Source organism: Mytilus californianus, unplaced genomic scaffold (assembly GCF_021869535.1).
Source record: "Mytilus californianus isolate M0D057914Y unplaced genomic scaffold, xbMytCali1.0.p SCAF_7, whole genome shotgun sequence".
NCBI lineage: Eukaryota > Metazoa > Mollusca > Bivalvia > Mytilida > Mytilidae > Mytilus > Mytilus californianus.
Genome location: NW_026262723.1, coordinates 87,768,326 through 87,829,273, shown reverse-complemented (window position 1 = coordinate 87,829,273; position 60,948 = coordinate 87,768,326). Strand labels below are relative to the sequence as shown.

General features: G+C 33.0%; 1 protein-coding gene across 3 annotated transcripts; it reads right to left on the bottom strand.

Moving 5' to 3' along the window:
* Window positions 1-15,785: 15,785 nt before the first annotated feature.
* Window positions 15,786-22,090, bottom strand: LOC127707826 (transcription factor SOX-9-like). 3 transcript variants are annotated; one of them, XR_007985033.1, is made up of 4 exons: window positions 21,614-22,090; window positions 17,439-17,773; window positions 16,103-17,000; window positions 15,786-16,068 (listed from the first exon to the last, which is right to left on the bottom strand). XR_007985033.1 is itself a non-coding variant. In XM_052212576.1 (3 exons), the coding sequence occupies exons 1-3, from the start codon at window positions 21,961-21,963 to the stop codon at window positions 16,408-16,410; spliced, it is 1,278 nt and encodes a 425-aa protein (XP_052068536.1). In that variant the 5' UTR covers window positions 21,964-22,090; the 3' UTR covers window positions 15,786-16,407. The 3 variants fall into 3 exon arrangements, 1 of the variants encoding a protein (XP_052068536.1); XR_007985034.1 differs by having other exon boundaries at window positions 15,786-16,047; XM_052212576.1 differs by having other exon boundaries at window positions 15,786-17,000.
* Window positions 22,091-60,948: the final 38,858 nt, after the last annotated feature.

Here is a 60,948-nt window from a genome sequence, read left to right as displayed (position 1 = left end):
CGAGTCACTTTTCATTATGGAAGTTGTCAAATGTGCCCTTAACTGAACTATAGCTGTATTCGTAAGCATCCGTTTGTGAAATTCCTATAGAGAGAACATGTTTTTATCGATTTATCTAAAAATTTGTGATACGTGTTTGTTATAGACTTGAACAGATGGTATTTTACTACTAGTATTCAAGATTGGAAAGTTAACGAAGGGAAATGTCAATGATGGATCATTTTGAGTAATTCTAAATAGACTTTTAGAAAAGACCTATTTATAAAACTGTAGTGATGGAAGGACAGATCAATACATTGGAGTATTTACTGTGTAATTTTATTTCTAGGCTTTTTAGATGACGTTGTGTCAATGTATCATATGAATAAATACAAACACTGGAGTGGAAAGGGTGCATGATGAGTTTCGAATGTAATACCTATTAAAATAATCGGCAATATCTATCAATAAAGCTCAACAGTACGCTGTGGATCAAATCGATTCGGCATTTTGTGTCATATTCGGTATATTTGTAATGGGAATAAAATATATTAAGAATGATAAAGACATGGTATGTTTGCACATGAAACTATTCAAGAAAGACTCAGATGTCCCTACATTTAGCAATAAACTCATCAAAGAGACTAGTCTTATACATGTTTACGCCAGACGCGCGTTTTGTCCACAAAAGAGTCGTCAGTGGCGCTCGAAAAGTTAAAAGGCCAAATAACGCACGAAGTTGGAAGAGCATTGAGGATAAAAAATTCCGAACGTTTTTGCCAAATACAGCTAAAATAATCCTCAGTATTTCGAACAAGTCAAAGTTAGTTAATAAATATGACCAGATCAATGATAATTCATGACAACACTGAAGTGCTTACTGCTGGGTTGCTGATAATCTCGGGGAGGAAGCCTCCACCAGCAGTGGCATCGACCAAGTAGTTTTATCTAAACTCATTAAAGAAGCCAAGTTTATAATTGTGTTGCCAGACGCGCGTTTTTTCTACAAAAGACTACAAAGATGTACAACGTAAGGCAGAATATATGTACCGATTATCAGATTGTGTGCATATTGATATTGTAAAAAAATCAGATGCGAGTCACAATATGAAGTTTTTGGTCGAGTGAGCGCAGCGAACGCGTTCAAAAAGGCTTCATATTGTGTCGAACAGCTGATATTTTACAGTATCAATATGCAAACAATCTGATAATTGATTTATCGAATTGTATTTGGGTATTTGCATGACAGAAACGAGTGTTTTTATATGCCCCGCCGTAGCGATGGGGGCATTAAGTTTTACCCTTGTCCGTCTGAACGTACGTCCCAAAATTGGTTTCCGTTCTCTAACTTGAGTTTGCCTCAACCAAATGTTATGAAACTTATACACAATGCTTATTACCACAAAACACAGATCAAGTTTGAATTTTGGTGGCGTCACTTTAACCGTTCTAGAGTTATGCCCCTTTATAAATGGAATAATTGCTAAATTTTTAGTTTCCGTTCTCTAACTTAAGTTTGCCTCAACCAAATGTTATGAAACTTATACACAATGCTTATTACCACAAAACACAGATCAAGATTGAATTTTGGTGGCGTCACTTTAACCGTTCTAGAGTTATGCCCCTTCATAAATGGAATAATTGCAAAATTTTGTATTTTCTTCTAAATATCAAGTAATTTTTAAAATTAGAGTTATCTTCCTTTGTCCATGATTATAGTTGAATCAACTACAATCAATGCTTTATACAATGCAATGTTTAATTTTGACTTCCACTAATAAAACACAGATCAAGTTGAATTTGGGTAGTGTTACTTTAACCATTATTGAGTTATGCCCTTTATAAATCGAAAGATTGCAAAATTTTTAGTTTCCATTCTGTAACTTAAGTTTGCCCCAACCAAACATTACGAAACCTATACACAATATTCATTACCACAAAACTAAGATCAAATACAAATTTTTTGTTTCCGTTTTCTTGCTTTAGTTTGCCTCAACCAAATGTTATGAAACTTATACACAATGCTTATTACTACATAATTCAGATTAAGTATGAAATTAGGTGGCGACACTTTTACCATTCTTGAGTTATGTCCCTTTATAAACATAAAAATTGCTGAATTTTTTAGTTTGTCTCAACCAAATGTTATAAAACTTATACACAACCGTTCTAGAGTTATGCATGTTTACAAATAGAAAAATTGCTGAATTTTTAGTTTCTGTTCTCTATTTAAGTTAGCCTCAACCAAATGTTATGAGACTTACACACAATGCTTATTACCACAAAACTCAGATCAAGTTCAAATTTGGGTAGCCATTTTCAACTATTTGTTATCGTTTGTTCATATGTTGTACTGTTACTCCACTGTCCTAGGTTAGGGGGATGGTTTAGCGCCCGCTGACATTTTTAACCCCGCCACATTCTGTATGTTTCATTCTAAGGCAGGAGCATTTTACTGTTCTTCAGTTATGTCCCTTTATAACTATATGATATGCAAGCGGGGGCATCATCTGTGTCCACATGTGGACACTATCCACATTTGTTTTGTTTTGTTTTACCAGCAAACCGGTAGATGGCGTGATAAGTTCGGGTTAACCTATCAACGTAGGTATATTCATTATGACGTCGGTGATATTTCCGGGTTAAAGTTATGAAGGCCAGGTCAACGTATTTGACGTTACAAAGCCGTGATATGCAATTTTATGAAGAGCTGAGTGAAACAGACAGTAGGAACACCAATCAAATGTTTTATCTTTCGCCTCTCTTTTATATTTGACAATGGATACTAAAATTTCCCGCTGATAAATTAAATAATTATTATGAAACAAAGGTTCCAAATTCTTCAGACAAAGTTGACCTTAGTTCACTTTGATTTATTCTTTTTAGTTTATATTGGTTATATAACTCCTGACTTTTCTACGTATTTCTACATTTATTGCTATCAAATGTTTTGTTGAGCGTTCCTTATGACGGTAAATCGAGAACAGCTCGTTTGACGCAAGAAATTTAATTTCATTTTCTAGCACTGGGTAGATACCACTATCGGTGGACTGTTAGTACCCGAGTGAATCAGAAGCTCAGTAATCAGTGCTTCGGTACTGACATCATTAATAACATGCTTTTTGTTTAATTCCCCGATGATAAATTTAGAATAAACTCGTCATAGATACCAGGATTAACATTTTGTACGCCAGACGCGCGTTTCGTCTACATAAGACTGATCAGTTACGCTCGAATAGAAAAAGTTAAAAAGGTCAAATAAAGTACGAAGTTGAAGAGCATTAGGAGATTATTAAAACAAACTTGAGGTTCCTACTCCCTAAGGCAAAGTTGACCTCAAATGACTTTTGGGTATTCTTTTTAGATAAATTTTAGTAATATAGCTCCTGATCATGACGTATCGACGTATTTGTACATGGTTTTCAAATGTTGAAGTTTGTTTGATCGTGCTTGATGAAGGCAACCCAAGAAAAGCATTTCGAACGTACAAAATTTTCATCTTTCATCATCTCTTAAAGTGTTACAATCCAAAGGTCTACTGAAAAAAATTTAAGAAAACAACTATAATAACTTGACAACCAGATGATGATTGCAAACTGGTCCATTAAGTATATTACAATTTTAGATTTGTTTGTGAGTACTCAAGTATCATCACCTGCTGCAGTCAACAGCATGTAAAAATCAATTGAAATCGGCACCAAACACATTATCCGAAGAAGTAGCATGACCCGAAGTGCTAACTTTCATGCAAATGCGTAAAGCAAGTTCACAATCTAAAGTTGTTAGCTACTATTATTGTATTATTATTAAATTGGTACCGTTGATAATAACTCGTCTTCAGTTTTACAAGAGAACTTAAAATGTTCACCATGGAATTATTATACTCGCATTTAATGTATTGTCCAGTTCAGGGTTTATTAGTCCCCTACTGACGAAGTCGAAGGGGACTTTAGGTTTGCACTCGGTCCGTCCGTCTGTCTGTCCATCCGTCAGTCCGGCAAATCAGTTTTCCACACTTTTTTTCTTCATGCTTGAAGATATTGATTTGGTATTTGGTGTATTGTTTTATCATGACAAGTTACAGATCAATTTCAAATTTTGTTCCGGTCTGATGATTTTGTGCAGAGTTATGGTCCTTGGACAGAAAATTCACTCAAATAATCAGTTTACCGCACTTTTTTTCGTCATGCTTGAAGATATTGATTTGATAATTGGAATATAGTTTTATCATGACAAGTTACAGATCAAGTTCGAATTTTGTTCCGGTCTGATGATTTTGTGCAGAGTTATGGTCCTTGGACTTAGAAAATTTACTTAAATAATCAGTTTTCAACACTTTTTGTCGTCATGCTTGGAGATATTGACTTGATATTTGTTATATAGTTTACACCATGGCAAGTTATAGATCAAGTTAGCATTTTGTTCCAATTCAATGAATTTTTAACCGGTAGGGGACTATGTATTGCCATACAATACTCTCAGAATGCTTGTTGTTTTTTTGTTGTGCAGCTAAACCATTGTCACAGGTTAGGGAGGTCACAAACATGTATAACCTGCCACATACCTAATAAGTCTGTCCTAATCTAGGAGCCTGTAGTGGTTATTGCTGGTAGTTGACTGTCAAAAATTTGCTTCTGCTGTAAGACTAAATTTCTGACCAAGTATATGTATTAAAGTTGTGATTTAAGCCCTGTATAACCCTAAATATCTGATGTAGTATGTCTGTTGTAGGATTGTCACATATTTAGACGTATAAAATAAAAAAAAATATATCAATGTGACTGCTCATACTTTACGACTGACAAACACAAGTTGATTTGCAAAGATTTCCATCTGCATGCCATCATACATCATGAGTTTTGTTATCATCTAAGATTTAAACCGACGAGGAAAGGAATCACTCGAATCGCGAAAGTTAAAGTCTGTATAGCCTAGTTGGCCAATTGTACTAGGGTATTGGAAACAGTGTCGTCGATATTGTCATGATGTCTCAGAAGCATGGATTCAAATACAACTGATGGAAGATAACAAATTTGTAATCGACTAAATGCAGACAATTGTAGTGTTAGCCCTGTTTAATCATATAGGTTGTCCGATTTAGAATGTTTGTCGTAGAAATGTCAAATATTTGAACTATATACCCTTTATTGAATGCAAATAACTTTATATATGTTTTAAGGTTTTTCCGCCAACAGGCGAAGGTGGCCTTCATCAGATTTGGTACAACTGTTTTTGAGATTTTGGTTGTCATTTCAATGCTCTTCAACTCTTAATTGATTTGGTTTTACAACTGTTTTGGTTCGAACGACACAGGTAAGCCTTGTTTACACGAAAAGCGCGTCGGCGAATCAAATTATAAGACTAGTAACTCAGTTAATGAGATTTAACCACCAAAGGATATTGAATGCAAGTCGTCCCCGAGTGCATCACCAGCCCACTAGTCAACACTCCTGTTCTGGCATGAAATATCATTGATGCGATCATTTTCTTAATATCTAATCTGCATATTATGTCTAAAGCATGGCCTTTTCAACTTCTTAATTGAGTTGGTTTAACAACTGATTTGATTTGAGCATCATTTATTAGTGTTATTTAGACGAATTGCGCCTCGACGTACTAAATCATAAGTCTGGTATCTTTCAGACTGTTATACCGCGTGTGAATTTGCATTGCTATACGGCGTGTCTCGGTATTTTCTACATCCAACATTCATGTATTTATTTTTGATGTTGCTGTTATGGTTTCGGTTGGATACTGTGTTATGTCTTATCGTTTGTAGTCCAAATAATTATCAAATTGCCTTTCAATACTTTTGTCATGAAAATTGTTTGGACGAGTATTGTGAAAATAATTGTATAAAGTTCGAGATTGCATGTTAGTTACGCAAGTTGTTCACTGTTTTCGATATCCTGTGGTGTCTGTCGTTGATGGAATATGTTCGTTGTTGTTCTGCGGTTTGCATGATGTGTCGACTATTATATTATTTGTTTGTGCGTTTCTCTGTGATGAATGTTCTTACGTGTATTTGTGCTGTATTTCTATCACGTAGTGTCATTTTAGCGATATTTTTTAACATTGTCATAAAGCGGGAGGTTTCGCTAGCCATTAAACCAGGTTCAACCCACCAATTTTTCTTAAAATGTCCTGTACCAAGTCAGTAATATGGTAGTTGATATCAAATAGTTCGTTTCTATGTGTGTTGGCGTTTGTTTTTGTTGCACTTCAGTGTTCCTGTTGTTCCTTTGTTTTCCTCTTATAGTTGATGTGTTTCCCTCGGTTTTAGTTTGTAACCCGGATTTGTTTTCTCTCAATCGATTTATGACTTTTGAACACCTGTATACTACTGTTGTCTTTATTATTATCAATAAAAGAACATGTTGGGTATACGCTAATGTGACAGCAACCTAATGACAAAAAGAAGAAAAAAATCATTCAGAGGGCTACATATATATAACATAAATAAAATGTATGTTTCATACATACGGTTTTCGGATTGGGTATTTCAGAGATGAAATAATTGTGATACGTCATTATATGGTAGTTTCCTGGTGTGATATGGACAACAGTTATCACTTGATCCCTTGATTTTAGACATCAAAAGCTTCAAAACATCTCATTTTTACAGTTATTTTCTATAACATGATAAATTCCAGCCGCAAGCGAAGCAACCATTTCCAAATTTCCAGATGTTATGAATATCTCTTAATATGTTGAAGAATATACGAAGTAAGCAAGCTCATTTTTTAAAACTGAAACTTCACTGATATGTTATTCTGTCTCCAAAACAATTATTGTCGAAATTAGATTAAAACTCCCACACACATACACACAAAGAAACAATGCCCAAACGACAAAAAATATTAGGCATCTGAACTTTCAGAGGAAGGAAAACATTAAAGACGAAATAACGAATGATTCAGCCGTTTTAACCTTGCAAGTTTAACTAATGAATGAATTTTATCTGCGTGAAGCACAGTTTTGGCAGGTTTTCATAATATAAACATTTTCTTGGCAAAAGGTCTGGAGATGCATCAGACCATTTTATAAAAGTTGTTGACAAAACATCCTCTATCTCAATGGGTCAATTTTTATTGATTCTTTTCGAAGATAATATATCATTGCTGTGAAGGGAATTAAATATGATAACTAGATACGTATTGTTTACTTCTGTCTGTCACATCTTTCTTTCGCATTGTTCCTTATGATAACTTCGTGACATTTGGTTTCAAGATTCTTATATAGGTATGTTTTATCTTGTGATGCAATTTATTTTAGATGTTCTGCAATCACATACCTCTTGTTTGACGAATACATGTATTTCCTTTGCGTCCATTCGGCACCTTTTTGCTTTGCGTTTAGCAATAGTAAATGATACTTTAAATATTTGGTTTCAAGTTTCATCTACAGCATCGATCCGTTTGATCATTTGTATCGCAGTATGTCGATTGACTATGATGCTCAGATTGCAATTATTCTTTCCAACAATAATTTGCAGCTTGTGGTGTTTTGGGGAAAAATCTTCATCCAAAGTATCTTTCTTTGTCATGCGTTTTCAGATCTGATGCATATCTATTAAGTTCTTTTTGAAGACATACGTATTTATCCCTTGAATGTATTTACATGGGTAGACATTTGTCGTTGCAATTGTTATTAACAACTTAAACAACTCAATGTTTAGTTGTGTAAGTAGGGTTTTGTGGACTTTTGGCTTTTGTCGTCTTGTTATTTGGCATGGCGTTGACAGTTTTCCTTTGACTTATGAGTTTTGACTGTCCTCTTAGTATCTTTTGCCTTTTTTTTAAACAATGTTGTTATTATAAACAACTTAAACCAAAAACCTTTCTGTGCCAATATTTATTTTGGTTAGCTTTAGCATGTGTAACATTAAAGAACAGTCAACCATCTACTGCCTGTTTAGCAGTGTTCTTTTCATGCAAAAATAAAATCAGAGGTGAGCAGTTGGAGGCATTAATAGATGATATATTCAAAATCTCACAGAGTCTCAATTTATTTTCACATATTTTCTAGATTTTGTGAATCGTTAAAGTTTATGCCCATACAAAAACTTCAAAAAGCTCGAGGAAGATCCAAAACAAAGCTGCGGAAAAACTAAAAGAAAAAATTCAAACTTGATCATAATAACAACTTTGACTTCCAGACGTTTGTGGTGTTTTCGGTTTATAATCTTATTGTATCATAGTGACATAAATTGTTAGGCCTATATCATTTGGTCGAATGACTCATAATTACAACTTTCTTCCAGATTCGCGTGGATCTATCTCGTGCATAACTATGGTTCTTTATCTGGGTTTGGCTTTCCTTTTGATCCTTTTTGATTAAATCATAAGCTCTTCAATGTTTGTATTGGGTTTTCGATTTTCAAATATTTTGGCCCCGAGCATCACTGAAGAGACAGAAATTGTCGAAACGCGCATATAGTGCAGTAAAATTTTCCAACCACGGTGTAAACAAAATTTTACGTTTCATTTATGCATTTCTTGCAATGATAAATAATATGAGAGAGAAATCCTACCATTCCCATTTTTACATCGGATGACCGTGAGGGCATTCCGGTGTATTGCTGTCGCCTAGATTTCCATTACGTAACTATCGTGTTGGGATTGTAACCGATCTATAAACATGAAAAATACGCGGACATTATCGAGTGCAAAATAACATTCTTTATCGCTTGTTATAAATTCATTTTTTTCAACGGATACTCCTAAAAATATTTTTTTAGAACATAAATTAATAATATGAAAATGTTTTGTCGTTAGAAATATATAGATAAGTAAAAAATCTTTAATAGCTATGCACACGTACAGAAAATGTGTGTTAACGCATGCGGAAGAAACATCTCAAGAACGTTTGCAATCTCCCATGCAGAGTTATCGGTCCTCGCTCTCTATAAAGGACCGATAACTCTGCATGGGAGATTGAAAGTTTGGCGGGAAAATATGAATGCCTACTCAAATCCAATCTATTAGAAAAATCGAATTATTACAGAAGAGTGTCCACCATGCACTTGCACTGCACTATTATTAATATAGTAGAATAGAATGATATACAAATGGATGAAAATTATATATACATATAACTGTAATATACAAATATTAATATAATATATAACAACAAACCAGAGTATACTGATTTGTATCACTTCAATATCATACTTATAACGGTGAGGTTGAATTCCCTGTCATTTATATATCATCCACGCACGAACTTGTCTAAGAAAAAAAAATTATATCTGTACATCAACCTCACTTTCAGGAATAGAGATGTGATTTGTTTTTCTGAGACAAGTGCTTGTGATCATTCGCAAGAACTTGCAGTCATCCGATGTTCAGTACTTCAGTTCTTTGATTTTAAAAATGTTATGTTTTTCGATTTTCAGATGATTGAAGGAAAGTAGTGGAAGGTATACATACAACACATACAACAAGATATAGCGTAAGCCAAACAGACATGTTTACAGATTCGTGTATGGAGATATTTTGTTTTTGATATAACTTGTTTAAAATGTCTAGAGTCAGAATTGATGCTAGAGTCGGGAAAAAGATTCCATTCCCTTATGGTCCTTGGACAAAAATATTGTTTTCTATACTCTTGTTTTGCACTATGGTATTTGAAAGCTGTTACTGTTTGAATGGCTTGTCTGTTGTTTTTTTTTTATTTTTGGTGTAAGCTGTCTGAATGCGACATGGCTACATGTTAGTCTACTGTCTTGTAGAAGATGGTAAGCCTACGATTTTTTTCTTCATATCACTGATACTTGATGTATTTTTGTATTGATCAGTTATGTAACGAGCTGCTGGTCTCTGGCGGACTCTTTCAATGGTGTATTTGTCGTGTTGTAAGTATGGGTTCTACAAAAATTAGGCATACTTAAGAGATGGTCTGACCTGATATTTGAATGCCTGTAATTTGATGGACTTGGAACTGGTGTTAAGGTTCCGCTTTAGGAAGCCTACGATGAAATTTGCCTTACTATATATATTCATGATCTGTGGTTCCTACTTTAAGTCGTAAATAATGGTAACTCCTAAACAATTTGTCCTATCAACATGTTATGAATGATCATGCAAAGTATGGTTGTATCTTATCGACTTTTTGGTCTTTGTGATAGCAATTACATTGTGCTTGTCAGGATTTAAAGTAATTTTCTAGGATGTTTCATTGATGCACATGTATATGAAGATCTTAAGAGTGTTATTTTGAGGGAAAAAAGTTAAAAAGTTGTAAACAATTTAACAAAACAGAACGGACTTTTTAAGACATGTAAACATGACGGTCGATATACTGTAAAGATGTTCATGTATATGAATCAACGAGTTGTTTATTGAAACTGTCACATGTGTATACGACACGTTGTCAACAATGCATAAAAAATTGGTAACACCATGTACTACAGAAAAAACATGTACACTGTGTATCTATAAAATTATTGATAATGAAATAGGTGTGCAAGATGATCAAATTTAATAACTGACAGAATAGCTGTAAAATAGATTGATGTTATGTAGTATACATGGGAGAAGGATCAACCTCTAAACCAAACCTTACAACCTTGACTTTTCCGTGTTACTTCCGATTTTACATGTTTTGTCTATTTTCATTGGTCTGACTTCATTTCCTTTTTGTTCACTTGCAAAAATGTGAAGGTTGAAAAAATACTAATTCTATTTATGTCATACTTGGTGGTGATTATTGTTTTAGGTAAAATATAAATATGTAAATGTACCTTTGATTATTAAACGTTATGATTACATTCATAATTGCTATGTCGAACGATAATGAAATTTGTTATGATGGATTATAAAAAATGTGCAATAAAAAAAATATAATACCAATTACGACATTTTTTGTTGAATAATTATTTTTTTGTCATATTTACTGTGTCTTTGTTCGTGCACAGATGTCATGTCGTCCAGAATGATAAAATGGTTACTAAATTGAATGCTTAGATTTTCTTTAAAATCTAATTCAATCGTAACTGTCATTTTTAGACCTTCGAAATATGATTTCTCATGGTATTTTTCAAGAAATCATTTATGAAATTGCAAATGTCTGATGGAATCTTGACGAAAAGTTCTACTGCTTTGTTGGTTTAATCACAAAATATCACTTCGTATTGATTAAAAGAGCTAATCTCTATTGAAAGACATACTCACACAGAGTTATAGTTGTATGAAAGAAGTGCCATTTTCAGAGGTTTTATTGTCGCCATCAGGAGTTTATCGAAAGGGTTCCTGTTGTGGTACCGGTTTCAACTCATTATTAGCATAAATAACGAAATAATTTGAATTGATTGACCATAAACGTTCCGGCTTCTTAAAATGGGGCTTCAATTAATCAAATTTATAGTGGCAATCGAGTTCTATCTATATATCCCTGTACTCGGATTATTTCTTGTAATTATTGAACAAGAGGTGTACCTAAGCTATATTTTTAATCGAATAGATTGTATGACTTAGACATACCAGTAGCAGCCATACAATTTGACAAACGTAAGGACGGTCTGTATTCTATTGTGAATCTTTTTCTAAAATATGATTGCTCCTGGGTATCATCAGCACTGGGGACGGAAAATATTCCTTGCATTCCAATGGGTGAAATGGCATACCTAAGAAACCATATTAGTTGGTTTATTTTGTATTTCCACCAACGTAACAACTTTTCACCAGAACTGAAAAATGTTTGATTTTAGTTTTGAACTATTTATACATATAAACATTCTGAGGAAAGTACCACCATTACTTTGAACAAATCTATTGAAACAACTTTGTCACCTGCATGGAAAATGTCTACTGCAGTAAGTTAAAAAAATCAATCGGATTTTATCATTCCGAAGAATATGACATTATTGAATTCTGATCGCACAATTTATGTGTAGTTCTTGCCTTAATAAGCATCAATTATACAAAGGAATTGTATATTTGTGTATATTGTGTATTTGTAAATAAAAAAATTATCAATTGGTACAATTTGCACCAAAGTAACAACCCTTGGTCAGTAACTCAAAGACTCTCAACTGAAATGTTTGATTAAAAGATTAAAAAAAAAATTTATAGTCATTTTAAAAGTATTCATTAGTACAACAGTAATAACTTGAGAAACAGACGTTCAAATTAATCCATTCAGTGATTCTTCCTCGATTTTTCTACGATAACCGTACGTAGCGCTTCTTTTATTGTTCTTCATTAAAGCGAAAAGTTTAGAAACGACAAATAAGTATGTTGGCTATGAATAAAACAATCATCTGAAACGTAACTTAATATATATACATGCAGGTTTTTTTCATATGCTGCTCATGATAAGGTTACTTTTTAGGTAAAATTTCTTTCTAATATAGAACTTTTGAATAAGATTTTCGAACTCGGACTTGGGCAAATTAACCAATCAAATCACTGTATTTGGTGTTTCAAGCACACATTTAGTACTCTTTGACTGGGTTAAGTTTTATGACAGAGTGCCAGATTGAGTGTTTTGTCATAGCAGGATCTGAATTTTTGCTCCAAGTTAAATTGTTTTGTTTAAGATATCACAAAGATTTGCAATCTAATTAAAATATAGAACTCTGGTTTCGTTATACTCCATATGAGTATAACGAAATCAGAGTTCTATATTTTAATTAGATTGAAAGACTTGCACGTGTGCAGTTACTGTCTGGTATAGTTGTACTAATAAGTAGTGTATTATTAAAATAGATATGTATGGGTTAACATCAATGAGTCAGAAACCAAATAACACACGATGAATAAAAATGCCTTTTTTTAAAGTAGCTAACTGAAAACCCCAAAGACAACGTCCCCCAATGTAAATATATTTGACCCAGTTTATCTTTTGTAGTCCGTGGTTGTGCAGAATGGACAAATTAAGCACCCCGTATTAGGAGAGTATCTCACGCGATTTTACTGTGATTTAGTACCTCCAGCATCATTCGTTTAAAGTTGGTTCATTAGGACCTATAGTTAATAAAGATAAAACAAAAAAAAGGACCTATAGTGAGGCTGTATTTTTCGACCCTACTAAAACTCTCCATATATTTCCTGTGGCAATTAATATTTCTTCCCTTTTTGTGTCACTTCCCTGTCCCCTTTTCCTTTCATGTTCATTTTTCATTATCAATTTGGTCGCTATAGCGGTTTGTGTTGCCCAGGCATAAAAGACAAACAATTTATTATACATACTTTATAACAATACCACAAAAACACTGACTGCACCCATTTCTGGTTAAAGGTATTATCTTTATAGCTTCGAAATAAAAATTTACTCTTTTGAAAATCATAACATAATCTAGTAATGGTGTTGTTTATTTTGCTTCAGAGTTAAATTGTGCTTGATAAACGACCAATCAACAGGAGAAACAATTCATGGTTTGGCATCGTCAATTTTTTAAAGGAAAGTAGATCTTTACGCCAGGTTTATTAGCATAAGAAAACATGTAATTAAATATTATACTAAAGAACTTGTGTAGACAACTTCAATTAAAAGTATATACTTGTACATGTAGTTGTTTAAGCCAGGTTTATTAGCAGAAATTCCCTCAAGCAAAGTTGGCCTTAGATTGATTAAGCTATTGTGTTTATGTTCCTTTTGGTGATAAGCTCCTCACGAATTTAAGTAGTCATACATCCATGTCTTTTTTTTTCTTTTTCTTTTTGTGGATTGAGCTTTCCTGATGAAGGTGAATCCAAACGTACATTTTTATTATGTGTAATTTTCATTGACAATTACATTAATAACCAGTGTCTGGTGGTGTAGACAATGTAGTTTTAACCAGATTTATCAACAGAAGAAATAATTGACTTTTATATTGATGACTTGGTGTAGACAATTTAAAGCTGGTCCAATATGCTGTTAATACATCATTTAACTATACTCAAACTAAAGCTGCGCACAGATACATGTATATATCAGTATCATACATGTTTTGCACTCACTGCGTGTCGATACCATTACTGATCCCAGAGCATATCAGTAATCAAGAAGCCAGTGTTTATGGTCTGATTTGATTAGTTAAAAATATTTAGTTTTCAACGCATAAACAATGTAATTTTCTTAAAATAAAGCTAGAACTCTCTCAAACAAACTTTTCATATATTTAGCTTTCAAAGTTTTAGTCTGAAGCGTACTGGATGAAGTGTACTCCAGAAATGGATGCCTCGCATACGGAAATCAGTATTATGGTTTTACCACTGCTGATGGACTATCAGTTCCCGAGAGTACCAACCACCCAGTTAATGTTAAATCTTAACTCCGCCCCATTCCTCAGTAACTTATTCAAATCAGAAGTCAGTTTTTCGGTACTGTCTCGATTTCTTTGATGTCTTTAGATTGAACAATTCCAGTTTATAAGTCATCTAATACCTTGGGCATCTTATATGTTCTATTTATATTTCATGGTATAATGCTATCCTGACATTTTGTATTTTTTGGCTTTTCATTTAATCTCTAGCTTACCTGGTGAAGTTATGCCAGTAACACGTGTCATGTGTAAGAAAATCAGTTTCATGTAACTTTATTTAAATGTTAAAAGTAGATCTTTAATCGTAATATATCCTCAAGGTCTTCTCTTCGTATTAAAGTAATATCAAAAAGGGAATATCAAACGTGTAAACTTTCAAGGTATACTAAAAAAGCCACCAAGGCCCATATCTAATTCTGTACAATATCTAGTAAAAACTCGCATTAATCGAGTATCACATGAACACTTTAATGATTAACTGTCATACTTGTCCATGATTCAGGTTCTCTGTAAATGAAAGTAGTGAGTTGAAACAAGTTTAAAGGCAGCAAAGCTCACACTTGCATAACAGTCAATTGCGTTTCAGGTTCAAGGAAACTTCACTTACTTGCCTCGTGTGTTATTTTATAAAATAAATGTAACGATCAGGCCGTTGGTATTCTCGTTTGAACTGTTTCACGTTTTGTTATTTCGAGTTATTTTATCGCTTACTATATGGTTATAATTACATAAACGTCATTTGGTTTCTATTGGTTAGTTGTCTCGTTGGCAGTCAAATCACATCTCCTTATTTTTCTATCAAGGTGAAATGCATTATGTTTATAAGACAGCCTTGTCGTATGTACATGGTTAACTGTAATCTATAGATTCTACTGATTACTCTGTGGTTTGGTCCTTCTGTATTTTGTTCGGAAGCAACAAAGGCATCAACAAGACATCATGTGTAATTTTTGCGAATATAGTAACATTTTCAAATGAAATAATTTCAAGATATGTTTACATAAACAATGAATTGTTTTGAATCAAGCATGTGGGGAAAATATTAATTAAGTGGGGAAAGACATATCTCTTGTAGAGCTTTCTAAGACTTTATTTGCAGAAGGAAACACATCTTGGATTCAAGCGAAATTTGATTTCTGTAATTTTTAGTAAAAGTATTTACGTCAACGAAATAGCTATCAAACCAGATAAAAGCATTCAAAGGGTATCACAATCTGACAACAGACTGTATGTACTATTTGTAAAGATTTAAAAGACAAAAAGTAAAGAGAGTCTACCAAAGATCTACCATAAACACGAAATGCCTAATACATAATGCTAGGTGAAATGCTGTTGATTATAGTAGCCATCTTCATTTATTTCCTTCTCCTTGATTTGTATACTTTACGAAGGGATATATGAATGCCCTAATTAACGTGAAGTACCAAAACAATACCAAAATATCAAATATACTGACCAAATACAAATTCATATACAGCTGAGGAGAAGGGCGAGAATAGATACCTGAAAACTACCTAGCGATGATCATTGTATAAAACAATATAATAATAATCCATTTCAAAGTTCATGTTTTTATTCTTATATAAACATATTATTTACAGACATTTACATGTATCAAAATGTAGAAAATATTTTTAAAAAATCTATAACTATCATACATTTGATCGAGATCTGGCTCAGAGCTTCATTTCACAACAAACGACATGTAATTAAAGCTTATGGTGTTTCAAATACTGATAGCGTATAAGTTAATAAAGCAAAACATGTTAAATATTCATTACTGATATTCACAAACAGCACCTTCCGTGTGGATAGACCTTTCGTGTGGATAGCACCACCTTCCGTGTGGATAGACCTTCCGTGTGGATAGACCTTCCGTGTGGATAGCACCAAAGACTTGCTTACATTTCAATGGATTTACAAATCATAAAAATTGGATGAATACAGACAATATGCCTCATAAAACCAAATAATTTTGATTATAGAAAATAAATAATGACGCCACTACTTTGTAGAAGCTACCACATTTCAAAACACAAATACTACAAAATCACTCGCGCATCTTATGCAACATAATTATTCAATCATTCCTCTTTACTGTGCAATGGATAGTTTTACAATTAAAAATAAATATTTGTAACAATGAATATCAACAAAAATGTAATTGTTTTGATTGTTTATGTATATGACCTGTTCCACTGTTGGTCGGCAGGAACGGCTACAGGAATGGCAGGATTGTACATTTGACGAGCAATGCCCAGGTACTGATATGTAGGTGAACCGGACGCTGTGGTTGGTGGATATGAATTTGGTGACGCGGATGAATAATTTGTATGTTCAACGGGATAACGTGGAGGTGGTGGCGAGACGTCATAAGTATCGAATTGTCTTGGGTTTTGTCTTTGACGGGCGGGTTCTAACTTGATTGTCGTGTTTCTGTCTTCGTCTTGGTATTTGCAATCGGTTGTGGTACTTTGGTATGATGGACTATGCATATTTTGGGAGCTATTTACTGGGGACGGATGGTTTGATAAGTCATACGGTGATGAAATATCAGTATTCGGTGCCGCCGGGTAAGATGAATGAGACAAATTTCCATTGATTCGTTGATAGTTTGTTGTAGACCATGTTGATGTGGTACATGGGACGGATGATTGACCGTACATGGAATTGTACTGAGGTGGAAAATATTGATCAAGCTCTTCTGCATCTGGGAAACTGTCAATTATTGGGACATCTCCGTTATAAGGATTGAAATCTATGGGTTGACCTAAAAGAGAGAGAAAACATCAAGATATGTTTCATGTTAGCCCATTGGAAAAACAAACTTATCATATGCATGCAAACCTTAAAAGCTTTAATTTAGAAAAAAGAATAGTTTTGCAGGTAAATCTATCTATAGATGTCCCATATTTGTGTTGTTGAGTTGCTGTCCCTGTTGACGTTTATACCACATCTCCTTTATTTTTATTTTGTGGTGCATATGAAATATTATCATTATGTATAATCCTAACAGAGAATTTGCTTGTGGAAATGAAGTTTTTTTTAAACATAAAGACTGTCTTCAGATTTAAAATAAATCTATTTTTTTCTTATTTGATTTTTCAAGTAATTTGATGATATTATAAGTTTTCCTTAATATGTGTAATTCCATTAAAATCTTACTAATAGCTCATGAAGTATTTAAGATTAACAAACGTATAATTACCTGCAACGTTTCTTGGTCTCATTCGATCTGCCATACATTTCATGAACTGATTTGGTGTGGTTGGGGGTGTAGGTGGTCCGTTAGGGTTATTAGAACAGTCGCTGGAACAATCACCGTCACTTGCACCAACTGGGGACCCTCCACTCAAACAAGTATTACTTTTAAACATGATGCCGGGTGGAATATTGTTGTTTTCTGCAGTACCACCATTAGCACTCTTCAAAGGCTTCCTTCTCCTTGGTTGATATTTGTAGTCTGGGTAATCTTTTTTGTGTTGAACTCGGAGCCTCTCGGCCTCATCGACAAATGGTCGCTTTTCTTCCTCGTTCAGCAATCTGTAATTGAAAAGTTTTTAGTTAGTAAATAATTTATTTGTACAAAAAATAAAAATTTATTAAAATTAATGGATATTCGTGTGATAGTGTTAAAACAGTTTAATTCTATATGATTACATTTGGTCGTTTTTAATGTTTACAAAGTTGGTGTTTATAAACCTATAGCAAGAAAATTTGTCTTAGAGTACAGCAAAGTTTTTGGTAAATATTAAACGCGGTGAATAAAAATGGATAAATTAATGTCCTATGTCGATACTATACATGTATTCGATATTAAACATTAATACAAGTACAAATTTAATTTTTATACTCATGAAAGTTTCCATATGTCTGTATGAATTTGTGAATTTAAAGATATTAAAATTTATTCTTGAAAGTTATTACACATTAATCATAACTGTATTCTTTAATTGAATTTTAACTTTATGATGCATATATTTCAGTAGATGGATTTAGTTATTAAGTTTGCATAAAATGTCAGTAACTGACATCAAATTATACATGCAATTTTGTGAAATATATATCTTGTCAAACATTTTGACATATGCATCGCCAATGTTGATAATTTATCTATATCATTTGTTTCAGATATCAGTTTCTTGACTTGACATTTTGATGTGATTTTTAGATTCGTCACTTTTGTTTTAATTTATAGTGTATTTAGCTTTACCAATTTAAGTTATAAGAATATGCTGATTTAAAAATTAAAGCAATTAAATATCATTAAGATATATACTTCAAACGCGTACTTATGTAGTGTCAATGTCCGGACAATCATTGCAAGGGTATTAGATGTCATAAATTCGTGTCTTTTCTCTTGAAAATTCATGCATTTAAAGGTATTTTAAAGGATAATTCACTTAAATATACAAACTGTAAAATATATACTTCGAGCTGTTAATGTGAATGGGAAAATATCTATTTTCATCGTGTTAAGAAATTAGATCTTAGACAAATGAATGCTCATATCGTGGGAAATGTCAAACATGAAATATAAAATTTTATGAACTGAGAGTGGTCGCAGGTTCCGGTCAAGAGCCTTGACCTTTATGAAAATAATAAAAATGTACAATAAAGTAAGAAAGTAATTTCCGTCTGTCAGTTGTGGTCTTATCCCACCAAAACTGTGAAAATCACGACATTGAAGTAGTATTTACACCGGAAATAGTCCATTATGACCGCATCATGATAAATATGTACTAAAATAACAATATAGACTACTTCATGGTAAGAACAACTCCCCCACAAAATGCATATACTTTGGAACTACAAATACCATCAGTATCAATAATATAAATATTGATATTGTCATTAAAAGAATATTTCAGCGTTGCTTTGGCCAACCGTCCTACACACGTATTAATTTTAGCCTCTTTCGTGGTGTTCAGTACAAAGTTTTTTTTATCAACACACACGACTAACAATAGCCACACAGTTAAATATAAAGTTTTTTTTAAAGTGTAACCAAAAGACGCCTGAACGGCCAATTTTCATGTCTGATAACAATTTCAAAGCCTTAAGTGGTGAATACCGGAGACTGATTTGGGATTTATAATTGTAAAACAAAAAGTTGCTTATAAACAGGAAAAATAATAAAACTCACAATTGATTATTATAGAAGCAGGTGTACTTTTTAAAATATTTTCTTTAACTACAATATTTGAGCAAGGCTGCGACGAAATGCTGTGACATTTTTTTCTTCGTCCGTAAAAAATAGCTACGAGCGAATCCTAAGAGCAAAAAATTAACTTTGTGTACCCTTATCTGTAATTTCGACCATTTGTTAAAAGGAGGGAGACAATATGTGTGAAAATATTATATTTTATCACACCATTAGTTGTCAAGAGTATGGATCAATCACTTGGCGATTATTGACTTGTTCCATAATAAATCATAAGATAAAAGGCAATGTAGGCTTACGGCCAAACTGTCCCGAACATGTCACGTTACTAGCCTGTCTACGGTATAAATAATAGCTGCACATCTTTATAAACATTGATAGATTAGGAAAATATGATTGACACCGTATTACAAGAAAATTTGTCCAAAACAAACTTGAAATTTTGATTTTTTGATAAGTAAACCGTTTGTCAACAAAGTTTGTTTAAACAATCGATTTCTTATCAACTTATCCAGTATCAAATAGTCGTTAATGATAAGCTAGTGTTTACTAACGGATATTCTTATTCAAATACACTAAACAAATTTGAAGCGATCGGAGCATCTCTTACTGGCTATTTGACAGAGAAAAAAAATTCGAATATTAATGCTTCATTTTAATTTACGACTTTTTGGTAAAATTTTCGTCTGTTTTATTTTTTATTCCTACAAACATTCTATGATTATTATTTCATCAAGAATATAGGCAGAATATCAGAATGAAATTATAAAAACTTTAGAAAATTTGTAACATGAAAAACGCACCATTTAAGAACATTATTCACGTGTCGTCAAATGTGGTCTGTACATGTACAAGTTGTATAAACAAGGAAATTTATAAAAATATACCATCGCCTTCTATGACGTTAATAATCTAAATCTGCAGCTTGATGGTAAACCATATTGATTGACTGGTTTTTTTGACTGTTTCCTTGTTTGAGGGATTTTGTAATTACTCTTAATTTTAGTCTGACCTTGCCAATAAATGTGACTAAAAGTACATGCAAAATGTGGTTAAAGCTTTACTAAAACTACAGGTCGCATTGGGAAGGGCATTGATCATATTTGTAACTGCCAAGACATGCACTCTCCTGTAATTTGCACAGGCCCAGGACATAAGACTTGATTTTTGAGTATTTTCAGTTTTTGATATATGGACTGAATGCTCTTTTTCTCTAATCATCAAAAAGAATTTTGTTTACTTTTATACCGTAGGCCTATCGCCCTCTAAATTAATGTGTACCGTTGTAAGTGGATTAGCTCCCATGTCTTCCTGCTCTTGTAAAACGGAAATAACTTTAGTAATGTTACAATGACTTTAAGGAGATTCTGAACACGAAATGTTGTGGTACATCTTGAAAGTATGGGAATATTTACAAAATAGTCTGCTCGAGAATTCGACATTCTATTTCCATCGACTGGTTACTCATTTTTTTTTATCCAAGAGTCAAATTTGATTTGGTTGCAACGAGTTAAAGGTAACTAAGTACACCTTTATGATATATGAACATGTTGTTGTGGTTCAAGATTTAACATTTTAATAACGAACCATTGGAGCGATGACAAATTAATTTGACCACATTAATTGTGTCGTCTGCAGAGCATCTAGCTGACATACAATTTACACACTTTCACTTTCATGCATTACGGTTCTAAGATTAATTGAAAACTGGTTTTATAAAAGATTTCTTTTTTTAAGTGTATGTGACAGAGATCACCTTGTAATTGAATGTGGCGTAAAATTTTATCTAGCCCTAAATTTGTATAATTCAAACTACGAGTTTAAGCTATTGACCAGTTCCCGTTTTGCATTTTCAGCACAGGTACAAGACTTATGTATATATACTGAATAAAGAGTATTCAGAATATATACATATATTAAAAAAAATCTCGTCTTGTACCTGTGATTTTCAGTAGGTCATTGATGTCGAACCAACGGTATTTAACCCTCAAATTTAGAAGTCAACGGAAAAACAAAGACGTTAAAATCATAAAAATGATTTGATTAATTTTCCCTCGCACGACACGTATTTCTAAAACTTTCATCAATCAAAATCAAAATTAAGAATAATCTACAACAATGTGAATAAATCTTTTAAAATACATGTATTATCAAAAATCGAATCAAATACATAATAGTGATCTAATTCTTTTCATTCTTTAAACAACATTAGTACTAACCTCCACAACTTTCCCAGAGTTTTGCTGAGTTCTGCATTGTGAAGATGTGGATACTGGTCTGCAAGCTTTCTCCGCGCAGCCTGGGCCCATACCATGAATGCATTCATAGGTCTTTTTATATGTGGTTTGCGTTTTTCACCATTTGGTCCTCGTTGTGGCATAGGAACTAAAGACCAGTCGTAACCCTTCAGCACCTGTGACACTGCATCCTGAATTTGTTTGGGAAATTTAACATCCACATCAACAACTTTAGCATCTGATGGGTCGGCACCTCGTACTGCATCTAATAATTGTTCAGTGGAAGGTTGCCCTGGGGATCTACTCTCATCCGAATCACTCATATTGCACATCAACTTTAATTTTAAGAAAACAATGTTCACAGATGTAAATGTCCAAAACTAAAATTATCGAGACACTGATGATTTTGTTTTGTCAACCGATCTTATATTGTCCCCTACTGTAAAAAGTAACACTACAGTAGTCGCTTCTGATAGGACGACATTAATGACAAGTGTAAAGAACAGTCACATAACTCCGCCCACAATGACGATAGTAATTTGATAAGCCAATCAAAGAGAGTAAAAGTACTTCACTCAGTTATTAATTATAAACAATTTTTGATGCAAAAGCAAAAATACATCATCAAGAAAAATGGTATTTTGAAAAATAATATTTTTACGAATGAGAATTTCATTTTGAATCAACAACACTGACTTTAAACAATATTTTGTTTGTGAACAAAAATAATTCCAGAAAAGTTGAATATATATAAAGTGATACCATATTGACCAAAATGATTTTATAATATTTGTCTTGGATTTCTTAAATTTTCTATAAATACTGTATGTAGATGTTACACAATTTAAATAATTGTATAAATGTTTAGTTATATTATCTTTTGTTTTTAACACAATAACTCAACTTTAAAATTACCGTCAAGTTATTTGGAAGCAAATTATCTTAAATTTACCAATTTTATTAAATGCGTCTGTTTTCATTGATATATTAAATCACTCCAACAAAAAAATCCTAATTGAAAATATTTTAACATTTACTAGTTTGTTAAATCTAAATAAATAAGTATTATTATTCAGTCTGATGCATCCACACATGCACACATTTAGCATGACAGTCTAAACGTATTTTTACGCACTGTGTTTCTACGACAAAAGGATATATCAAATACCCAGACAGCATAGTCTAACATAAGAACAAAATTTATCATTATTTTTGTTTAACGGTTACCCCGGTTTATGATGGGGTTCGTGTTGCCCAGTCTTTAGTTTTTTATGTAGTGTTTTGTGTATGAAAATAACCATTTGTAGACTGTTCTGTGTCTTTTTTTTTTTTTGCAATGATTCGTCCCTCTCTCTTCGAGTTTTGATTCTCCCTTTTGGTATACATCTCCCGCTTAATTTACGGGAAAAAACCGAAATGGTTTCATTTTCTTTCTGTTTCTACAGTACCACCCTTGATAAATAAGAAATAGACATTGTGTTAAATATTAAATAAGCATGATATGCTATAAAGAATGTATTGATAAAATAACATGCTTTATGATATAGTGAAGACGAAGTTTCGTGCGGAAACATGCCTTTTTAACCAGATCGCGTGCAATATTTATGTTGCCATTTTTAGTTATCTAATATTATATAAATATATATATAAAATGGAAAAGAAATATCAAGTAAAACATGATAATGTATTGAGTTCTCTTTTTGCCTTTGAAGATACCCTTATGATTGGCATTTGTTTGTCAACTTAATTAAAATCAATTGCTACTTAAAGGAATATAAACAAGACGATATGGAATCCAGCTACGAGAAAATAAAATCAAAAAGTTTCAAAGAATTTGAGCAGCTTTACAGACAGCATGTCGATATTTGATGTTGCGGCACCCATCAGGACCTCACACGACATGGGGTTCCTCCCAATAACTCACACCTACACATGCTACACGCTCTTCATCGACAGTGACTTTATTGTTATTAAAATCGCGTGACCTACCACAAATATATATCAATATGGTCGTTAGAAATTTACTTTAATCAATCAATTATGTTTGTTTTGACTAATTAAGAAAAATTAACAGATGCACTCTTACGGAAAGAAAAGAATAAAAACAATATCGGGTGGTATAACATACAAATAAAAATCAGTTTTCTCCTAAAAATTTGAAACTTGCAGTTTACATTGTGAACTTTATTTTTTCTGTTCTACACCGACCACATTGTATAAAAGGGGGAGGGTATTTAAATAAGTTGTTTTAAGTTGATTTGATTCTAAATTTCACGAAAATGAATTAATTCAGAAAGGAAGTTAAAAAACAATTTCCATCGAAATTTAGGGGAAAAAAACAAATTCAACATTGAGTTTCAAAAAGTATTTTTTGCTCCTGCATGTTGTTGAAAACAAATGTCCTGAGAACATCACCCAAAAAATGAAAATTATCGGTGCCTTACATGAAAAAGATGAAAATTACAAATTGCAGGGCTTTTTATATAGTTTCCAATTTTTTACATCCTCTGCTTTAAAATTTTGAGTATGAGCTGTCCTGATGAAGGCAAATTCAGAAAAAAATTTAAAATGTTATTTTCATTTTCTGATCTGGAGAAATTTTGGCTTAATTCAAATATGAGCGACTTACTTAATGGATGAACATATGTACTATAATACATGCATTCATACCACAGTTTGTTATTTTTCTATTCTAGTTGTGATCAACCATTTAAGTTTTCCTATTACTCGAAAATCTAAAATAAAAAAAAGTTCTGTAACTTTTTTTTTGTTCTAATGCGAATTATTTTACAAAAAGATCAAGATTTTTATTCATTAAATTTTAAAATTGTCTACCGTTTTGAAAATAATTTTGTTCTAGATTTATTATAACTGAAGTCGTTTGTCCTTAATTGAACTAAAATTAAATTTAATTATGATTTTGTTTGCATCTGACCATTTGAAATTCTTGGTTTTCAAGAGAAGAAAAAAAACTTAATAGTTAATAGAATTTTCGGATTGTAATCTAAGTTAAAATTTGAGTCTTAAATGGGTCCGAAACTCGTTACATTCGTCAATATTTTTGTGTGAGAGCGCTGAGCCAGATGAAAAGAAAATCATAGTTTGTTAAGTTATTTTAAGCACCGTCTTACAAATATTGATCCAGTTACAAAATCTATCTTACCAACATAAAACATTCTGAAATCCTTTTGTGAATAATGTATTTGCAATAGAAATTTATCTAGGTTTCCCAGTTTTCACATACATATTGGTACGATTAAAGGATGGAAACGGGGGTTTTCATTTTATAGTTCACAATATCAACCACATTTTAGTGAAATGTCTTAAAACACTATAAAATGTAACTTGTTTCATTGAAATATCGTAAATGATCACTGGAAAATAAGTAGTTGCCTGTTATTTCGACTAACATTTTTTTTATTGTTCCTTTGGTATCATCGTCTCCCTCTTTTTCTGTTAGATTTACACTAAATTACTCTATTAAGTTAAACAAAAGATAAGAAACTTACCTTAAAGGTATTTCATCCTTCATAATTTAAAATTTAACTTGAAGTTGCGATGTAATATTTATATTTAATAAAAAGAACAAAAGAAATTTAAATAAATATACGTATATACGTATTATATATACACATATAAGGGGAATATCAGTATTCGTCAGTGATATCCGTCAAGACCTTTTTTTTTACTATTTTTATTCAAAGTAGTTGACATTTACTATGCCGATCCTTTTTATGTTAAGTTAATTATTGTGTCATTAAAAATCACTGTGTGGCAATAATAGTTTGACGGAAGGAAATGGACTTTGTACACTTGTGCATCAGCATCTGAATTATATGTGTTTGTGTAGTATAAAAAATAGTATAATTTTATTGGATAAAACATATTTACGTCAGCTAAAACAGTGACAAATTTGTGTCACTAGGGTACGTTTTTATTGGCCATCTTGTACTGTGTAATTACTTATATCATAAATCCTGTTGATAGTATTTCTTGTTTACAAATATACAACCTTTCATATAGTTGACCTTCAAACTGCATGTATTGCAACTTTACATGTAAATTCGAATGCCTATAAAACAGTGCCTTTAAAATTTCCGATCACATTTACACAACCATGGAAGTAAAATAGAGTAGCAAACCAACATTATTTTCAGGCATTGAACAGCACCGATAACACCATCAGGCGCGGATGCAGGATTTGATCTTGGGGAGGGGAGGGCAGGGCGGCTTTCCTGACAATTAGGAGTAAGAGGACCATATTTTGACAAAAAATGGGTGTAAATTTACCTTAATATTACCTTTCATTTTTTAAGGGGGCGAAGTCGCCCGACCCCGTCTAAATCTGCGACTGACTTTAATGCCCTAAATAGAAATTCTGTCCTGCCGTATTTACTGAAGTAATCATTTATATAGCCGATACGTTTTCTGTAATTACATGTATATACCACCTAGTCTAAATGATATGCTGACAACATGCAAATTATGTAAATAAATTAAGAAAAGAATAAAAGTGGGGTTACAACTCCTTAACGCAAATTTAGCCCAGTACGATTTTGGCCCTTTCTGGTTTTAATGTAAAGTGTGTGTGAGTAGGTATTACCCTTTGAAGAAAAAATACAGTCAAAACAATAATTTTGTCGTAGTGACCTGTATTTTGATACACACGTGGCTTTTTATGTGCACACCTTAGGCACTAAAATCATCATTATTAATTCATTTTCGCTGTTTTATACACCATCACAAGTACTACGAATAAAAAGTCATGTGTGAAAGACTTGGGTAAATTTTGCCAATACCAGATATGAACATGTATAGCATCGTGGGCCCGCAAGGAAACAGATGTCATATTTCTCTAGTAAGACATTCTTTAGAAAGTAGAAATGTTTGTGCAAATGTAGATCGACTTTATATTGTTCATAAAATTTGTGTTGATTTCAATCCAAATATTAATCAGTATTTAATTTTTCTGTGATGATGTAAAAATAATCATACTTTGTTTAGGTCAACTCAGGTATATGAATATGGTCCCATGGACCTCTCCCAACCAATAGTAGAGCCCTTGCTTTAGAGGGACATATATTTGGCTGTGCAGGATGTATAAATACACAGACACGTCCGGTCGGATTTCAATGCAAAAGTTTTTCTCATATCAAACATACCTTCATTATCAAGTGATTTTGTTTTCGTTTTGAAATTAAATGAAACATCTGCCACTGGAAGTTCACTTGGCTGTCTACAATCATTCAATCATGTATTGTCAGTATAAATGATGAAAATTCAGAATTTTAACAATAGTGATGTGCTTAACGTCCAGTGGCTATTATTACAAGCATATCAGGACGAGAACAGTTAAACGTGTTATGAACATGAAATCTGCTTTATACTAGACCGATAGGCCGAGCTGGCTTTCTAACGTAATAGTTTCACAAGGAAGACATGTCACCCTACCAAGAAACACATTATCCGGACTCCGAGCCGACCATTCTTTACTTTTACGTCCGAAATGCCACACGATTGGCGGTGAAGACACAAATTCCAATTTTAAAGTCTTTGAATTGGTATACCCGATCGGGGATCAAACCCACGACCTCCCGCACTCAAGGCGAGCTGGCTACCACGAAACAACCGAGACGGTTCAGATCTTGATTAAAAAAACATCTCCAGAAACGATCAAATCCAAAAGAACCATAAAACACCGAGAAAAGCGTTTCCATATAAAAAGTATGATCTGAAATCAAATCTTCTGATTTACAATTGGTGATATAACCTTAGATTTAGTAACACTTTCTTGCAAACCTTCTCTTGACCTCGAGAATTTTATGGTTTTTCATACATAAGTTGTCAAAAACCTCTTTTTATGTTTTAAATCAATATTGACAATCAAGGTAGGGCCAATTTCCCCTGTATTTATTTCACAGTAGGATAATTTTCAATACGTCCTGTAATTTGTACTAAAATCACAGTATCACAGATACACATGTGTACCTAGAGGTTTTGGCAATATAATGTTAGATTTCAAGCTAAACGTTTGATCAAAATAAACATATTTACAGATGGCTTGAACATCAAATTTTGATAAATTTTGACAAAAAAAAAAAAAAAAAATTCGTCCAAAACAAAATGTTAATGTGTATTGAAAGTAAGGCTACAATATAGTCTTTCAGATACACATTGCTTTACTTTGGTTCTTGTTGCCTTTCAATAGAAAAAGCCGTGTTAAAATCACATTATTTCTTCTAAGCTGTCACATATTTTCCCTCTGAATGCTCATTGAAAAAGATTCAAAATCAGAAAGTACAGAAAATATACAGAACTTTAAAAATTTGTCTACTCTATAATATAGTCTATTTTATATACTTAAAAGACTTTTTCGGCATTTTTACAAAGATATATGTATATTAAATTTAAATGTTATTCTGTCCTAGCCGTTGTTGAAGACAGCTTGGAAGAACAAAACCAATACCGTATTGTTATAGGTATAAAATGCTCAGATTCAGCAATAAGGTAAACATTTCTGCATCCGGTATAGGGTTTCTGAACTCTCAGGAAAAACATAAGGTACAAAGAAATAAGCAAAAATTCACAATTTAAAGAAGGAAAGAAAAAACGATGGTAAAAAAAAAAACAAAAAAAACGAAACACACAAAAGTTGAAAGAAACAATACATAAAAAAAAAAATGAGTAACGCCAACCCTACAAATAAAGTAAGCCGTTTTTGCTCTATTTGTGATACCGTTGTGGTGTAAATAAAAAGTGAAATCCGAAAGTTTTCAGTTAAATATAACGGGTAAAACATGTTTCTCAAATTGAAATTTTGTTTTTATATAAATATGTATACAATATATATACAGAACAACAATCATCAATATAGAGAAATAAATTTCCAAATTATGGTTAAAGAGAAAAACATACATACCGGGGATAACTCGATCTACTAACGCTCCCACTCAATGCATCATAAATTGATAATTATAAGTTGATAATTTACAATGTAAAAAATAAGGAGAGGTAGTATGATTGTCAATGAGACACTGATTATCCACCAGAGACCAACGGACCACGATGTTGAGTTGACTTTTCGTTGAAAGTTCGACTCAAAATATCAACTTATCTGTCTTATGATTTACCTTGCAAAGTATTTCAGTTTGAGGTAAAAACTTATAATTCAATTTATTCTTCAAAACTTCTCCGAACAAAATAACAGAACTTTTGAACGAAAACGAATATTTTCACCCATTTTAAAGTGTTCCGTAGTTAATGAATTTTATGTTAGTACAACCAAGTTAAAGGTTAAATAATATATAAATTTTGTTAAATTATGAGTAAACCATTGGTAAAAGAAAGCCGCAGAAAACTTTCTTGGGACTACTAATACTTTCATAAAAAATCTGTTTGGAAGTATATGTTAAAATCCATCAACTTGTTTAGACTTTGTACCCTTGAGTTATATGACAGATGTTACTATCACTTGTACATCATTGGAGACATTATGCTGAACTCGGTGCTGAACTCGAGATATCGTTTTTTTACCACCTTCTTTTTAATTATATTATCGATAAATCTGGATGGCAGTATATTTACAGAAAAAAAGTTACAATAACTTTTTTGTTGATAAAACAAACAAAACTTACTGGGCTCACAAAGAAATAGTTCAAGACATTTACAAAATTGGTTAACACGAAGGGCTACCTAGGGATTGAAATATGGTCATCCCTTGTAGGTCTTCTTCCGACCAACAGTAAAACCCTTGCCAGTGGCTGTGCGGGATGTAAAAAAACGCAGTCACGTCCGGTCAGAATGGGGATTTAAATCCAATGCCTCGTGTTGAGGGAGTGCCACGCTCTCTGCACGTTAAAGAACCATTGCTACAACTCTTTGAGAGGTCCTTATGTAGCCTGTTACAAGGCTCAATTTCTGTCCCTGTCCAATATACCCTAATTTTCTAATGTCAGTCCAAGATTCGCGCTTATCATCTCGGTCGACCCTAATTACTGATCCTACTTATTTTATTTATTTTTTAAACATAAACATGCACGGAGTATTTGCCACTGGACGTGAAGAAAACTACGATTGGATTAATCAATACAAATTGGTTGCTAGTAGTTATAACAGGAGTATGAGATACATATAATATGAAATTATAGCTGGAGTTATAGGCATTCCAATTTGGACATACTCCGCTCTTCTTATATTGGATTTTTTATGGCTGTAAAGAAAAATTGATGGTAGATGTCATTTGGACCCGACACAATATGTATATATCCTTGCTGTAAAGAACAATTGATGGTAGATGTCATTTGGACCCGACACAATATGTATATCCTTGCTGTAAAGAACAATTGATGGTAGATGTCATTTGGACCCGACACAATATGTATATCCTTGCTGTAAACAAAATGTATACCCTTGCTGTAAAGAACAATTGATGGTAGATGTCATTTGGACCCGACACAATATGTATATCCTTGATATAAAGAACAATTGATGGTAGATGTCATTTGGACCCGACACAATATGTATATCCTTGCTGTTAACAACAATTGATGGTAGATGTCTTTTGGACCCGACACAATATGTTTATCCTTGCTGTAAAGAACAATTGATGGTAGATGTCATTTGGACCCGACACAATATGTATATATCCTTGCTGTAAAGAACAATTGATGGTAGATGTCATTTGGACCCGACACAATATGTATATCCTTGCTGTAAAGAACAATTGATGGTAGATGTCATTTGGACCCGACACAATATGTATATCCTTGCTGTAAACAAAATGTATACCCTTGCTGTAAAGAACAATTGATGGTAGATGTCATTTGGACCCGACACAATATGTATATCCTTGATATAAAGAACAATTGATGGTAGATGTCATTTGGACCCGACACAATATGTATATCCTTGCTGTAAACAACAATTGATGGTAGATGTCTTTTGGACCCGACACAATATGTTTATCCTTGCTGTAAAGAACAATTGATGGTAGATGTCATTTGGACCCGACACAATATGTATATCCTTGCTGTAAAGAACAATTGATGGCAGATGTCATTTGGACCCGACACAAAATATATTCCCTTGCTGTAAAGAACAATTGATGGTAGATGTCATTTGGACCCGACACAATATGTATATCCTTGCTGTAAAGAACAATTGATGGTAGATGTCATTTGGACCCGACACAATATGTTTATCCTTGCTGTAAAGAACAATTGATGGTAGATGTCATTTGGACCCGACACAATATGTTTATCCTTGCTGTAAAGAACAATTGATGGTAGATGTCATTTGGACCCGACACAATATGTATATCCTTGCCTTAAACAACAATTGATGATAGATGTCATTTGGACCCGACCCAATATGTTTATCCTTGCTGTAAAGAACAATTGATGGTATATGTCATTTGGACCCGACACAATATGTATATCCCTGCTGTAAAGAACAATTGATGGTAGATGTCATTTGGAAACGACGCAGTATTATATCCTTGCTGTAAAAGCGTTCAAGTAATAAAATTATTACGTTCATTTAAATCTGAGAGCCAAGACGCGCATTATAGAAACAACACTTCATAAGAAAGGGCCTTCTCAAAAGTAAAATAACAAAAATTCCGAACACCAATGAAAATTTAAAACGGAAAGTCCCTTATCAAATGGAAAAATCAAAAGCTCAAACACATCAAACGAATGGAAAACAACTGTCATATTCCTGTCTTGGTACAGGCATTTCCTAATGAAGAAAATGGTTGATTAAACCTGGTTTTATAGCTAGCTAAACCTCTCACTTGTATGACAGTTGCATAAAATTCAATTATATTGACAACAATGTGTGAACAAAACAAACAGACATAATAAGTAAAAATGTCAAAAATAGGGGTACAGCAGTCAACATTGTGTTATAATCTTAATCACTATAAAAACAAACAAATATGTCAACAAAGAAAAACAAAATGGCATATAGACAGAGCACATAAGCAAAAATTAAAGACAAGAACACAAAAAATGACCATAGCACAATAACACAATGGCGGGATGTATAAGTACCATCACCATCTAATTGTATTGACGTAAATTCCTCTGATATACGAAGCACCCCTCGAGAGCTGCGAGGGTACAGTCGAATCCGTGTACACTCCCTATAATGATTAAGGGAGCTGTGTCACTAACTTATATACAACCTACCACCACGGACAATATCCAACCCAACACCAAGGGAGTGTAGGACAGCGGGAAGTCTGTTATTATGGTAGAGGAAGCCGAAGTACTCGTATACTTCGGATATACTTAATTATGTTGGCACTGGAAACAGGACCGGCTGTTTCGTTAGGAGAGGATATGTTAACTCCCAAGAGTACCTGATACCTACCTTTTCATGGAAACTTGTTTTGTCTGGGATCTTTTTATGTGTGTCTGCTGTTTACATGTTTGCAGTGCTTTTGCATTTTGTTGATTTTGTGTAGGTCTTTAATCGAAATTTCATTTGTCTTGTTGCACTTTTGCTTCGGCACTTTTCGATCAAAGAAAAATGAAGTGTGGGACATAAATCAACAAGACAGCAACAACACAAGACAAGAAATCTAAAGCAAAGCGGTCCTCAAAAATAGTCAAGTTAAAATAAAACCAACAAGACAAGAAATCTAAAGCCAAGCGATCCTTAACAATAGTCAAGTGCAAAATACAACAAGACAAGAAATCTAAAGCCAAGCGGTCCTCAACAATAGTCAAGTGAAAAAACAACAAGACAAGAAATCTAAAGCCAAGCGGCCCTCAACAATAGTCAAGTGCAAAATACAACAAGACAGGAAATCTAAAGCCAAGCGATCCTAAACAATAGTTAAGTGAAAAAACAACAAGACAAGAAATCTAAAGCCAAGCGGCCCTCAACAATAGTCAAGTGCAAAATACAACAAGACAGGAAATCTAAAGCCAAGCGATCCTAAACAATAGTTAAGTGAAAAAACAACAAGACAAGAAATCTAAAGCCAAGCGGTCCTCAAAAATAGTCAAGTGAATAAACAACAAGACAAGAAATCTAAAGCCAAGCAATCCTCAACAATAGTCGAGTGAATAAACAACAAGACAAGAAATCTAGAGCCAAGCGGTCCTCAACAATAGTCAAGTGAAAAAACAACAAGACAAGAAATCTAAAGCCAAGCGGTCCTCAACAATAGTCAAGTGAATAAACAACAAGACAAGAAATCTAAAGCCAAGCAATCCTCAACAATAGTCAAGTGAATAAACAACAAGACAAGAAATCTAAAGCCAAGCAATCCCCAACAATAGTCAGGTGAATAAAAAACAAGACAAGAAATCTAGAGCCAAGCGGTCCTCAACAATAGTCAAGTGAATAAACAACAAGACAAGAAATCTAAAGCCAAACGGCCCTCAACAATAGTCAAGTGAATAAACAACAAGACAAGAAATCTAAAGCCAAACGGCCCTCAACAATAGTCAAGTGCAAAATACAACAAGACAAGAAATATAAAGCAAAGCGACTCTAAACAATAAAGCAAAGCGATCTTAAACAATAGTTAAGTGAAAAAACAACAAGACAAGAAATTTAAAGCCAAACGGTCCTCAAAAATAGTCATGTGCAAAATACAATAAGACAAGAAATCTAGAGCCAAGCGGTCCTCAACAATAGTCAAGTGAAAAAACAACAAGACAAGAAATCTAAAGCCAAGCGGTCCTCAAAAATAGTCAAGTGAAAAAACAACAAGACAAGAAATCTAAAACCAAGCGGTCTTCATCAATAGTCAAGTGAAAAAACAACAAGACAAGAAATCTAAAGCCAAACGGTCCTCAACAATAGTCAAGTGCAATATACAACAAGACAAGAAATCTAAAGCCAAGCGATCCTAAACAATAGTTAAGTGAAAAAACAACAATACAAGAAATCTAAAGCCAAGCAGTCCTCAACAATAGTCAAGTGAAAAAACAACAAGACAAGAAATCTAGAGCCAAGCGGTCCTCAACAATAGTCAAGTGAAAAAACAACAAGACAAGAAATCTAAAGCCAAGCGGTCCTTAACAATAGTCAAGTGAAAAAACAACAAGACAAGAAATCTAAAGTCAAGCGGCCCTCAACAATAGTCAAGTGCAAAATACAACAAGACAGGAAATCTAAAGCCAAGCGATCCTAAACAATAGTTAAGTGAAAAAAACAACAAGACAAGAAATCTAAAGCCAAGCGGTCCTCAACAATAGTCAAGTGAAAAAACAACAAGACAAGAAATCTAAAGCCAAACGGTCCTCAACAATAGTCAAGTGCAAAATACAACAAGACAAGAAATCTAAATCCAAGCGATCCTAAACAATAGTTAAGTGAAAAAAACAACAAGACAAGAAATCTAAAGCCAAGCGGTCCTCAACAATAGTCAAGTGAAAAAACAACAAGACAAGAAATCTGACGCCAAGCAATCCTCAACAATAGTCAAGTGAAAAACAACAAGACAAGAAATCTAAAGCCAAGCGGTCCTCAAAAATAGTCAAGTGAAAAATAAAGTAACAAGACAAGAAATCTAAAGCCAAGCGATCCTCAACAATAGTCAAGTGAAAAAAAACAACAAGACAAGAAATCTAAAGCCAAACGGTCCTCAACAATAGTCAAGTGAAGAAAAAAAAACAAGACAAGAAATCTAAAGCCAAACGGTCCCCAGCAATAGTCAAGTGCAAAATACAACAAGACAAGAAATCTAAAGCCAAGCGATCCTAAACAATAGTTAAGTGAAAAAACAACAAGACAAGAAATCTAGAGCCAAGCGGTCCTCAACAATAGTCATGTGCAAAATACAACAAGACAAGAAATCTAGAGCCAAGCGGTCCTCAACAATAGTCAAGTGAAAAAACAACAAGACAAGAAATCTAAAGCCTAGCAGTCCTAAACAATATTCAAGTGAAAAAATAACAAGACAAGAAATCTAGAGCCAAGCGGTCCTCAACAATAGTCAAGTGAAAAAACAACAAGACAAGACATCTAGAGCCACACGGTCCTCAACAATAGTCATGTGCAAAATACAACAAGACAAGAAATCTAGAGCCAAGCGGTCCTCAACAATAGTCAAGTGCAAAATACAACAAGACAAGAAATCTAAAGCCAAGCGATCCTAAACAATATTCAAGTGAAAAAAACAACAAGACAAGAAGTCTAGAGCCAAGCGGTCCTCAACAATAGTCAAGTGCAAAATACAACAAGACAAGAAATCTAAAGCCAAGCGATCCTAAACAATATTCAAGTGAAAAAAACAACAAGACAAGAAATCTAGAGCCAAGCGATCCTCAACAATAGTCAACTGAAAAAACAACAAGACAATAAATCTAAAGCCAAGCGATCCTTAACAATAGTTAAGTGAAAAAACAAGACAAGAAATCTAAAGCCAAGCGATCCTTAAAAATAGTTAAGTGAAAAAAAACCAAATTATTCTGGTCTATAATTAACTACCAGACCGTTACAGAAGTGTAGTAGTGCACACCCCTCCAACCCCCCAAAATACCCCAAATCAAGTTGATGTCACAACTTCGTATCCGTGCAGAAAAAAATAGTTTGTAGTTTTTATACACAAAGGTACTGTTGTGATTCCTTTCAAAATGACCAAAAAAAGTACCTAATAATATGCTCACATGAACTTCTCGGAAACAAAACCAATGATGAGGGTTTTACTGTCCAGGATGTATAAATACACAGTCACTTTCATACCTTTTGTTGATGTCAAATCTAAAGGAATTGTTTAAGGAATGCACACTTTCTGGGGTCCCGCATGGAACTGTTCTATGGGCCATTGTTTTGAAGCGGCAACCAACAATTTGCCCTTTTTCCATATCCACCCAGTATTAGATCATAAAATTGGATATAGTTTCCTTTCTTAATATTCATTTTATATTTGACGTTTGAGTTAAACCACTTACGTCAATCAGTCTATAATCATAAACAAGATTGTGCTTTAATAGAACCCCAAATTTCTGTCTTTGAATGTACCATTTTAAACATTGGTCTTATACTTCGCCTACGTAGTGCTTGATGCTGTTAGTTTTGCGATGGAGTTTTAGACTGAAAACAAAAACAATTTCAAACTTAATGTTACATGTAAGTATCGCTGCACTTAAATTAGTACAGACAAAAGTCGTATCTACAAGCTTTGTATCAAGTTTTCAAGGACCTTCAAGCACCTTGCTAGGGAATTCAAGTACACTGTACTTTTAAAGTCTTTGAATCTTCTCCTTTTATTTTTAAGTACTTCCAATGACAAGTGCGTTCATAGGAGACAGATACAGAAGAAAACTCAAATCATTAAAAATGTTAGTGACATTAATGTCGAGCTATTTTTTTCTATTTTGACTGAAAAGCTATGAGTGCTTTGAAAAGATATAAAAACAAACAGACCAAAAGTCAAAAAACTTAATTGAAACTAAAAAGTAAAATAATAAAAATAATGATTATGACATTCAGACAAATTATAAGAAGCAATATCATCGGTGTGATGCCACAGAGTACATACAATGGAGTATCGTCACTTAGTATGATATAACCATTAATGTATAGTTTCTACAAATAGATATAAGAAGATGTGGTATGAGTGCCAATGAGACAACTCTCCATCCAAGTCAAAATTTATAAAAGTAAACCATTATAGGTCACAGTACGGTCTTCAACACGGAGCCTTAGCTCACACCGAACAGTAAGCTATAAAGGGCCCCAAAAAATTACTAGTGTAAAACCATTCAAACGGGAAAACCAACGGTCTAATCTATATAAAAAACGAGAAACGAGAAACACTTATGAGCCACATCAACAAACGACAACTACTGAACATCAGATTCCTGACTTAGGGATGACCTTGTTCACTCTAAAACCTTTGTACTAAGACAACAGTTTTAACTTCCTCATCCTTAAGTTAACCGTAGACTGTTATGGATATACATGATTTATTTTAAAATAGATCCATTCGGGTATGATGCTCCCAAACTGTTTGTGTGTTTGTTTTGTCTGCTTTTTTGTTATATTATTATTATTCATTTTTTGGTAACACAAACGTTTTTTTTTCAATGTTATTCATGAAGCAAGTACCATTCATATACCAATGGCTTGATACAGCTGTGAGTGAATTAATAGCATCAATGGTACCTTTAAGGTATGGGGATGTCAGCTGAACAGCTAAGATTGAATATCAAAATTATGTTGCCTTTCAAATCAGTAAATAACGTGAATTTAACCAAAGTAAATACGTTACATATATAAGCTCACTTGCAATTATATCTTACAAATGTATATATACATATTCACAGACACACGAACATTAATGTATGGCGTTCGCAAGTGGCCACCATTTTGGGACCACAGATCCATAAATCATTAATGTTTAACATAGACAATGGAAAAAGTAAGGACTTTCCAACGGAAAAAAAGGTATAAAGTAATTTTCGCTTATTTACGAAATGTAAAAAGACATTCTTTAGCAAAACAAAATTTTAATGAGATTGCAAATGGCATTCAATACAAAATTTTCAAATATATGTAAAATTTTTGATAGTGCATCAAAATGAACTTTAAATGTTGTTTTATATGCTGAATAACATTTTGGTTGATGGAAATATGTTTTTATTGGCGGAGGAAGCCGGAGTGCCCGGAGAGAACCACCGACCTTCGGCAGCAACACTGACAATCCTAATTAATTAAGATACGAAGCTAACGCACCTGCCACATGTGGGGCTGTTAAATTGAACAAAAATATTAAAAGTAGATTATACAGACTCTCTTATACTCTTATTCTAGTAGGTGTTTACAACTTCATGATTTAGATCTGTGAGTGAAACAAAACATATCTCGTGCATCTCTGAAGAGACATCTATTGTCGAAATGCGCATCTAGTGCAAAAACATTGTGAAGTTGACAATTGGAAATTTAGAAGTTGTCCATCTGTGTCAATACCGAGGGAATGATCAAAATATGAAAACCTAGAGGCTCACGAGAGCCTGAATTGCTCACCTGGTTTTAATTAGATTATTTGAACATGTAAAATGCAAAATGTCAAGATACATTGTAGCCTCAATATTTACTAGTACAAAACTTGGTCTACACCTCATTAGGAACATTCATACCATAACTGGTTTCAATCTATTTATCAGTTCTCTAGCGGAAGACATTGGTTTGTATTTAAACTAAGTTATAGGGTTATATACTAAGCCCCCTTTCTGAAGCTATCTTGGATGACAATACGACAACAAAGTTATAACACTTTGTCAGCACCTCATAAGGAACATTCATCCCATGCTTGGTTTCATTCTATTCAGTGGTTGTCTAGAACAAAACATTTTTATGTAATTCCTATAACTAAGTCTCCTGCTGGCAGCCCTCTTGGATAACAGATAAGCAACGTAGTAACAATTCTTTGTCAGCACATCATAAGAAACATGCATACCATTTTTGGGTTAAATCCATTTAGCGATTATTTAGAAGACATTTGTATATATTTGCCAGCCATCTTGGATGAGGGATAGGCTACAAAGTAACAACACTCAGTCAGCACCTCATAAGGAACATTCCTGCTATGTTTGGTTTCATTATTTTTCAGTGGTTCTCTAGAAGAAGACATTTGTATGTATTTCCCATAAGTCCTATGTTAAACTAAGTCCCCGTCTGGCGGCCATCTTGGATGAGGGATCGGCTACAAAGTAACAACACTTGGTCATCACCTCATAAGGAACAGTCATGCCATGATGATTGATCGGCTACAATGTAACAACAGTTGGTCATCACCTCATAAGGAACAGTCATGCCATGATGATTGATCGGCTACAAAGTAACAACAGTTGGTCATCTTTTCATTAGGAACATTCATGCCATGTTTGGTTTCAATCCATTAAGTGGTTCTCTAAAATAAGACATTTGTATATATTTCCCATGGGGTCCTATGTTAAACTAAGTCCCCGGCTGGCGGCCATCTTGGATAAGAGATCGACTATAAAGTAACAACAATTGGTAAACACCTCATAAGGAACATTCCTGCTATGTTTGATTTCATTCCATTAAGTGGTTCTCTAGAAGAAGACATTTGTATGCATTTCCCATAGGGTCCTATGTTAAACTAAGTCCCCTGCTGGCTGCCATCTTGGATGAGGGATTGGCTACAAAGTAACAACACTTAGTCAACACCTCATAAGGAACATTCCTGTTATGTTTGGTTTCATTCCATTTAGTGGTTCTCTAGAAGAAGACATTTTTATGATTTTCCAATAGGGTCCTATGTTAAACTAAGTCCGGCACTGGTGGCCATCTTGGATGATGGATCGGCTATAAAGTAACAACACTTGGTCAGCACCTAATTAGGAACATTCGTGTCATGTTTTGTTTCATTCCATTCAGTGGATCTCTAGAAGATGACATTTGTATGTATTTCCCCTAGGGTCCTATGTTAAACTAAGTCCCCCGCTGGCGGCCATCTTGGATGAGGGATTGACTACAAAGTAACACCACTTAGTCAGCACCTCATAAGGAACATTCCTGCTATGTTTGGTTTCATTTCATTCAGTGGTTCTGTAGAAGAAGACATTTGTATGTATTTCCCATAGGGTCCTATGTTAAACTAAGTCCCCGTCTGGCGGCCATCTTGGATGAGGGATCGGCTACAGAGTAACAACACTTGGTCATCACCTCATAAGGAACAGTCATGCCATGTTTGGTTACATTCCATTCAGTGATTCTCCATAAGAAGACACTTGTATGTATTTCCCATAGGGCCTATGTTAAACTAAGTCCCCGGCTGGCGGCCATCTTGGATAAGGGATCGGCTACAAAGTAACAACACTTGGTCAGCACCTCATAAGGAACATTCATGCCATGTTTGGTTTCATTCCATTCAGTGGTTCTCTAGAAGAAGTTCAAAATGTAAAAAGTTAACGGACGACGGACGCCAAGTGATGAGAAAAGCTCACTTGACCTTTTAGGTCAGGTGAGCTAAAATCATCATCATAGATACTAGGCTATGAAGCAGACCTTTTAATTTCGGTAGTATCCTTAATCTCAAGTTCACGGGGATATATGAGATAGAAACACTCACTGAAATGAGTTTTTGAGTGACAGGATATCATCAATATTTTTTTTTTCTAGTTAAGGTAGCGAATTTGAATTGATATCCGAGCAACTGAAAACTCAATGCTGTCCGGAATTGCCGTATGAAGAGGTCGGAAATGGGAAGTAGTTAACCGTTACGTAAGAAAATCAATGTACATTGGTTTATTTATAAATATAATATTTATCATAAAAAATATTATGAATAATAAGGCATACATAAAATTATGTCCGTTTGGTGTCTAATAAAAATGAAAATACAATAATTGAATATTACGCAATATCCAACATAAAACTCAATCAACATTTAACTAAGCTTCACTGTCACGTCTGTATTAAATTACATAAGCTGTAAGGAGATGACCATTAATTTACATAAGCTGTGCGGAGATGACCAGAAAATAGAAAAAGGAAAAGGATATATTAATATGGTTTTTCATCAAATAACAACTTACATGATTAGTATATGAAAATAAGTTAATGCTCATTTACAATTTAGCACCCGTATGTTTTCTTTAAATACATGTTTGTTCCAATTATCAGGAAGCAATTACCTGATTTTCTTCATTTCTCTTTAATATCATAAAGTGTTAAAGAATAAAGGAAATATTGCTCCTACTCCTAAATGGGGTGCTCGTGACTATATTTTGATCGGATGTTCTAATAAAAAATGCCTAATGGTCAATACATGAAAGTTGGAGAAGCTGAGGGCGTCCAAATATTTGAAAAACAAGTTTAAAATAATAATAAAGGGGATTTCAGCTGTTTGCACTTTAAATAAACGTATTTGCGCTGTTGAACAGGAAATAAATGCAAATGTTTTTCATTTATATTTGATTGACTTTGATAGCCTTGATTATCCATTAAATATGTCAGTTGTTTTTTTCCCTCCCGAATTAAAATGTTTTCAAGAATCAAGTATATCATTCAAAGACCATTTAATTTTCATCGTTCCAAACAATTTCTCTTTTCAAATGTATGCCTTCAGTGCAAGTGAAGCTTTTTACACCATCATTGCAATGAAGTTTGAGGTACATGCAAGGTTAAATAGATCCTAGCAACACATCTTCCATAAGGAATGTTGGTAATCGAATTCCAGAAAAACAATATTGTTATGGAACAACTCGAAAGTTAAAAGGCCGGTAGTGCAAATAATCAACAGTCGAACAAAAATGTGTGTAAAGACGAGCAAAAAACAAGCGGAAACAAAACCAACGCTTTGGGATTTTCAGAACTTAAATTGTTAATTGAAGAAAGGAAAAGACCACGTATATTTCATCAGTACATGACAATCTCGCGTTTTTAACGAGATGGGCGTAGTATCGCGTGTATCGACAAGTGCTGTATTGTAAATGAATGAATGAATAGGTATAAATACCAGTGTTCATATATCACACAAATCTATTTTAAGGATTTTCAGCAACGGTTTAAATAAGAGACAACAGTAGATTACCGATGTTTACATTATAGAATATACAAATCAAGGTAAAAACTATAACCTGCAGGAATATCATTAACTTCAAACGGGACGAGACCTGGTGGGTCGACATTGTAAGCGTCTCTTGTTGTGCATGCATCATCCGCATGCGAATCCACACTTAAGTCAATAAGTGACAGATCAGACAAATATTCTGCTATCTTAAGGTTTTAAGTCAGTGAAAACATGTCCCCAGTGAGAAGCCCTAGACACGTCGTAACAATTCGTTATGGTGATCGTCAAACTTGTGTAGTGTCGATTTCAGTCGTTCTTTATAACATTTGGATCAGTTTTTGCGTCAGCAGCATACATTTGTTTATGAGAACTTATCCGCTGAGTAGACCACACGCGGCTGCGTATTTATACATCCCGCACAACCAATCAGACGCTTTATTTGGCAAGGGTTTTACTGTCGGTCGGAAGAAGACTTAGAGTGACCATATTTCTTTTGCCTATTCACCTTTGGGTGTATTGATTGTTGAAAAATCAATAGTGTTAATATTATTGCAAAATTGTTAATATTTTCGTGTAAATTGTGTAGAGTTCCTTTTGAAATATAGCTCCTAACGTTTCTACGTATTTATACATCCCTTGCTTTTAAATGTTTAGGTTTGACCACCTTCTCGATTTTCATGTCATTTACCCAAACTGTCTTTAGAATTGCTAGTTTTTTTTCAGAAATAATGATCAAAAGCGCGTTGTGGTAGAATACTATTTGTTAATGAATGAAAAAAAAAAACCAAAACACTTGATAATTTTCGTGCGACCACAGCGCTTTCCTAGATTTACCTTCATCAGGTACGATCAAACCTAAATCTAAACATTTGAAGCAAGGGATGTGTAATAACGCTGAAACGTTATGAGATATATGACCAAAAAAAGACATAAACAGAATAGCCAAATTGATCTAGGATAAACTTTGCCTGAGGTAGTTGGAACCTTAGTTTCTTAATAGGAAAATGTTATAAGTCATGTCAGTGCCAAAGCTACTGAGTTGACAAAAGCCTCGGGAGACAAACAGTCCACCAGCAGCGGTATCAACCCAGTGGTAGTAAATAAATTTAAAAAAAGACCACTTGATGAATTTCGAATTCCAAAGTGTTTTTCTGGATTAACCTCAAAACCTTACATTTCAAAGCCAGGGATGCGTGAATACACTGAAACGTTAGGAGCTATATGACCAAAAAAGGACCTAACTGATTAGCCAAATTTATCTAAGGTCAACTTTGCCTAGTGAGTTTGGACCTAAGTTTCGTAATAATTTCTTAATTTATGAACAGGGGAATTTTAAATAAGTATAATTATGCTATAAATCATGTCAGTACCGACGAACTGACTACTGAGTTGATGATACCCACGGGGCTAACATTCCACCAGCAGCAGTATCAACCCAGTGTTAGTAAACAATGTTGAAGACTGCATATTGACCTCAAAATGTCTTTTTGTTAAACATTTGAGTTGTTGGGTTACTGTGCCACTGAAAATCAGAACAAATACTTAAAGAAAAACATATATAGCATAGGCTTAAATAATAGGTCTGGTACTTAATTTAAGTTAATTTTTTTAAGTAAAACTTGATATTTCAATATTGATTGATTGATTGGTGATTGCTTTACATCGCATTAGCACCAAAAGACTATATCGCGGCGATGATAATTCAGGAAAATGTTGCATTAATCTCCATTCAGAAGGTGAATCGTCGAAAGTATTATTTCAAAGCGAAAACATAAACTCAAAAATATCTTCCTGTGTTGATAACTTTTTTGGAGGGGGAGCTTTGCTTTTCATTGCTTCTTAATTTGATGTTAAAATAGTAAGAAGAGGACAATCAAATTAAAAGTCAAGGACAGAAAAAAACACCATGGCCATGAAGAAAACCCTTCACAGAAAAGGAAAACTTAGGTCAACCATCAACATTGAATCAAAGGTATACTATTGTGTTATTTACAACGAATGCAAGTTATGATATTGTGTACTTTTGTCATTTCATCGAACATTTTACTTTACTATGACCTTTCCATGGCTGTTATATTCGTGAAAGCGGAAAATGTTAAACCACAATCGCAATGTATTATTATAGTATTTAGATTTAACAATTAATTATATATACTACAGTAGTTATGAAATACATTACGTTACATATTGTGTGAAAACGGTAGGTTTATGATTGAAGACAAATGTACAAAATTTAGTTGCAAGCAGGAAATATATGATGAAATTCAAATCAAATTATGTAATATACATATATGAGGTTGGTTTTTTTTAATATGCACTCTTATTATATATTGTAAAGCGACGGAAAGTTCAAAGTATCCAAAAATAACTATTTTTCTATTTATACAAAAATAAGATGATATTTTAAAAGAAAATAAACGTTGAAAGCAAGAGTTCAAAAACTATGTATAAATTTAACGATTTAATATCGCATGAATATCATTCCTTCTCATTTTGTTAAACTGTATATTTTACATGTACAAGATCGATTTACAAATTAACTAATCTTAAAACCATACTGAAACAACAGGTACAATCTTTAGTTAGTCTGGATTAGTAAGTAAAATTGCTGGATTAGCAAGTACAATTGCTGGATTTGCAAGTAAAAAGACGTTAAAGTTATAATGTTTTTTCGTTAAAAAAAAAACCCGATTCGGTTCAATTAATGTGAAGAATATGAAAACAAAAGATTATTTGATATAGAATCCATTAACACCCCAAAGTCATTACACCAGTCTCTTTATGGCTATATCAGTCCGTTCAGCCTGTTATCCTTTTGTGCTGATAAATACAGTCATAAAAGATACCAGGATAAAAATTGTGTACGCCAGACGCGCGTTTCGTCTACAAAAGACTCATCAGTGACGCTCGAATCAAAAAAGTAAAAAGGTTTTGCTAAATACAGTAAAGGTAATCTATTCATGGGGTAGAAGATCCTTAGAATTTCGAAAAATGTCAAAGTTTTGTTACCAGTTAATTTATAATTATGACCATATCAATGATGATTCATGTCAAAACAGAAGTGCTGACTACTGGGCTGGTGATACTCTCGGGAAGAAACCCCCACCAGCAGTTGCATCGACCAAGTGGTAGTCAATAAACCCATAACAGATCTCCGGATACAAATTGTGTACGCCAGACGCGCGAGTCGTTTACAAAAGTCTCATCAGTGTCGCTCGAATCAAAAAAGTTAAAAAGGCAAAATAAATTACGAAGTTGAAGAGCATTGAGGACTCAATATTCCTAAAGTTTTTGCCAAATACAGCTAAGGTAATCCTTAGTTTTTTGAAAAATCTCAAAGTTTTGTTAACAGTTAATTTGTAATTATGACCATATCAATAATAAATACATATGTCAACAGTTTGTAAATAAACTAATCATAGATACTAGGATTACAATTTTGTACGCCAAACGGGCGTTTCGTCTACAAAAGATTCATCACTGACGCTCGAAGTTGAAGAGCATTTAGGCCTCAAAATTCCGTTCGCTTTTGCCAAATACAGATAAGGTAATATATTCATGGGGAAGAAGATTCTTAGTATTGAGAAAACTCTAAAAGTTTTGTTTACATTTAATTTATAATTATGACCATACCAATGATAACTCGATTATTTCAACACAGAAAAAAAGTAAAATAACAAAAATACCGAACTCCAGGGGAAATTCAAAAAGGAAAGTCCTTTATAAAATGGCAAAATCATAAGCTCAAACACATAAAACGAATGGAAAACAACTGTCATATTACTGACTTGGTACAGGCATTTCCTTATGTAGAAAATGGTGGATTAACTAGCTAAACCTCTTTTGTATGACAGTTGCATAGAATTCCATTATATTGACAACAATGTGTGAGCAAAACAAACAGACATAATAGGTAAAAATGTCAAAAATTGGGGTACAGCAGTCAACATTGTAATATAATCTTAATCACTATAAAAACAAATAACAATTACAACAAAGAAAAACAAAATGGCATATAGACACTCTATAGACAAAGTACATAAGCAAAAATGAAATACAAGAATACAAAACTGAACATAGCACAATAACACAATGGCGGGATGTATAAGTACCGAGCCACGTCAAAAGTATACTACCAAAAATGGACTAAACAGTAAAGGTTAAAAATGTACAAGGACAAATAAAAAGACCACTATAACACGTAATTAAGATAACAAAAACGTCAGTACCTAGAATCTATACTTCAAGACCATCATGTATTCTTTCTGAAGTTGATACGGAATATTTATCAACAAGGTCTTGGTATCTTCCAATGAACTTTTGTAGAAAAAGGACGAGACGTTCTTTGACGTAACCTTGGCTCATCAACTTTCTGCTCAGACACTGGTGACGTTTTATAAAGTCTGAGTAGCAGCTGCAAGCTCTTGAAAACAAAATGAGTTGGGAAATATATATCCCATATGCAGGTGAAGTTGGTATATTGCTACTGAGGTTGGTGAAATTTATAATTTCAAAATTAAAATCGTCTCGTTTGTCATAGATTCTGGTACTGAGATGACCGCTTATATCAAATTCGAGGTATAAGTCTAACAATGAGGCAGAGGAAGCCGTGTCTGTTGTTTCTTTAATTTCTATTTCTGGAGGATATATTAATGGAACCCAATCAGAAAAGTTTGGATTGTTAATGGAAAGAACATCATCAATATATCTGAATGTGAAATTAAATGATCTGGCTTCTTTGATCTTCTTGCTTTTGACAAGTGTCTTAAGGAACTCCAACTCATATGAAAATAAGAAGAGGTCGGCAAGGAGAGGCGCACAGTTCGTTCCCATATGAATGCCGACAATTTAAAAAAAAAAAGTCTACCTCCAAATTCAACAAATATGTTGTCAATAAGAAACTCCAACATACTGATCACTTGTTCCTCTGTGTAGCATGTTTAACCTTTTTGTTCACTATTTACAAAATATGCCGTATTGTATCCCAAAGCAATACATTTATAGCGTATGCTACCATTTTTATATTGAAAAGCATTGAAGTGCTGGCTATTCGGCTGGTGATACCATCGGGGAGGAAACCTCCACCAGCAGTGGCATTGACCAAGTTGTTGTAAATAAACTCATCATAGATGCCATGTTTAAATTTTGTACGCGTTTCATCTACAAAAGACTCATCAGTGACGCTCGAATCATAAACGTATAAAAGGTCAAATAAAGTACGAATTTGGACAATATTGAGGACTCAAAATTCCGTAAGGTTTAGCCAAATAAAGGTAAGATTAAAATTGAGAATGGAAATGGGGAATGTGTCAAAGAGACAACAACCCGACCATAGAGCAGACAACAGCCGAAGGCCACCAATGGGTCTTCAATGCAGCGAGAAACTCCCGCACCCGGAGTAGATTATCTTTTTCAAGGGTATACAATCCTTAGTATTTCGAAAATAGATCTTATAAATGACTTGTAATTATCTATATTTACAGCAGGTGTTTATTTCATACAAATGCTGACATTTTATTGGCTGAGAGACAAATCATTTGATTCCGTCATATGCTTTTATTTCGTATGAAAACAAATCCAGCTTTATGAAAGCAACCCATGCCGAATGAGAACTTAACGATTATAAAATTATTAGCTCCACATACTAAATTAAGTAACACTATTTTTCGCATTGTTTGTGTACACACTGCTTTCTTTGCACTTGACAATTTCAGTCTTGTTTTAAAGTCATATAAAACGAGTAATTATAATGTTAAGAAAATTATAGAGCCAATGCCTGCATATATACTAAACTAAGTCATCTGTTTAACTTTTATTTTAATATTTATTACGAATCTGTAATGTAAAATTAATCGACAAAAAATTGTTTATATTGTTGATCGAAAACTTTGCGTGCTAATTAACTTTCGGTTTTTTTATGCCGAAGTTTACCGATTGTGACCTTGATAAACATTCAACACATAATCATGGAGCACGTGAAAAATAAATGAGATAAAAAAGCGATGTTTATGTTTTTCTTATATTGTACATGCGTTCAAATTTATTAATTAAACTTTGTCACATCAGTTGTTTAGTGGTGTGGTGTGTTAAATCATTTATTGCAAAATCAATAGATAGATAATGTCTTCATTAAGGTTTTTATTTCACATTTGTTCTATAAGAAGATGCTATAGTTAAGGTCACTGCATACGGGACAAAAAGGTGGGGAATAAGAGTACATGAAGACAATGATTCAATAGCAGTACATTTTTGAAGATTTGTATAAAATAAATGAGTTTCTTTTAACAGAAGATAGACTATGTTCACGATTTTTATAGTTAAATTTAACCATTCAAGAATATAAAACATTCGATTTCTTTGAAAAATTTAAAGTATATGACCATTCAAAATATGAATAACATATATTTTTATATTTCGAAAATCTGTTAATAAAAGAACTGAATGCTGTGTATTTCAAATAATATTTTTTTTTTATACGAAATTAAAGCAAGTTTCACTTTCCGTAGAAATTAAACCAAAAAAACATCCAATTCTATAAAACGTGTTAGGATATGGGGTATCCATCAAGTACATACACAGCAAAAAACACATAAAAAGCAAAGGAATGGCGCATTTGTTGCTGTTCTTCATTTCAAAGTCGCAGTGAGGCTTTCAACACGGGGCCAAAAAACTCTCACTACACTGTTGTGGTTTATTCACGGTTCTCCAATATTTGAAATATCCAACTCACTTTTGTCACTAGTGTCAAACAATAGATGGGCTTAGTTTTTATATAGCAATTAAAATTGTTATTTTATGAAGGTATAGTGAGACCTGTATACAATGTTTAATGTAATATTAATATTATACTTTTTAATAATAAATGTAAAATAATAAATAAATTCAGAAAAAAAAATAAAAAAAAAATAAATGAGATAATTTATAAATAAAATCTTCCAATACTGTTCAACTTCCAATTATAATCTAAAATAAAATTATTTATGACAGCTTGCAAAGGGTTTCTGTAAATACAATTCTAGTGTTATAAAAAAAAAAAATATAAGGTGGATCACCCATTTCAGCTTGGTAAAGATTTAAGAAAATCTGATCTCATTGAGTCGGTACATTCACGTAATGCATTAACAAATATATTTCACAACCATAATCAATTTTTCATCAAATCAGTGATAAATATTTTTTCTGAGTGTATGGCTGGTTGGTCCTCATCTGGTTCCTGTAAGTAATTTCATACAATTTATAACTTTCATGTACTTAGTTTGTAAATTTTGAACTATGATTTTCTTATGCACAGTTAAGTTCCTGTCAAAAATTAATCCTAAATAGATGCGGATCCAGGCCATAGGATTTTGATAAAGGTGGCTCCAGGCCCCAATGTAAGCGACGTTTGGAGTGTGACATGTAAAACGTCTATGCATGAATCATATATGTAGCTCCATAATGGGGGCAGGGCTCCCTGACCCCTTCCCTAAGTTCGCCTCTGCTGAAAACTATTTCCAATATATGATTTCCAAGTTATTAATTTGTATTTACATTTTTTTCCTTCTAGTAAATATCATAACTACAATTTTACTTGGAGAAATCTAAAAAAATCATGCAGAGAGCCATTTACATATATTAACTAGTCTTGTATTTTTTTTTTCTTTAAAAACATATTTACTGATTTCCATATAGCACCGTCATGTGTAAATTGTGAAATCTAACAAAATTATAACCATAGCATTAAATAAATTGGACTAATACAACTCCTTTGAAGGGTACCATTTCCAGTTTTCTCGCAATGTCTATATAGCTATGTACCAACACGTCTTTTGTCTACTACCAAATAAAAGTGAGCAGACAAACGACTGCTGATTCAACTTGCTGAAGACATCAACTCCAACAGCACCACAGATATTCTTTACTGACTGCTACCCGTTATTCCGCACAAAGAGCATTCGTCAACATTACATAGAGAAGCTTTTTTCCACTACACTTAACAAATGTTTCTCAGATACTATATTAAAAAGAAGTAAAATAACAAAAATACCGAACTCCAAGGAAAATTCAAAACGGAAAGTCCCTTATCAAATAGCAAAATCAAAAGCTCAAACACATCAAATGAATGGAAAACAACTGTCATATTCCCGACTTGGTATAGGCATTTCCTTGTGTAGAAAATGGTGGATTAAACCTGGTTTTATAGGTAGCTAAACCTCTCACTTGTATGACAGTCGCATATATTCTATTATATTGACAACAATGTGTGAACAAAACAAACAGACATATTAGGTAAAAATGTCAAAAATAGGGGTACAGCAGTCAACATTGTGTTATAATCTTAATCACTATAAAAACAAACAAATATGTCAACAAAGATAAACAAAATGGCATATAGACAAAGCACATAAGCATAAAATGAAAGACAAGAATACAAAAAATTACCATAGCACAATAACACAATGGCGGGATGTATAAGTACCGAGCCACGCCAAAAAGATATTACCAAATAAAGGCAACAGTAGTATACCGCTGTTCAATAGTCATAACTCGATTAAGCAAAAACTAATCCGGTTAAACCTAAAACCAAGGGAAACACATAAACTATAAGAGGAAAACAACGGAACAACAGAAACACTGAAATACAACAAAAGCAAACGCCAACATACAAAGAAACGGATTGTCTGATAACAACTGCCATATTCATGACTTGGTACAGGACATGGAATAAACAGTAAAGGTAAATAATTTACAAAGACAAATAAAAGAACCCTATAACACGTAATTAAGATGATAAACAACGTCAGTACCTAGAATCTATACTTCAGGACCATCATGTATCAAAGCAAAAGGCTAACTATATTTGGTATATGGCATGATTGTAAAGTGTACATGTCTGTCTGGAATGGTTTATCTGACCTTTACCTCATTTACATTTTCCTTTTTGTGCTTAATTCAAAGATTTTATTTTTTTGTATATAATACTATTAATGTGTCAGCAATTTAAAGCATTTTTTCTGTGAATAATTTCCAGATTGTGTGGTTTATTTGGTTTCATATATTTTTGGGTTTCCGAATGACATAGAAAACAATGGCAATCTGTACTCATTGCATTGTCTATGTACGATAACTAATGGAGAAAAAAAACATGATGTGTTTTAAAACTTTTTTAATTCTGTGCGAAGGAGTTAATGTCATAAATTCTAAATCGGAATTAATTAACCGGTTACAATTGAGAACTTGAAGAACTAGTGTAATGAAAAAGGAAGCTCATAGACTTTTAAAGTAAAAAAAACATATTTTTCAAAAGCAGATTCCCTAGAAATACGAGCTCTCTACAACTATAATACTGCAATCAATTATTTCTGTCTTTTTATTTATATGTTAAGCAACCAACAATCAATCAATTATATATATGTACAATGCACTTTTAGTATATATTATTTTCTTTTGCTTTGACAAATTTCACTAAAGTAGGTATTGGTAAAATGGAAGAATATCAATAATCTAGGAATTAATATTTCGCAAACTGGAAAAAAAGGAAAAGATACCAAATCTAAAAGGCAAAAAATATGAATTTAGTAATGTATGCTAAGATAAAAAGGGCGTACTCACAAGTTTTTGATTAACTGTCAGCTCGACGTTTTTTTTTATTAGCTTACAAACCTATTTCATAATGCAGTTTCAAATTATGGGGATTTGAGAACAATGGGATAATGAAAAGTTGCACCTTAAATTGTGCAAACTCATTTTCTTGTAAAAGCGACAACACCAAAATCTGTTATTTATGGACAACTGGGTGGACAGTTATTAAATTTCATATTCATTTGTTAATATAAAATATTGGACAAAAATTAAAAGGTAAGAATTGTATTCTGTTGTGTATGATTTAAAAATCCTCCTGTTCTTGTAAAAAAAAACTCACTCAGTTATGTTTTGTTTAGCAAATGACCGGTAAAGAAACAATTCTAAATGAAACGACCATCTTTCACATTAATGGTGTTAGGCCATGTTTACAAAATTTTAATTCTGCTATCTATGATGAGGTTTTTTTAGGCAGTGGCTATTCTTCCAATTAGCCGGAAAAATAGCAAAAAATGTCTATTCTTCCGGCAATTCGGAAGAATAGCTTTTCTCTGCTATTATGCTATAATTCCGGCCATACATAATAATGAAGAATGAATATGTTTTGGTTACATGTAAGTGGTTATTGTAGCATCCAATGGAGAATGTAGTAGCAAAAAAAATACTCACATGCACATACTGAGAATTTGAACTATTCATTTTGTGCACGTTCTCCGAGCGGACGTTACTGATTATAAACTCAAGATAAAACGTTCAGGAAAATAGTAATAATTAAAAAAAAAATAAAAACAAAAATATTGTGGGAATAAAGTCCTCAAGTACCAACTTTGATTTATATTTCTACTGGCTGTTCTATGGTACACGCCGATTCCCCGTAAATATAAACAGCTTGTCAAATGATATAAAAAAAGAATATCAAAATCGATTTATATGCAGCAAATACACTTTTGAATTAAAGTCACTAATAGTCTTGGCAAAAAATTGTGCAAACAAGTTTCCATTCATTCACTAGAACAAATCAAAATGCAAATAAATTTACTTCATAGTATACAGCATATTCAGATTTTTGTTTTTATTCTAAGGGAATGGAGTGGGGCGGTCCAAAAATGCCTCTCCCTTTTTAATGATTTACCTATGAATTTCCTGCAAGTTTAGGAGTCGGGCAACTGATTTATGGCTTCAATGGACATCTATGATTTCTAAAGAAGATCCTGAATTTATCGTTTCCTGGAATTTTGTTTCCAATGAAGTTGTCAAAATGATTATGCACGATTTTTTATTCAAAATGTTCGGTGATTTTTAAAACCTAGAAAATAAGAGAAAAGGGTAGGCACATGTAACTTCCCCCAAAGTAAGATTGTTTTTACGATAGAAAAAACACATAATATTCTTTATTGAGGAAATAAATAAAACAGAATAAAAAAGGGGGTTTACCCAAACCCTGGTATACTATTCCCAGTCCAGGCATTTCAGTGCATGTTCATAGATCTCCGTTGTAGTAGAACTAAGAAATAATGCATCCAAGTATATTTGATTTAGTCGTTTTCCTGTGAATTGTTGTTATGCGTTTTGCCTCCATTGATACAGGTAAATGTAATGGGGTAAATCAGCAATTTCAGTTTGATTTCACGCTTTATTTCTCTCAGTTTACGTGCACACGCTATTGTTCTGGAGTCTGTCCTATAGAAATTTGTTTTTAAAGCAATCACATTCTCTCTAATTTTCTTTAGGACATATTTAAATATAAATCACGATCTCGAATTAAAAATTTGCAAAAGTTTCACTTTAAAAAAATTTTTTTTTTAAAATGCAGACAACACTATGTACATTTTGATTATACTGGCATGTTCAGGATTTAATATGGTACCTACAAGGATTGGATACAACATTGCCTTTATCTGCCATAATACTGGACATTTATTCAGGGCGGCTCTGTTTTTTGACAATCTGTTTCAATATCTTTAGCGGCTTGTAGTATCAGAAGAGGAATTTTTCTCAGGAAGTATTACATTGTTCTTGTCTTCCACAATTTCTGAAATAACAACAGAAATGAATATATTTTGCTTTACATCGACTGTCCATATTTTATTAGTACTTTGTTACAAGACGCATTATTACAGTTCCTAAATTGAAAGATGTTATTATATTTTTAAGTGCATTTGACTGGCGTTAAAAAAACAATAAATGATCTTTTGCCAAATGTATTATTGCGGAAACTCAGTCTATAAGTGATATACCTCGGACTCTTTTTAGTAATGTTTGATTAATTGAGTTTTGATTGCGTATTAACCAGTAGTAACTATTTCATGCATATTTAGGACGATGCACCGTCTCGAAAAGTGATTAAAAAAGATATAATGAAGTTCTTTCCTGATTATTTCTTTCCCGGGTCAATCAAACACGGTGGTACAGTTCTTGCTTTCGGCGTCCCTAGGTCTTCATCCAGTTCCTAAAAAAAAGAGATAGGATTTGGGTGATGCTCCATTCTCCATGTTGATATTAACAGTTTTCCGATTTTTTGTTGTCATGGGGGTGAATCCTAATCTCACACTGCTTCTCACCTATTTATACTCATTTTGTTCAACTGTTCTGATGTTCTTTTTCTGAACATACTGTTGGATTGTCTTTTGACATGGTCATGTTGCAATAAATTTATCAAAGCCTCTATTTCTTGATGCCTCCACTCAATTTTATGAGATAATTTAAAGTGAAAGACGTGTATGATGATGTTTTGAGTTTAAATTTCCACTTTTAGGTGCTGGGACTTGTATATTGCCAATACTTGCTCCAATACTATCCAGTATTGCATTGCTTTATCATTTGTAAAGAGTAGTTGATAGTTTTGCGCCTTGTTGTATTCCTTACAATACAATAACCTCATCTGTATATTGTCCACCCTATTTTATCTTGATATCCATGTCTCTATATAGGACTCTTATAATATTTCAAGATTGGTGTGTAGAATTCTTTTTTTTATCTTTGGAACATTCAAATATGTTAAAAATATATTCAGCACATATGCTATAAAGTGAGTTAACTCATCCATACAATACTTATAGTGTTCAGCTGATATTCTGTCTTCATCTGGTGCGTTTCCTGCTTTTAAGTTTTTTATGGCTATATTTACCTCCCTTGTAAAATGGTCAATATCAAAACCCTTTTCTCATTCTGTTTTTTTTTCAATGATTTCGTTTTGCTTTTCTATTAGTTCTAATACTCGGTGTCAAAAAAAGTATAACAAAAGTACCGAACTCCAAGGTAAATTGAAAAAGGGAAGTCCATAAAAACTGACAAAATCAAACGTTATCAACCATCGGAACGAGCGAAAAATAACTGTCATATTCCTGACTTGGTACATGCATTTTCCGAAGAAAATGGTGGGTTTAATCTAGTTTTATAGCTAGCTAAACATCTCACTTGTATGACACTTGTGTTAATACTTCCGTTTTATTGACAAAATTTGGTTAGCAACACAAAATGTGGTTCTAATGTTGGAGCAGCTAATTGTTGGACGTGCTCTTGTCATCTATCAGTTTGATTGGTCCATCTTCTGTAGTCTTATCATTCATTTTGAGTATTTTTGTTTTGCATATTGGCGGGTTTTTTTGCATGTTTGTTGATTTGTAGAAGAGATTAGTATCTAAGGTCGTGGTTTTCATAAACAAATTTCTGCAGCTGTAACTCTCTACGAGACATCAGCTTCTGTTAGTATTTTTTTTTTGCTGCAGTCATTTTAATTATAAGTTCGTTATTTCTTTCTTGATGTGACCCAATAAGCTACCGTATTCTATATGCTGTTCTTGATTGATTAAATGTCTTACTTATTTGTTCGTAATGTCTCATTTTTATTTCCGCATAAGCTTTGAAAGGTTATTATTTATGGTTTCTCTACACATTTTGATATTACAGTCAACCCATTCTGATTTATCTATATAACCGGAGGTTTTTTCTCTGAGCTTTTTTGGCTGGTATTCGACGGTTAACAAGACAGGTACATGATCAGATTTATTCTGAGTGTCTATATCAAGGACATTAATTTTGTTCACAATTCCACCGTTCTTTCTAAAGAGAAAATAGTCAATTCGACTTTTTGACTGGCCGTTCTATTGATAGAAAGTTTTCATTGGACATTTTTCAGTTTTATTCAATACTTATCATGTGGTGTAGCAAATCTGTGTAATGATATATGAACATACTTTAGTAAATTTCTGATATAGTGAGCATTTGACTTCACATTTTGCACATTGAGTGTACCTTTAATGATATCCTCTCTTTTATTCTGTTTATCCTGCCACTAAAAATGGTTCGGTTTCTTTCTGTTCCAATCTCCTTTTTTTAGTATGTATTTCTTTTATTTTAAGATCTCTACTTTCCATTTCTAGCCTTGATTTGCTCAACCTCACATTTGTTTTGTTTAATGTCTGTTTATAAAGGTTATTGCTACAATTACTGGTTGTTTGAGAGGGCCTTGAATTTCCATTATTGTATTTGCTCTCTTCTGCATGCATTCTTTAGAGGTTAATTGTATTCTCTACCGAGACTAATCTGGCCCTGCATTGAGCTATTTAATCTTTCAGCTGCTGTGTATTTCCATATTTGAGTTTGAGAGTGCCTTGCATTTCTTTTTTGTATATGGTCTCTTCTGTTTGCCTTCTTGAGAGATTAATTGTGTTTGTATAATCTCTATTTGTATCCTCCGTCGTGACTAATCTGGCCCTTTATTTAGCTAGTTAATATTTCAGCCGCTGTGTATTTCCATATCCTTGTATTTATGCTGTCTTTTCTGTTTTGTATTAATATTGATGTTTGTTGCTGTTCCTATTCTCTCTCTAATATGTTGTTTTTCTTTCCTATATCATTATTTCCATTGGTTGGTATATCTAGTACTATTGGCTTCGGTGTACTGCATTATTCTAGTACTTCTTGATCTTCTAGACTTTGTTTTCGATTTGTATCTTCTAAATGTTTGGTTTTGATAGAAGTTTTTTTGTGATATAGTTCTATATCCATAGCAACTCAGCTCTTGCATGTGTATTGATCTTCGTCATATTTGCCTATCAAGTCTTCATTAATGCCTTCACAAGTGTAGTGCAGCAATTGGTCACATACTACACAGTACGGTATTTCTGGTTGCGTTCTCTAATTGCATATCATACATGCCATGTGTATAAAAGATGTGCTACTAAATTCCTGGTTCTTGCAGTTCTGTTCTGTTATAGATTTGCCCACTTCACTGGATCAATACTCGTGTCCTGTTGATCAAATGATATATCCTTTTTTTCAGTTTCTGTCCGTTCTAGTGCCTTGTAGGTCTTTATCTGTATTTTGTATGCATTTTTACTCCCCTTTAATGATGTATTAGTACTGGAATTTGACTTGCTATGAGATGTCTAAGGTTGTATTTCTTCATAATATTATCTTTTGTCTGTGTCCGCATCATATTGTTTGCTTAAGTTTATCTATTATTCGATCTGTTTGTTGTATAATTGAAAGTTTTCTTTACTTTTCATACTTTCTTATATGTCTTGTATGTGTGTCAAGAACAGCTCTATGTCATGTCCAGTTACCTCAAATTTTGATGTGGTATGAAATAAGTTGATGTGATATAGTTGTCTATTAATAGTTCTATTTCTAACTTAGTGAGAAGTTCTTGACTATCATACTGATTTTTTGGTATTATCTAATATGGATTTTTTGGTATTATCTAATATGTAGCATGTTGGTCAAAATATATATCTATTACTCAATAAGAACCTGACAGCTCTAAGATGTAATTTTGATAATTTATACTTTTTTGATTTTAGATTGTCTTTTACATGCTTCTATTCTTTATTCTAGTGACCTATTTTTATTAATATAACATTTTCATATTTTGCTGGTGTAAAGGGCTATGGTTTGTTCCTAGTTCTTGCTGATGTTCTAGCCTAAATACTCATACTAAGTTAAGTGAAATATCCTACAGTAAATTATACTAACGTATACTAAGCGGGGCGTCAACACTTAGTGTTTACTAACCGAAGAAAATTTCAGTCACTATTATGTCATTTGTTGTTATAAGACTTTTGAGGATCGTGGTTATGCCTTTAATGCGTTTGTTAATTGGACCGTACTAGCTAGGATTAAAAACGACACTTATGTATATGGATAAATATGAATGGAAAATAAAATAGTTATATAGTTATGTCATAGTTATGTATACTTTGCTGTAATTGAAATGATTTTAGTGGCTATTCTTCTCATCCAGTGCTTTGCTTATAATGGAATATAAAGTTGTAGTATTCGTCAGTGCCACCTTTTCTTTTGAATGTTTTTCGAAGGTCTAGATCAAATGTTTCGAAGGTCTAGATCAAATGTTTCGAAGTTCTAGATCAAATTTTTCGAAGGTCTAGATCAAATGTTTCGAAAGTCATGATTCGAAGGTCTAGAACAAATGTTTCGAAGGTCTAGATCAAATGTTTCGAAGGTCTAGATCAAATATTTCGAAGTTCTAGATCAAATGTTTCGAAGGTCTAGATCAAATTAAGTTGATTTATTGTCAGAGTTGTTAATTTCTTGAATGGTTTATTCAATTCATACAGTTGAGTTTGTAAATATTGACCATATTCACTGAATATTTCTGAATGTTTGTATCCCTGTGACCTATTCCACCAGTGTATAGAGAATGACAGTGCTTCTAGTTGCATGACCGTTGTGAGATATTTTTGCCACATATGACAACGGATATGTTCCAATCATATTGCTCAGTCCTCTGTGTTCTATGTAGTGTTTGGTGGACTCGTTTATCTCTTCGTTGTTTGTTGTTTTTTGGCTGGGACGTTGTCAATTCTTCGACTTTGAGTTTTGAATGTCCCCCTGGTATCTCTTCCGCCTCTTTTTTTTTTTTTTTTAGCTCATTATATATTTTTCTTATATAGAAGGATTTAATCCGATTATTTTATAATAAGCAAATGTGTGACATTACTTCTTAATGTAACACAACTGAATGAATTTGTAGGGAATATGATTTATTGACTTTTTTCGGTTTATTTCGAGGGGGAAATATTTCATGTATATTAGGGGGGTACTTTGTACCAAATTTGTTGGCACTGCGAAGTAGTTAGACCGTAACGCAATGCGGGACATTAAATCTGGCACTGTTAAGAGGGCATGGTATATTTGAAATTTTGGCTAGTAATTGGAAATCTACGAGAATGGTTGCAATGGTTTATTTGGCTTGCAGATGGTGTGAAATACATTTATTTTTTTAGCTCAATCATTCGCGAAAAATAACAACTATTTTGTAGATTTTGTATTACATGTAGTTCAATATATTCATTCTAGATATTTTAGTACTGTTTTACCATAACAACATGATTGAAATTATAGTAAACGCATTTTAAACACTTGAAAATTGAAAAACAAAAAACACAAGAAAGTTCAAATATATTGTGCCGCGAAATTTTATTACCCAAGATTGATTAGATTCAATCATTAATATGAGTTTTCAACAATTCTCATCTGGCATCTAGACGAGTAACATCGATTGATTGTAGTTTTGTAATATGTAAATAGTTTTGCAAATTATGAAAATAGTCCAATGTTATATCTATCGAATGATCAAATCAAAAACTTTATGGTTTGATAAATATCTTATTTGTACTATGCTCTGTTTTAATCAATTAGGCCATAAAACCCCCTGAAACTGGTTGTAGATCTCAGATTTACTTACAGCTCTGTTCGGTACTGCGTTGCTGTTTATATAAGTAAATATAGAAAGCAATAAATTTGTTTACGAATACATGTATATAAATGCCATTGATAGGAAAAGAATAATCAAAATTTATCGTCAAGAAATAAATTTATGTTTAATTTAAAGTTAAAAAATCTTTGTAATGTATAGAATTAACAAAAATCACATGCTATGATAATGTCACAACAACTTTTATTTGATATCTTCAAACAGCTTATTTCGTCACACAACAAACAAGTATATTTGTCCTAAATCGTAATAGTTAGTTAGGGCTCATACTTTAATCAACCCATTGAATCTATTGAAAAATTACTTATACTTTATCAACCCATTGAATCTATCGAAAACTTACTCATACTTTTTCAACCTATTGAATCTATTGAAAACTTACTCATACTTTATCAACCCATTTAATCGATCTATTGAAAACTTACTCATACTTTATTAACCCATTGAATCTTTTGAAAAATTACTCATACTTTATCAACCCATTGAATCTTTTGAAAACTTACTCATACTTTATCAACCCATTAAATTTATTGAAAAATTACTCATACTTTATCAACCCATTGAATCTATTAAAAAATTACTCATACTTTATCAACCCATTGAATCCATTGAAAACTTACTCATACTTTATCAACCCATTGAATCTATTGAAAAATTACTCATACTTCTATCAACCCATTGAATCTGTTGAAAACTTACTCATACTTTATCAACCCATTGAATCTATTGAAAACTAACTCATACTTTATCAACCCATTGAATCTATTGAAAATTACTCATACTTCTATCAACCCATTGAATCTATTGAAAAAAGCCAACTAAAAACCAGGAAATATATAAACTGTGGGTTCCGGTCACAAAAATTTTAAACGACGTTATAGATTGTTTCTTTTTCATTGATATGAAATGCATAAAATTATTAGTCTTAACAATTCAAGTCAGGTAAAACACGTCAAAGTGGTAATTCTTCATAAAAAGATAACATATTGATAATCTATTGATGATGTACAACAAAAATTATGATGTACAACAAAAATACATTTACGGGAACGATGTTTACTAAAAGGTCACAAGCATGATACTATTGATTTAAATTTCAATTATGACGCGAACTTGTTTGCAAAATTTAAAGCGTCATACATAAAATTCCGTCACATGAGGAACAGTTCCATAACAAAATAGTCTAATTATATGTTTGATTTAAGACAATAGTACACATCCTATGTGGTCTACCAAATTGTCACATAAACGTAAACATGGTAAATTTGACGTTTTACTTCATGAAAACAACGTGACACGGGGTTCCAAATACTACAGACAGTTTAAGTCATTTTAAGATGTTGAAAGGCAGTGATTGAGTTCATATTTCCATTGTATCTCTCTTTACACATATATTTTAAAGGTTTTATAACACAGAACTGTTTCAGAGTAAATACGAAACTTATTTTGTATTTTTTTCAAACCAAAACAAGCACCAAACAAAAAGGCCTGTCCTACGACTTTGATGTTGTTACGTTATTACAAAAGCATTGCAGACTTTCTGATTGAACTGAAATTTAAGTTTGATAAAATGATAGTAATTTTTTTTTCTGTCAACTTTCATGAGAAAAATATGTGAATATTGTCGTGTAATTGTATTAACACAATCCAGCACGAATTAGGATATAAAAATAATAGATAGATGTACACGGGTTACTTGGGTAAGATAAATAGGAGTAACGTTTCATGTTTTACATCTTGACAGATCACTTTTACAGTCTTATGGCATGCGTTTTCAGATGTCTTCCACATTCTGTGAACCTCGCTGTTTTGTATTCATTAAAACAGTCAATAGACTAGTGTGTGCACCTCCTTCCACAACACACAGTTTTGTATTCATTAAAACAATCAATAGACTAGTGTGTGTACCTCCTTCCACAACACACAGTTTTGTATTCATAAAAACCGTCAATGGACTAGTGTGTGCACCTCCTTCCTCAACACAGATTTGTATTCATTAAAACAGTCATTGGATTAGCGTGTGCACCTCCTTCCACAACACAAAGTTGGATTGGAGCGGAAATGTTTCTTTGCAACAGGCCACCTACAGATCTTCATATAGTTGATGTCAGCGTTCTTAAACTTTCATAGCATGGCAATTTCCCCATTGCGACCGGACTTATATGCGTATTTATGCATCCCGCACAGGAAATTGGACACCATATCCTCTTTTTAGCATGGTTTTCACTACCGGATGGAAGAAGACAATTTCTTTACCCCAGGGAACGATATGCATGTCAGGTAATGTTTAGATGTATAGAATCAAGATCATATACAAAAGCTTTACCTACCTATCTGTTGTAACCATCTTAGGAAACACTATTACAATTAGCTCTATCATTTCATTTACTTTAATCACTTCTAAAGAATAATTTCACATTGGTTTTCCGTTGCTTGATTTTATCATCAAAATTTTGATCCCATTCTCTCATAATTTAAAACGTCGATCGACTTTAATTTCTTTATTACATGTAC

Bases quoted from the DNA above. Each gene is read 5' to 3' on its own strand.
- LOC127707826 (XM_052212576.1), bottom strand. From the start codon at position 21,963: ATGTGCAATATGAGTGATTCGGATGAGAGTAGATCCCCAGGGCAACCT. The intron at 17,774-21,613 runs GTTAGTACTAAT...TTTCAATTACAG, and splicing joins ACTCTGGGAAAGTTGTGGAG to ATTGCTGAACGAGGAAGAAA. The intron at 17,001-17,438 runs GTAATTATACGT...TCTCTCTTTTAG, and splicing joins GAGACCAAGAAACGTTGCAG to GTCAACCCATAGATTTCAAT.